Source organism: Lontra canadensis, unplaced genomic scaffold (assembly GCF_010015895.1).
Source record: "Lontra canadensis isolate GAN:19392208 unplaced genomic scaffold, GSC_riverotter_1.0 scaffold7, whole genome shotgun sequence".
In the NCBI taxonomy this organism is placed as follows: Eukaryota; Metazoa; Chordata; class Mammalia; order Carnivora; family Mustelidae; genus Lontra; species Lontra canadensis.
The window spans coordinates 29763912-29835553 of NW_022631001.1; the positions used below are offsets into that span (position 1 = coordinate 29763912).

The following is a 71642-nucleotide window of genomic DNA, read 5'->3' on the forward strand; positions in this document are numbered from 1 at the left end:
ACTTGAGGGTGGTGGCTAGCATCACCTGAGGCTGCTTCACTCTTCTTCATATGTCTGATGCCTGGGCTGGTATAACTCAAAGGCTAAGCTCAGCGGGGACTGTCAGACACAGTACAGGGACATGAATATTCTTTGTGGCTTGCATTTCTCACAATGTGGCAGCTAGTTTCCAAGAGGGAGTATCCTGATGGGGAGCTTCCAGACAATGAGCATGCCCAAGAGAACCAGAAGGAAGCTGCATGGCCTTTTATGATCCAGCCTCAGAAGTTACTCCTGCTATATTCTGTTGGTTGAAACAGTCACAAGGAAGGAGTGTCAAAGAATTTGTGACCATTTTTAAAAACTGCCACAATGTCATACAATAGTAATAATGACAGTAATAATAATAATAATAAATACTGATGCTAGATATCTGGGCTGAAAGACCAGAAAGAGGGATTACAAGAGAAGAGAAGAAGGGAGATAATGAGCTCAATTATAGACCCAATGGGCTACAGGTGACTGGGATATCCAGATAAGGACATCCAGCGAGCAGTTAGTGGTATATATAAGTCTGCAGCTCAGAGTTCCTGGGAGTCAGTAGATGGGAAAGGAGATCCTGTGGGTGACCAAGATCAGCCAGAGAGAGCCAGGAGCACGGAAGGAGAGGAAGGCCTAGGTCAGAGTCTTTAAAAACACCAACACAGAAAGGATGGACAGACAAGTTTATGAAAAGACTAAGAAGAAATAAACAGAAAACCAAGAAATTATGGTGTCACGGAAGCCATGGGAAAAGAGGATTTCAAAAAAATAAAATGTTGAGGACTACAGACATTTCTTCCATGAAACTTTTCAAAAACACTTATCTGATCATAGCACTTAACTACGCAAAACACTTTGCGGGTTCTTCACTGCTTTAAAATAAAACCCAGCTGGGCACCTGGGTGGCTCAGTTGGTTAAGCAACTGTTTTCAGCTCAGGTCATGATCCCAGCATCCTGGGATCGAGTCCCGCATCGGGCTCCCTGCTCATTGGGGAGCCGCCTTCTCCCTCCGCCACTCCCCCTGCTTATATTCTCCCTCTCTGTCAAATAAATAAATAAAATCTTTAAAAAAAATAAAACCGAGCTGTATAAAATGGCTGAGAAAGCTGTCCCTGGGCTGTCCTCTGTCCTCCATTCAGCTTCATCTTGCACCCCTAGCCCCTCACATTCTCTACAGAAACCAGTCGATGTCTCCCAGTCACCATGTTTTTTAGTCTCTATGCCTTTGCACACTCTATCCACTTTGCCTCTACTGCTCTTCATTCTCCCATCTCTAGAGCTAACTCCTATCCATCCTACAGAGCCCAGGCTCAGTTGGGACCCTTCTTATAATGTAACAAACCTATGTATATCCACCTAACAGAGTACCATCAAACTGATATGTAACTGCCTATCTACCCGACTGTTTCCCCTACCAAAATGAGTTTCATGAGGGCAGGAAATGTGTTTTATTCATCTTTTATCCCCAATATTGAGCATAATATTGGCTTGGCTCATAGCAGGTCTTCTGATTATGATCTGTTGACTGAGAAAAGATCATAGGAGTGAAAGGGACTTCAGGTTGAGGGAGAATTTTCAGGGGTTTGTTTGTTTGTTTTGATATGGGAGAGACTTAAGCATGTTCATAGAAAGGGAAAACTGAAGGAGGTTGGGGATCTAGATAACATATGAAATAGCTGATGGGATCGGGTAGTAGAGGTAACAGGAAAGAATGGCGCAAAACTCCCAGAGAATGGGCCCCATCACACTCATCACTCAAGAATGGGTAAGGTTGGGGTGCCTGGGTGACCCAGTCAGGTAAGCAGTCCGACTCTTGATTTCAGTTAAGGTCATGACCTCGGTGTTATGAGATCAAGCCCCCATCCAGCTTCATGCTCAGAGAAGAGTATGCTTGGGATTCTCTCTCCTGCCCATGATGGCACGCACGCGCACACAATCACACACACACACACACACACAACTCCCTCTTTCTCTCTCCCTCTCTTTCAAATAAAAATTTTTTTAAAAAAAATTAGGTAAAGTGGGCGTAAATGTAGATAAGGGTGCAGATAATGAAAACAGAGCTCACTTTTGATGTGACAAGCATTGTTTGTCCCTAGAGACTAATTCAGCACCTGACACAAATGAGACATTCAGTAAATAGTTGTGAAATGAATAAATGATGAGGCCCAAGCAGAGAACTTGCACAAAGTAAAAAAGAATGACTATATGAGCCTACACTGGCACCCCCATCTCCTGACTTAAAGGATCCCTAAGTTGTTCAGCTTGGCAGGGTTGGGGAAGAAACAAGGCCCAGCCTTACCTCTGAGGTATGCACCCCCACCTTCTCCAGGGATCTCATTAGAGATGTTTAGTTGGGCAGGTGTAAGCCCAGGCCCTGGGAGACAGGGCGGGGTGCTGGAGCCACACTGCCTCTGCCCCTTCAGTAGGGGCTGGCCCTGGTTGTGTTGCTAAGAGCTTCAGAAGTCAGAGGCAGAGGAGTTGTAGCTAGAGGCCAAGGGCAGCCTCTTCCAGACAGGGAGGTAGGCAGACACTAGCCCCCACCTCCTGAAGCCGCTATAAGCAGAGACCCTGAATATCCCACATCCAGGCATCACGGAAACATGAGCCAGGACAGCAAAGTGAAGACAACGGAGTCCAGCCCCTCTGCCCCATCCAAGGCCAGGTGAGAGATCCTGGTCCCCTGTGTCCAATCTGTCCATCTAACTGGATGGAGCCTGATTCTTGATGCCCCCAGTGACAAATTCAACAACGAATGTCTGGTGAAAAAAATGGGACACTACTTCTCCTCTTCCTTCCACAGGACATCACTGCCTGTCCTAGACCCATCTGGGGATTACTACTACTGGTGGCTGAACACGATGGTCTTCCCAGTCATGTATAACCTCATCATCATCGTGTGCAGGTTTGGCAGGGCGATGAAAGAAGGGCTTTAAGCGGAGATAAGGGCTCAGGAGTCAGGCAACAGAAAGGGGCAGGGCCTTGGGGAGGGCTGGAAGGAGGGGCAGCACAGAAGAGAGGGTGCAGGGCAGAGTGCTGAGTGCTGAGTGTCTTGGGGAGATTCCCTTACACAGAGAGTGCTCTTGAGCCAATCTCTTCTGTCCCCGCCACACAGAGCCTGCTTTCCTGACTTGCAACACAGTTATCTGGTGGCCTGGTTGGTGCTAGACTACACAAGTGACCTGCTATACCTACTGGACATCGTGGTGCGCTTCCACACAGGTCAGTGAGCCCAAGGTGGAGGCTTTGTTCCAGGTTACCTTCCTAAAGAGGACCTCTGAGTCACAAGGAAGTGAGCCCCTCCCCGAGAGCACATTCACATGCTTCCAGGCTTCACAATATCCCTGTGCCCATCCCAGAAACCCTGGAGCAAGGTTATGCCCACCCCCACCCTGTCCCCATGTCTTTCTCCCTGTCCTACCCTGGCCTGCCCACCCTCACCCTGATTCCTGGAGCAGGAAGGTGCCCTGACTCCGCCCCATACCTAAGCCCATCTCCTGGCTGACCCCAGCCTGCCTCCACCTCCCAATCCCCAGGATTCCTGGACCAGGGCATCCTGGTGGTGGACAAGGACAGGATTTCAAGTCGCTACATTCGCACCTGGAGCTTCTTCTTGGACCTGGTTTCCCTGATGCCCACAGATGTGGCCTACGTGCGGCTGGGCCCACACACCCCCATGCTGAGGCTGAACCGCTTTCTGCGTGTGCCCCGCCTCTTTGAGGCCTTTGACCGCACAGAGACCCGCACAGCTTACCCGAATGCCTTTCGCATCACCAAGCTGATGCTCTACATTTTTGTTGTTATCCACTGGAACAGCTGTCTATACTTTGCCCTGTCCCGGTACCTGGGCTTCGGGCGTGACGCCTGGGTGTACCCGGACCCCGCACAGCCTGGCTTTGAGCGTCTGCGGCGCCAGTACCTCTATAGCTTCTACTTCTCCACGCTGATCCTGACCACTGTGGGCGACACACCGCTGCCCGCTCGGGAGGAAGAGTACCTCTTCATGGTGGGTGACTTCCTGCTGGCTGTCATGGGTTTTGCCACCATCATGGGGAGCATGAGCTCGGTCATCTACAACATGAACACTGCAGATGCTGCTTTCTACCCAGACCACGCACTGGTGAAAAAGTACATGAAGCAGCAGCATGTAAACCGCCGGCTGGAGCGGCGGGTTATTGACTGGTGAGTGAGGATGTCCCAGACCAGGACACGTAGAGGTGCTCTGGATAAAGCCCGAGGAAAGTGTTTGGGTTCTTATTGCCTGGCAGGCCAGGCAGGGCACCTGAGGCATGGGGAGAGGGGTCCACTGGATGGGGCTTAGAATAGAATGTCTTCCACTAGTTGCATCTGGCTTTAGGGGGCTGGGTCAGATAAGAGATTGATAGGGAGAGGAACTCATACACATGGAAGGATAACCTGGAATAAAAACGCCATTATCTGGTAGGGCTCAGAAGGCCCTGGAAGGGGTGAAAGGAGAAGAGCAGTATGTCCCAAGAGATGGCCAACAAGATGGCTGACTATGTTATAGTCGTCCCTACTATGGGATGAACAAAAGGAAATGTCAGCAAGTTGGGGTGCTAAAGCAGAGGGCCGCTAGATACAGGGCTCGGTGACTGAAGTAGGTATCAGTGGAATGGTACCAGGCATCGCTAAACGGTGGGTGGAGTAAAGCGTCACAGTAGGTAAAGGGTGTCTTATTCATTGTCGACTGGTGGAGCCTTTCAGGCCCTGGGTGAGGCAGAAGCGGTCAAAACATATCCTGAAGTGAAGTGATCCTGGAGTGAAGATATTCATCAGCCAACGATCCAGTATACCCATGACCCCTGTGAGATCTCAGTGTGACTGGGTCCTTGGCCAAAGCTTAGCTGAATCCTGATGGAAGGAATAGAGGCAGGTGTGTGTGTGGGGGGGGCAGGGGAGGAATGTTGCTGCCCTTGCCCCCAGGTACCAGCACCTGCAGATCAACAAGAAGATGACCAACGAGATAGCCATCTTACAGCACTTACCTGAGCGGTTGCGGGCGGAAGTGGCCGTGTCCGTACACCTATCTACTCTGAGCCGGGTGCAGATATTCCAGAACTGTGAGGCTAGCCTGCTGGAGGAGCTGGTGCTGAAGCTGCAGCCCCAGACCTATTCACCAGGCGAATACGTCTGCCGCAAGGGGGACATTGGCCGGGAGATGTACATCATCCGTGAGGGGCAGTTGGCCGTGGTGGCAGATGATGGTGTCACACAATATGCCGTGCTTGGTGCGGGGCTCTACTTTGGGGAGATCAGCATCATCAACATCAAAGGTGGGCCCCTCAGCTTCCGTTCCGGGACAGGGCTGGGGGAGACGGTGGGGTCAGCAGAACCCTCTACTGAGACTAAATGGTACTTCAGGGCCTACAGATTAAGGAAACCTGGCCTTAACCTGAGTCATTAAAGGGCTCACAAGAGAAGTAGGACACGGAGGGCCCATCCCTTGAGAAAAAGCCAAGCCAAGGTTAGTGTACAAAGTGGATCCTTGGGAAGAGGAAGTAGATCTGCTCTGTCGGTGTCAACCCCAGGCACCAACAGACCAGTGGAAAGTGACAGAGATGATAAGAATAGGAATAGCTAGTATCTATTGCACACTCACTACCTGCCACCTTCAAAGTGCTTCACATGTACCAGCGCACTCAATTCTCACCATAGCTCAGGTAGGTACTATTATCTGTACTTTCACAATAAGGAAATTGGGATACAGAGATGTTTGGGAAACTGTCCAAAGTCATCGAGGTAATAAGTACACACACTTGGAGTCAGTACAAGGAACTTTCTCACAGCCAAATGGAAAGGAGGTTAGAAGGAAGGCATTGCCATTCACTCCACCAACTCCAGGCCCGGCCAGGTGCTGTACGCTGGCTCACTGACTTTTTTTTACTGCCTGTGCATTAAGCGTTGCTGGTATGCCCAATCACAAGTAAAGGCACTGAGGCCCCAGGGGATGGGAGAACATGGCAAGGGGTGAGCACACGGTCACTGACTGAAGCCACACAGCAGTCAGCCTGGGGATCTCACTCTCTAGTTATTCCAAAGGCCTCACATCTGTCCTCCAAGGGTCCCTCAAGCTCCATGTCCTGGATGCAGTCAGCTACTGTCCACATGATTTTGGACAAGTCATTTCCATGTTTTAGGCTTCAGTTAAATATTAAATATTCAGTTAAATATTAAATATTAAAAACCCATAGAGTTATTTGTGAGGATCAGATGAGTTGTATGGGCAAGGCATCATGGCAGTGGCTGGTGCATAGCACGTGTTCACAGAGGGTAGTTCCTATGCCCCTTCTGAGTCCTTCTAGCTCTGAGCTTTGCAGCATTCAGCCTAATCAACCTTGCTCACAATCCCTCACCAATATCTCCCTAAAATGTGACTGACACCATTCAGCTCCCTTGCTTAAAATATTTTAGTACTTTCCCACTGTCCTCAGCATAAGGTCTGAACTCCCTGTCCTGGCTTACCACACCCAGCATGCTGTGCTCTCCCCTCCTCTTCCCACTCTCCCCCCACCCTGTACTTCCACCACTCTGGACTGCTTACAATTTGCTGCAGCACCTAACTGGCTCCTACTCACTTCCCTCTGCTAGTACTCCTCCCTCTGCCTAGATGCCCCCACTTCTGACCTCCTGCCCCCACCCTTCCCCTCTGACCTCCTGTCAGTTAGGCATCACTTCCTTTGGAGGCTCTTTTTTCTTAGGGCCTCTTTACCTATCTTCCCACAGCACTGGATGCACATGTCTACACTGCACTTGCTATACTGTTTTATAACTATCACATTAAATGCCTATCGCCTGTAGACTGTGAATTCTGGCAAGCAGATCACTGTGACCCACCCAGTCACATTACTACTGAATGAAAGAATTAATGAAGCTGAAAGAGAGGCTCAAAAGCACAGATGTGGAGGTGGGGGTCCTTTCAGGAGTGAAAAACCCCCTCACACCTCTCCTGACTAACTGTCCTCCCATGTGTCTGCCCGTGGGCCACAGGAAACATGTCTGGGAACCGCCGCACAGCCAACATCAAGAGTCTAGGGTACTCAGACCTGTTTTGCCTGAGCAAGGAGGACCTGCGGGAAGTCCTAAGCGAGTATCCCCAGGCCCAGGTCGTCATGGAGGAAAAGGGCCGTGAGATCCTGCTCAAAATGAACAAGTTGGACGTAAATGCTGAGGCAGCTGAGATTGCCCTCCAGGAAGCCACAGAGTCCCGGCTACGAGGCCTTGACCAGCAACTCGATGATCTACAGACCAAGTTTGCTCGCCTCCTGGCCGAGCTGGAGTCCAGCGCACTCAAGATCGCTTACCGCATCGAACGCCTGGAGTGGCAGACGCGAGAGTGGCCAATGCCCGAGGAACTGGCTGAAGCTGATGATGAGGGCGAGCCTGGGGAGGGAGCTTCTCAGGGCGGAGAGGGCAGGACTGCCCAGGAGGGACCCTGAGACCCAGAGTGACCCATTCCTAGGCCTAGGATTCCTCCAAGAGAATCCAGAGTTGTAGGAAAGCCTGCCCTCAGAAACTCTGCCATCCTGTCTGCTAGGTACGGAGAAGGTGCAGATGCTCACCTAAAGGTATAGGAGTATAGCACCCATTCATCCCCCATTCCCCAGCACACGTGCACACACATACACACATACACACACACACACACACACAGTTGCATATATACACACTGCACTCAAGGTTGCATTCCATCTAAAATACTCTGCAGTTTCCATTTTCAGGACACATGCTTTCTCACAAACATAGGTATGTCTTAAACCCACATAATATGTACACATTCATTCATTCACCTCATAAAGACTCATATACTGAGGCTCACACACCACAGACACACAGATGCCCTCCACAGGTGTGCACACACTTGTGAATGCACAGAAACACACCCAGAGCCTTTCCAAGATATCCTTTAAGTGCCTCCCATATGGCAAGTTCACAAATGTAGCCTGCAAGTTGCACCTCAATAAAATGTTTGCCTCCTCACTAAGCATTTATGGGAGTGACAGGAAAAGGAGAAGCCAGTGGTGGGCCAGGATGAATTCTGTCTGAATGCTGACTCACGGGGTGAGGGGCATGGACTGTGTAGTAGCTGGTAAGCTTGATTCAAAGGGACTGGGGAGCAGGAGGATCAGTGCTCATCATGATAACCCAGCCAAGGCAAGGCTGGGTTATCAGTTAACATCACACTGCTGTAAGTACGCACACGCTTTCATAGATATATTCACATATATACACTGACCATTATATTTCATTCCGGAGTGTGTATCCTTAACTATGTGAACTCTGAGTGACTTGACCTAGTTTAGTGGACCAGAGCAGATCCTTCTGCTCCTTCCTTCTTCCTCTGGCCCAGCCCTAGAGTCTGGGGCTAGCACTACCCCATGTTCCAGACTGATTACAAGGAGAGAAGAGTTCCTAGGGCCACTCACCTGGCCCTGCTCTACCCAGTTGGTTGTTACAGCTGACTTTGGTGCCGCCAGAAATTCAGCCCTCCCTCTTTATGGTATTTCAAAATACAGAGTGGCAGCGGATAGAGACAAGGTAGAAGGGAACATCCTGGTTGGGAACAATGGGAGATTTGTGTTTGGGGAGTTTTTCAGTAACTTTGGCATATTTGGAGGAAGTTCTGCAGGCTTGGGCAGAGAAAGTGTTTTGGGGGTCTCTGGGGAGGAATCTGTTATCATCTCCAAATCATATTCACCCTGATCACAACTTTGGCTCCTCCAGGGCCTGGCCAGTCTTTGGTCTAGGATGTTCCAGGTGGCATTTTTAAATATACCTTGGATTTAGTTGATCAATATGACTGACTGAGTGATGACACATAGAGGTCAATGTCATTGAAAGAAGAATTTATTACTTATTGTCCCCAAGAGGAAGGGATACACCCCCATGCAGGGCCACACAGGGAAGCACCAGGGCAGTGAGGAAAGAGTAGCAGCAAGAGGAAAACATGGGCAAAAAAGCTCTTTTTACGCTAGTGCTGAAAAGGTTTGAGGTGGGGACATCCCCTCCTGGGCAGGTAGCAAAGATACAGGAGCTTGTGGTTGGACAGCTCGTAATTTGATTTTCAAGAACCCATGAAAGCAAGACCACAGAGGACAACTCTGGTGATCAGGCTGGCCTATGATTTCAAGATGCCAAATCATCAATTACTGAATATCAAGAACGATGATTACAGGTAGTGCAAGAGAAGGAAGGGTCGGGCCCTCGGTGCTGTCAGGCAGGATGTGTGGGAGCATCTGCTGGTGTGTAGTTATGGAGAGAGTCCCCCAGAACTGTTGGTGTCCTCAAAACTGAGGACATATCCTTTTGGATATTGTGGATGCAGGGGACATAGATGCACCCAGACATGAAAGACTGGGAAAGGAACTGAGGCTGTGGCTGGGGTACAGACATCAGGAGGTACTACTAGGATCACTATACATTAATTCATTTAAAAAGATGTGGTTACTTGCAATCTCTTCCTCACAAAATATGAGGGCTGGCATTCAGTCTCTCTTGTTCATCTCTGTCTCCTCAGGGCCAAAACTGTGCCTGACACAGTGTATGTCCTACAATAGATATTTGGCAACCAAAGAGATGGGAGTTGAAACAGATAAAGGTCCAACGTTGGAGAAAGATGTGTGTTGATTTCGTAAGACTTCCCTACTATCTCTGCCCTCCAATTGTGTTGACTTAGAATGGGAGGGTGTGTTATACAGGCCATTTTTGTGGTACCTGATGGATTTAGGGAGGTGAGAATAAACTTTCCATTGACACATTACAATATGCACACCTGTCCCAAGAGAAGGCTCTCTCAGAACAGGTGGCTCCTGCTACCCCCAGAGAATCCTGGTCTACAACACAAGGCCATCTCCCCTGCCCTGGATGCAGAAACAAAACTCTTCTGGGACCAGAGGTGCATCTAACTCTGCCTCTGCAGTTCCAGGATGAGGAGGATTCCTCATGGAAATCCTCATGGATTCCTGCATGCCAGAAGACATCTTGAATATCAGCAACTCCATGCCGGGGGCCTCTAGTGCTGGAGTGCTTTCCACCACTGCATGACAGACATTGTTTTGATAATATGGGATCAAACTGGATAGAGTTAGGTCAGGGCAAGCAGAATTGGCAGAGTATAAATAGTAATAGTAGTTACTGTGTATTAAATACTAGGCTAAGTACTTACATATATGGCAAGAAACTTTATCGAATTTACTTTATTGAAATATTCATTTAGGGTTTTTTTTTAAGATTTCATTTATTTATTTGACAGAGATCACAAGTAGGCAGAGAGGCAGGCAGGGTGGGGGCTCCCTGCTGAGCAGAGAGCCTGATGTGGGGCTGGATCCCAGGACCCTGGGATCATGACCTGAGCCAAAGGCAGAGGCTTTAACCCACTGAGCAACCCAGGCGCCCCCTCATTTAGGTTTTGTCCATTTCATCCATCCCCCCATCATAAGAAAGTACCTAAATCTTTGTATCTCCTAGACTCAGAGTTTTTTTTTTTTTTTTTTTTAAGTAGGCCCCATGCCCAGCATGGAACCCAATGCAGAACTTGACTCACAACCCTGAGATCAAGACCTGAGCTCAGATCAGGAGTCTGACACTTAGCCAACTGAGCCACAGAGGTTTTTGAATTACAGAGTTGAAAATAGAAATTTTCAGAAACTCTCTACCCTAACTTTTGTTTATGACAACCAGGGGTTCTAGGTGAATTGTCTGTGAGGGCTTAGAGTTGAGGAAGGAGGAGTTTCTGAAACTGGGAAGAGGAGATTCTCTAAGACTAAGAAAAGGAATGGGATTCTTGAGTATTGTATTAGTTTTCTCTTGCTGCTGTAACATGTTTCATATAAACATGAGTTTAACAGCTTAAAACAGAACCCGTTTATAATTTCACAATTCTATGAGTCAGAAATTCTGGTCCAGTGCGCCCAACAGGGCCCTCTATTCAGGGCCTCCAAGGCCAAAATCAAGGTTTTGAGTGAGCTGTCCTCTTTTCTGGAGCCTCTGAGGAAAAACCTGCTTCCAGGATCATTGAGGTTATTAGAAGAATACAATACCTTTTGGTCATAAAACTGAGGTCCCTCTATCTTCAAGCCGACAAAGTTGCTGTGAAATCTCATTCTTCAAATCTCTCAGTTCCCCTTCTATAACAAGGCTGAGAAAGATCTCTGCCTTTTAGAGCTCCTGTGGTTAGATTAGGTCCACCTATATAATCCAGGATAATCTCTCTTCTTTAAGGTCAGCTATTTTTTTTTAAAGATTTTTATTTATTTATTTGACAGAGCAAGAGAGCACAAGCAGGCAGAGCTGCAGAGGGAGAGGGAGAAGCAGGCTCCCCACTGAGCAGGGAGCCCGATGTAGGGTTTGATTCCAGGACCCTGGGATCATGACCTGAGCCAAAAGCAGATGCTTAACCAACTGAGCCACCCAGGCACCCCAAGGTCAGCTGATTTTTAATCTTATTTACATCCACAAAGTGGGTGGATTTGTTTGTTTGCCACAATCACAGGAATAATACCAGAGGCAAGGTAATAGGAGCCAAAATTCTACCTATCACAGTGCTTGTGAGGAGGAAAACAGCCTGGACCCCACTTTCATAGGAGGCCCAGGATAGGGACCACTATGAACCGAGTCTTTGGAAAGGGGGAAATGAGTACCCTGGCTCAAACTGGCACTGGAGTCTCAGAGCAGCGCCACCTAGGGGTAGCACAGCCTTGAGCTGGGTGCACATCCCCATAACCAAGCCTGTTCAACATAAAACCCACCGAGACTTTTTGCAAGATGCTAAATTGTGGGAAAAAAAGAGTGAAAGAAAGCCAGCAAACACAAAATGAGATTAAATTTTCCATAATGTGAGCAGTTAAAAGCTTCTATGACAATTGTCTGATTTAGGGAACCAAGGGAATGTCCCTTTTTTTTTTTTTAACATACTGTTAGGGAATCATTGATAACTGTTATCTCATACATTACCTCATTATCCTTTATAACAACGTTAGAAAGCTTCAATTGTTATTATGCTGATTTTTCCAAATCAGAAACTGAAGTCCATAGAGCAACTAAAAATACTAGATATGACTCCTTGAGGAGCTATTTAATGCCAGGTCCTGGGTTACATGCATTGTCTCAATCAATCCTCACAAGTACATGAGAAAGATGCTACTACCGCCCCCATTTTAAAGTGAGGAAACCAAGGCTCTGGGAGACTAGATAATTTGCCCAGTACCACAGGGGTCCCAAGTTACATGGAATAAAACCTAGGTCTGCCTTACTGTTTCTTTCAGGGAGATAAGTAAAGGGACCCCTTAGCTGTGGCTGAGGCCAGGCAAGCTCCGACCTCTCTTAAGAATGAGTGTTGCGAGCACTATCGGGGGTGGCCAGGGAGGAAGAAACCCATAGTGCAGAGCAAAGCTCAGGAATCACCAGCAAGCCTGCCCAAAGTGCTGAAATCCTAATCTCAGGGCTGCGGCCAAAGACAAAGGACCACCCAGTGCCCTGGAGCAGAGCAGCCAGAAGCAGCTCTTCCATCTGCACCCATGCAGCTATGGGAGGAGGGCAGAAGCTTTGGAGGGGCTGCTAGATTCCTACAGGGATGAGCTGTAATTCTCCTACAAGAGCTGTCCTAGGGCCCTGCTGCTGAGAGCCCAGCTACTTCTAGCTTAGCTCTTCTCCCTCTCACAGGACCTAGGGCCTCACCCATGTCTCTCCTGAGATCACTTACCTCAGGACACCTCAGCCTGGCTAAGATTTGAGATATACACTCCTCCTCAATGTTCCCAGTTAGCTACACCCATCCACCGCCACCACCCTCCACACACACACACACAGAGGCTTCTTCGGCCTCCCTACTTCATCTTTTTCTTTCTGGGAGTTTGGCTGCTTGCCCAAGAGACAGATGGAAATTAAGTATCAAGCTTGGGAGGAAATCAGATTCATAGGGAGAAGGGCCATCCAACCCAAGGAAAGATCCAGGGAAAACACTAGGTGCCAGGAGCAGGAGGCAAGGTGGGTGGATTCTAGCTTGAGGCTGAAGCTAGTGTTTGCCTTAAGGCTCAGATCAGAGAAGAATGGTTAAGCCACGTTAGAGCTGGGGTCAGAGTCGAGACCCAAGCCAGGGGAAGTATGAGGCTGGCCTAAAAACACAACAGATGGAAAAGAGCTTGGAGTCAATCCAAGTCAGATTTTAGCTCTGAAATATCACTTACTAGCTGGGGGACTCTCAAGCCTCCTACACAATCTTTCAGGGTTGTTGAAAGAAATGCTTGAAGAATTAAAATGTAAATGAGATAATGACTGTAAACTGCCTGCCAATGCCTGACAAGTAGCAACTGCTTAACAATGAATGGTAGCTATACCCGTTTTCCTACCCCTCTAGCCAAGGTTGCACCTTTGAGGCAGTGAGGCACAGGTGGTCTGGCCCTGCCCAGCAACCCTGGGCCTTGGGCCTGTCCTGGCAATGCCGGGTCTGGCCAGCAGAGGGCGCAGGGCTCCATTCCCTCCCCTCCTTCTACCGCCGGCCCAGGCTTTGTAAAGCTGGGAGAACTAGAATCTTAGGGACAAGGAGAAATGGAATCTTAGGGACAGAACCGTGGTCTGGCTTGTAAAAACTCTTGATTTTTTTAGCAAAGACTAAAATCCATTGGTGATGACGCTGAAAGCTGTTACAGAGGAAGTTGTGCCAAATCAGGGCCTGAGGCAGCCCTGGTGCGGGCAGCACTACCGGATAGCCAAGAGCATTCAGAACTGCCCTCCCCGGCAGCTTGAAAAAATCCTTGTGCTTTTGGGCGAACACTCATGGGCCCTCTCTGTGTCTGGCACTGCCTTTTCAGTTTCAGTATCTTGGCTGGTTGTCCTCAACCTTGCTATTCTCCAACAGGTGCCACAGGGCCCTGAAAGCTTATAGCTGGAAGCCCTCCCTCTGGTGACTTCCTCAGTGAGGCTTCCTGTGGCTTTTTTAGCTTTCAAGTGAGACCCTGACCTGGGAGATCCAGGCCCCTCTTGGCCTACCCCTGAGAGCCCATGTCTGAACCCAAACGCAGCCATCAGTGAGAGCCAGCCCCTATGTGTGTGCTTGGCTCTCCCCAGCACAAAGCCCCAGGCTCTGGAAGGGGGTCTTTCCCTCAATGCTTTCCTCTGACCAGCATCCCTACCTGCTCTGGCTCCAGCCTGTCTGTCTTCAGAGCCTGTGCCCTCTTTACTTATTCCAAGAGAAGAGCCTCCAGCGTGGGCAGGGAGTGTGTGGGCAGGAGCTCAGCAAAGAAACAGAGCTGCACATCACAGAAAGGCAGACAAGAGAAGGCCTTGAAAGATGTAGAGAGAAGGCAGCAGTGAGCCCCAGAGGGAGGGGCTGAGCCGGTGGGCAAGTGGGGACCCCAACGACTACACTGTTACTATCTCCTCTTCTAACACTGGATCCGAGCTGTGCATATGGGTCAGAGCCAGAGGTGCTGGAGGCAGAGCCCATCCACGACCTTCACACCAGTGTGTGTGTGTGTGTGTGTGTGTGTGTGTGTGAGAGAGAGAGAGAGAGAGAGTACTGGGCGAAGCTGCAAGACCCCTAGAAGAAGCAGTCCCTCATAAAGCAGGTTATCTGATGGACATTAGGCACTGTATTCTCCCCTCTCTAGTTGTTTCCCCAGAACATTTACTGAAGTGTTGTTTAAACGTTCCCCTCTTATCTCAGTGGTGATAGAGAATATTGAAAGAAGGATCATGTGCCCACACTTGAGCTGCTGTGGCAGTAGCTAGGTGATTGAGACTTCCCCCAAGGGAAAGGTAAATTATTCTAGATATAAGAGTCAAGCGAGGTGGGCCAGCACTCCCTTTCTCACACACACACACACACACACACACACACACACACAGTGAGAGAGAGAAAGCAAAAAACGTGACAACCTTGGCAGGTCAAGGCTAGAATCAAAAAAGCAGCTTCCCTCAGAACTGAGCTTGGCCCTCTGCCAGGACATCCTGCCCTTGCTTCCTTGACCTCTTAGGTTTCTGACTTGTTCTGGGACGAGGGTCAAGGTCTCTTTCCTCTGGTCACCCATACTGACTTTGCAGTTCCCTCCTTGCTTTGATCCAAGGTCCCCTGTTTCCTGATCCTGAGCAATCCCATTTTCCCTAAAGGCTGAGTTAATCTCTGGCATCGATGGAATTTCCTGATTTTGAGAAACAATCTTCCACCTTCTCTTAACACCTCATTTTTACCCTCCTCTGCTCATAGTATTCCCTCATCTCCGCTCTACCCCTTCCTTGGGATTTTTTTCCTCTTATAAACCATCTTCTTGAAACAATCTATATCCACCACCTCCTGGCCCTCATCTCCCCATCGCCCAGATGAATTTAGTTACAGGGGACAGTATGAGCAAGGTGCGAACATGAGGAACAACATGGAATGCACCATAGTATAAGATGATATGGAAGTACATAGGAGAGGCACCTAACCCATGAAAGCTTCTCGGAGGAGTTTCCCCCTCTGTAACCCCTTTCCCAACATCAGCTTCTTTGAACCTTCTCACAACTCCCATGTTGACTAAAACCAGTAGGCCTGCAAGGATGGTACACCCTCTGCAGAAAGGAGTGGCTCCTTGTCATTCACAGCTCAGTGCACAGATTTGGGGTCCCCTGCACTCACCAATGCTGCTTCTTCACTCTCAGTACACCCCTCCTCTTTGACACTCCTCCATATGATCTTTGCACTACTCTCTTCCCTTTCTCACTGCTAACAGCTCCACTTCGGAAGCCCACTTATTACTCACTTTAGACTTTGTCACCTACCTCATGGTTGTCTTCTCTGTATCCGGTTGAGATTTCGTGGCCCATTATTTTGTCCTTGTCCCTTTGTTTTTCACTTCCACCCAACTGGCAAAACCTCAGCTTTGGATGAGCTGAGTATTCAACAGTCTCCATGTTTGCATCCAACTCTCTGAGCTCTGCTGGAGAAACTGGTATCACTAGAAATTCATGGTCACCAACTCCTAAGTGGGTCCTTAACACTTTCCTAGTTGTCTTACTACATTTCTCTAGTGTCCACTTCCCCTTTCCCATTTTATACAGTTTTCTTAAACCATCCTGACTACTAAAATTTCAGTTGTGTACACACACACACACACATACACACACCACTCACTGATAACCAGATCTCTAACTTCACAGAGAACATAGAAAATATAAGACAGCAGCTCCCATTAAATCTATGCACCTCCTATGTTAATTGAGATACAAAACAAGTAGCTAGGATAAGAGGAGCAGTTTCTTCTTCATACAGGAGAACCTGGGGTAATAAAACAGCTTGAGTGTAGAAGACCCTACTCCTACCATCTTATCATTCTGCCATCCCTAGTGAAATGATTGAAGATGGCTTACCTTCACATTCAGCAGGAAAGGGCAAGGAGGCAGAAACAGTCCAGTCCTCTCCTATAACACTTCTACCCACAGCCACCGTCCAGAACACGGTCATTAAGCCACACTTAGCTGCCAAGGCGTCTAGGAAATAATAGTTGCTAGCTGGTCAGCCGTGACTTATTTTCATCTATAATTATTCTCTTCTAACTTCCTCTTACAATTGAGTATCTACTCCTATCAAAACCTAGAACCTTCCACACATGCTCTGGATTCCATACCTCCCTGCCTTCTCAGGAATCTTGCATTAGAAATTAATTAACTTCTCTCTGTGTGTGTCCCTCTCTCCTTTCTTTCCTCCTCTCTCTTTCTGCCTCTCCACCCCTTTCTCCTTTCTGTTCTGTTTTTCCTTTCTTTTTTTTTTTTTTTTTATGATGGCTTTCTCCCCTTGTTTTCCTCCCAGCTCTCTGTCTACTACTCTTGGTCTCTTTCCCAGGCTGGCCTTTCTCTATCCAGCCTTTAAATATTAAATATCCAGCCTTTAAATATCCAGATTTATGACCTGGTTCCTCATTTTTTATTTAACACACTCTCATTAATTGTATGGTTTGCATTACTTCCTATGCAACCTGTATATTCAGCTTCCTACTGGAATTCCTACTTGGATGTCTAATAAGCATCTGAAACTTACCACGTCCAAAATGGAACAGATTCGCTGGTGGGAGTTGCTGTCTGATGGTTACTATTTTCTCTATGAAGTGGGAGGCCGGGTTATTTATTGTGAGTGAAGGATGGTATGCGTGAGTGGTGTCGGCTGGGGGAGGGGTGGTGGAGATGACATGAGAGGTTTTACAAGTCCAAAAACATTGGAAAAACTATTGTGTAAAAGAAGAGAAAGGTGATTAGTAAAACTTTTGCTCATTCTTGGAAGCATCATCGTATAAGCACCTGAGTTCTGATGTCCAAAATCATTGGCATTGAATTGTAACTTTTTCACCCAGTAGTTTTGTGGCTTTGGGCAAGTTACTTAGACCCTCTCTCTCTGAGCCACAGTTTTTTCAGCTAAAATACTGACCAGTCATACTGGACTGAAATGTATAGTTCTTGGTGAGGATTAAAAGTAATGTGCTTTGAACAGAGTAGGTGTTCACCAAACAGTTCCTATCCAAGTACCAGAAACTGTATTCATCTTAATCTCATCCTTCTCCCTCACTCTCCACATGCAAGCAACCTCTAAATTCTGTCTACCTCCTAAATAGCTCCAGGACCCATCTTCCCCACTGCCTCCAGGACTTCAACTCAAGCCTGAGTTAAGGTCACCTGAGTTCTGTCATGGACTCCCAATGCCCCAAGATGCTCCAGCTGTTCTCCACACCAGCTGCCCTAGCGGTTACTCCAAATCTTTCTAAATCTTAACCAATTTCCAGCACTTCTACTTCCTCGCGTGGCTTGCAGGGGTCTGTGTTTGCTACTTTCTGTGACTGAGAGGTGTGATCATTTTCTATTGCTACTACAACAAACTACCATGAATTTGGAAGCTTAAAACAATATCCGCTTAGTAGGTTGTGGACATGTGGGCCAAAAGTCTGGTACAGTATGGCTGGGTCCTCTGCTCAGGGTGTCACCAGGCAGAGGTCAAGGTGTCAGCCAGATGAAATTCTGTTCTGGGTTCTTGGGGAGGGAAATAACCACTTCCAAGCTCATTCTTGTCATTGGTAGAATCTGGTTCCAAGTGGGCAAAAGACTAAAGTTGCTGTTTTCTGGCTGGCTATCAGCCAGAAGCTGCTCTCAGCTAGAGCCCACTCTCAGGTACCCATTCAGCACCCTGCTCCTTCCTCAAACCAGCCACAGGCCCTTGCATTTCTTACCACATGGCCCCGGCCCTCTTCAAGCCAGCAACAGTGTGTCAGACCTTTCTTCAAATCTCTCTGATTTCCTTTTCTGCAGCCAAGCAGAGTAAATTCTTTTGACTCCGTTAAGACTCGTTGAATAATCTATCTTGAGGTCAACTGATTAGTTACATTAATTACATAGGCAAAATCCCTTTTGTCATATAACAGGATCGTGAAGGTAGCAACTCATATTTACAGGTTTTACCCATGCTCTAGGGAAGGCGACTGTGCAAAACTGAGAATCCTTTGGTGCCATTTCATAATTCCGCCCACTACATAGGAGGGGAAACCAGGAAAAATGTCCCTGAGAAATGCTGATACCTTGAGCTGAGATGAGAAGGATGGCAGGAGTTAATTAGATAAGGAAGGAAAGTTTCCAGAGACCATGTGCAAAAGCCATGTAATTGGCAGAATATATCCAACAACAACAACAAAAATGGACTAAAGAAAGGCCAGTGTGTCTACAGGGAAGAGAACAAGAAGCACAGCGACTTGAAAGAAGCTAACCGGTTAGAGAGATCAGTAGGAGCCAGACCACACAGGCTTCAGAGACTCTGTGAAAAAGTTTGCTCTATCCCCAAAGCAAAGGTCTGAAGAGTGGCACAATCAGGTTTGTGTTCTGCACATATCACTCTGACTTTAAGGTGGATGGATGTAAGGGCCATCAGTAAAAGGTGGTGGACCACAAGAAGCGAGGAGAGCAGTGCAAGAAACAGTGGGAAATGTCGGCGCAGATGTAAGCATACCGATTCAAGGAACACTCAGTGGCTAAAATCAACAGGCTTCATGATGGATTGACTACGGGAGGGAGGCAGTTCTGTTCCCCAGGAAGCAGAGTCTGAGACAGAGATTACTGGGGAGGATGTTTACTAAGGAGTTCTCCTGGCGTCAAGACCTGTGCAAGAGCAAGGATGAAGGAAGGACGGGGTGAAGGCAGAAGCAGGCCAGTGATTCCGTCCCCATAAAGGCCTTGGTCAACCCCATGAGGAGCTGTGCACGTCTTTCAGAGCTGTCCTCTGTCGGAGTGAGGAGGCTGAGCACCTGTGCTGAGCTGGTCACTGGAAGCAGGATGCCTCAGGAAGGGAACAGGATCTTGCCTGAGCAGTCATTCCTTGGCTCAGCCGACTCCCCAAGGGGCTGGGCAGTTGAGGACTGACTTCTCAAAGCTGCTCGGCAGCTGCAGAATAAATCCCTCGTACTTGGATAGGAGTCTGGGCTTTTGTCACAGCCTCTATTCCAGGTGAAGGTGCCTAAAGGAGTAAGGCAGCCAGGCTGATTTCTAAATTTCTGATTTGTGTATCGTCGCAGATGCACATAATCGTTGGCTTACCTGTCACTTTCCCCCAGGAGAGTGGGAGCTACTCGGACACGGGATGTATCAGACAACTAATACACAGCCCTACAGCTGGCACATACTTTGCTGAATAAGTGCATGCCCGTCTACTCCTATTTCCACTCCCCTCTCTCTCCGACATTTCCTTTGCTTCCCTGTTCCCCAACCCTACGGTCATCCAATGTGGGAAAAGTCCAGCAGGTTATCTGAGATGCCACCTGTGCTGGAGCTGAACAAACAGCAAATCAGGCTCTTCTAGTCCAGGGCACTCTGATGGGGAAGGCAGGCAGTGCCAGGTGGGGGCTGTGGGGGGAGACAGGTGACATCCCCACCCACCTCAGGCTTAAATCTTCCTTCAGTGCCCCAGCCCCTATAAACTCAGTTCTTGCTGGAACAGGTCCTTTCCCAAGGACAAACTGGATAGGGGTCTCTGAATTCCCCATAAACTCAGACCTCATTCACAGTCTATCTGCTCTTTGACTGATGCCCCCATCTCCAGCAGATACTGCTGGCGGCCAGAGAGTGGAATTTTAAGGTCATGTTGGAGTTTCCTTGGAATAGAGAAGAATGGATAGCCAGCAGGGCTGAAATGTAAGTGGAGGCAAGTCCTGCCCCAGGAACTGAACCCACCACTTCGGTCCACTGCATGCCCCCTTAAGCTTTGTTCCGGCTGCACCCCAGTGATCTGGCCCCCTTTTGGTCCCCTCTCGTGGGAACCTGACGCCCCACACAGGCTGCTCCACCTACACAAAGAGCAAACAGTGAGCGTCAGTGTGTCGGTGTGGGTGGGCGCTGCCTGGAGACAGGAGAGCCAGCCCCCTCCTTTCCTCTTGTGCCAGTGCTGGGCAGACGCTGGAACCAAACCCCACCATCAGCCCAACCCTTCTCCGTTTATTCTAAGCAGTTCTCTCTGCTACCCAGGCTGCCCTCACACCCAAGTCAGACTCTTCCTCCCGCAGCCCTTTTGCGCGCCAAGACTCCCCAAGGACAAATGCTGCCCGCCACCGCCAGCCTCCCCACCCCGCCGTCCTTGCCCGCTCTGGAGGGTTCCTTGGGAGCTTTGGCTGGAAGCCTGGGTGTTGGGCCCTGATGTGGGAGGTGGAGGGTGTGGGGGCAGATGGAGGGGCTACTCCAGCCCCTTGGCGAGGAGATACAGGGAACTCTGTAGCGATAGTGTCGCGGTCACTGGAGCCACTGCGGCATGGTACAGAAACCCGCGGCTGATGCCACTCTGTTAAAAAGGCCATCTCCAGGTCCCCGACCCACCAGGGAAAAAACGCTAGGTCCCGCGGAAGCCGCGCCCCACCCAAACCCTCTCACCCTCCTCCCCTCAACCCCGCCACCTCCCACCCTGCCACCCCTCCATCCACCCGTAACCCCCACCGCTACCCTCGCCAACACAGGCACACAGGCGCGTACACACACACAAATACACACACACACAGGTGCGCACACCCACTCCCAAGAATTCCTCCGAACCGGGACGGTGGTGAAGGGGAGTGGGCGGGAAGGAGATCTCTAGGAGAAGACCGGAGAGAGAGAGAGTAGGGAGGGGGCGAGCCTGAAGGACAGTCCCGGTGGGTGGGGGGAATGCGGATGTCCTGAGCGTAGGAGGGGGGCGGAGAGTCACCTGGCGGGACCGAGGCAGACTAGCCTGGGAGCGAGGCGAGCCTAGGCGGGGCGAACGGAGGAGGAGCGGCGGGGCAGGGGCCAAGGTTGGGGGCGGGAACCAGGCGGGGCGGAAGCCTCCGCCCGAACCGCGGCGGGAGCAGGTGGAGCCGCAGCGGGAGCCCTCCCGGCCGAGCGGAGGGAGGCGGTGGCTGGGCCGGGGCCATGGAGCTGCTAAAGCTGAATCGGAGCGCGCAGGGGTCCGGAACCGGGCCGGGGGCTTCCCTGTGCCGCCCGGGGGGGGCCCTCCACAACAGCAGCGGTGCGGGCAACCTCAGCTGCGAGCCCCCTCGCATCCGCGGAGCCGGGACACGAGGTGGGTGCCCCCCTAAACCCCCTCCACCAGCTCCTCCTAGCTGCACCCCACACTGATAGTGGCCCCCATTGCCTCCTCAAACGCCTACACCATCCCTTCACAGTACTCCCTCTCAGTCCCCAAACAGCTCCCCCGACACTTCTGCCCTCTCCCCTCGCCCCCACCCCCACCCCAAGGCTCAAAAAAACTCCATCACAGCTTCACACCACCTGATAAGAGCCCCTTCACGCCCGGGTCTCCGGGCCGCACCCAGAGCTACTGGTCACCCCCAAACACATAACAGAGACTCCTTCTAGACACAGACGGTCAGGAAGCAAGGACCTTCTCTTCTTGCCTGTCCTCCAGGTCTCTCTTCCTTTTAAATCCAGTTCACAGAGCCACAATAGGGAAGGAAAGAAAGAAAAGAAGGCAAGACTGGGAAAAAAGAAGAGGGCTGGTTGAGAGAAGGAGCACTATGGAAGGCTTACATGGGAAGTTAGAGTTATAATCTCCAGTGTCCCCCACCCCAACCCCCAGCCTTCCCAAAAGAGATCTTCAAACCTGAGTTAGGCTGGACACTGGGGGCTGCTCCCTAGAGCTGCATGTCTCCATTTTACTCCTCCTCAAATCCTCCTGCCTCCCAAGGTAGGAATTCTAATCAAGGCACTGTCCCCTCTCTCTTTCTGTTTTCAAGTCCCTTCCAAGCCCCTTTTCCAACCTGCCTCTCCTGAGGTTTCTTCCTTTTAGAGCCTGACTTCGCCCTTTGCCTCCTATCCCTTGTGCCACCATCTCCCCCCCCACCCCCACTGCTTCCACTTACTCAGTCCCCAAAATGACTTTCCCTCCTCCCACAGGCCAACAGCCGCATTTTCTTGATAACCCAGCTCACTATATATGTTTTCTCTTCCTGCACCTTTTCTTTCCTTAAATGTCTTCTGGACACCTACTGTTGTAGCTGGGCTAAATGCTGGGGACACAGGAATGAAAGAGACCCAGTCCAGACCCTCATCTGTCCATAGTCAAGTGCAAAGGGGAGACAAACCAGCGGGAAAATAATAGTCAGCATGAGAAGTCCCAGGAGAGCATCTGAATTGTGGGCACCCAAAGGAGATGGAATCCAAGAACTTCCTAGATGAGGGAGTCCAGGACCTAGGTCTTGAAGTAGGGAGTTCAGTAGGCAGAAAAGGAAGGAGGGGGATTCCAAGAGATGGAACAGTGCTGAGCATAAGGAAATTATTCCATGTTCAAGAAAGGAAAATGAGTATTTGAGTAAATACTTGAGTATTTACCCCCACAAAATAATGTATGTTTTCTCAGACTAGTTGTTACACACTCTCACTTAGATTCTTTCATTCAACAAATATTTATTGAACCAGAGTTAGTGCTAGGCACCAAACTGAACAGTTCCTATTTCATGGAGCTCACAGTTTAGTGGGAGAGACAGACAAGCAGGGAATTGCAGCACAAAGTGGGATTGTGCCTTAGGAAGGCTGTGGGAACAAAGAAAAGGAGTCCTAGCCTAGCCTAGCTTAGCCGTGGGAATCAAAGTTGGCCTCCTGAGGAATAACTGAATAAAAATAAAAAAGACGAGGGAGAGCCAGATACATGAAGGGGCCAGAATGGCCAAAAGCATTCTAAGCAGAGGAACAGTATGATTAAGCTCCCAAAGTTTAAATCGGTGGTACTTCCCTTCAGTGTGTCAGTTTCTGAGAGCCTGAAACACACACCATAAGAGAGGAAAAAGCAACACTCAGGATTAAGACCAGCCTAGAGGGTTTACGAAGAGCTTCACAGACCTGGCTAAGGAGTGTGGATTTTTTTCTAAGATTTTATTTATTTATTTGAGAAAGCAAGCACAAGCTGGGTGGAGGGGCAGAGAGGGAGAAGCAGACTCCCCACTGAGCAGGGAGTTCCATGACTCAGGGGCTTGATCTCAGGACCCTGAAATCATGACCTGAGCCAAACACAGACGCTTTACCCCGAAAGGGATGGAGCCACCCAGGCGCCCCAGGAGAGTAGATTTTTATCCTGAGGGCAATGGCAACTGCTGAAAGGCTCAGTAGTACAGCCTGAATAAGTTCTGTAGTAGAGAGGATGGATTGGAGTAGAAGACATGAAAGGTGGGGGTTGGGGAGACAGTTTAAAAGGCTATTATACTACTCTGGTGAAAGACGATGTGGGCTTAGACTAAGGTATTTGCAGTGGGGATGGAGAGAAGTGGGTGGATTTGAGAGACACTTCTGGAAGTGGAAACAACAGAACATGGTGATTCATTAGAAACGGAGAGGGAAGAAGAGGTCAAGGGATGACATCTCGGTCTCTGGCTTGAACAATTGGATGGATGTTGGTGCTATATCATGAGAAAGAGAAGAAAGGGACAGAAACCAGGTTTGAAGGAGAAGATTATAAATTCGATTTGGAATCCACTGAGTTTAAATGCTGGTGATATACCGAGGTGGGATTGGCCAGTGAGCTGTCAAATCTTGTGGTCAGGAACTTAGGGGAGAGGTACCAGCTGGAAATATAGACCTGAAAGGTCTTTGCGTATAGGAGGTAATGGAAGGCATGGGAACAGATAAAGTCATACAAAGACTGTGCAGGATGAAAAGAAAAGAGGGCCTAGGGCAGGATCCTGAAGAAGACCGATACTTAAAAACCAGTTAAGGAAGGAGAGAGCCCATGACAAAACCAACAGAGAAACAAGAAGACAAGGAAAAGACTTCAAGCAAGATGGGATAAGTGATGTCAAATGCTGCTGATATAAGTCAAATAAGGACAGAACAGCATCCTTCAGATCCAGTAACAAGGTCCTCCTATCAAGGAGGCTTTATGGGTGTTAAGGTCTGGCTACAGTAGGTTGAAGTTTGGGACAATGGGGGAGGGGATTCTGAGAAGTGAACCAGGGTGTGTAGACGAAACTTTCTGAAAGTTTGATAGGGAGAGAGAGGCAAAGAAAAAATAGGATAGTGCTAGAAATAGCATGGGGTTGAGGAATGGTGTATGGGGTGGGGGAGTTGTCTTCGGGTGGGTGGGTGTGTGTGCACGCGTGCGAGTGCACACATGCACAGTAGAGGCAAGAGTCTTTTTTATTTTTTATTTTTTTTAAGATTTTATTTATTTATTTTGACAGAGAGAGAGAGAGAGATCACAAGTAGGCAGGGAGGCAGGCAGAGGGAGAAGGAAGCAGACTCCCCGCTGAGCAGAGAGCCTGATGTGGGACTCGATCCCCGGATCCTGAGATCATGACCTGAGCTGAAGGCAGAGGCTTAACCCACTGAGTCACCCAGGCACCCAAGAGTCTTTTTGAAATGTTGATGCAGAATGGGCCAAGAGAGAAGAAGACTGAAGGTATAGCTGAGAGCAGGGATAGTCAACAGAGCAGGGGACCCTGAGAAAGCATAACATGAAATGATTGAGAGCACAGGTGCAAGAATTGGCCTTGCTCATCTGGGTGTTGTTATCCACAGAGTTAGTTGGCTGTTGCCCAGGCAGTCAGAAGTTACCCACAAAGACCATTAGCCTCTCACTCAGATATTATCCCCACAGATGCCTGTTAGCCAGGCTCACTCCAGTGTTACCAGTAGAAATGTAGATTTTACCCACATTAGTCTTTTTTTTTTTCTTTTTTTGAGATATATTAGAGAGAAAGAGAGTATATAGGCACACAGAGGGAGAGGGGGAGGGAGAAGCAGACTCCCGGCTGAGCAAGGAGCCCGGTGCAGGACTCAATCCTTGGACCATGGGACCATGACCTGAGTGGAAGGCAGACGTTCAGCTAACTAAGCCACCCAGGCGCCCAACCCACATTAGTCTTACCTGTTACCCATACACAGACCTGAGTGCTAATGCTCGCTCAGGTGCTGCCCACTGAAAAAGAGATGTCACCCACAGTTACTTGAACATTGCCCACATTATTTAGATGTCACTCATCCACCAAACACACTTGCTTTCGTTTTATCATCCACACATAGATATTTCCCATGATCCCCTAAACAACCTTTTCCAGATACTACTCATAAAAATCACAGGTGTTACTCTCACACATTCAGATATTATCCACAAAGACCCAAATGCTACCTGTGTTCGCTCAGGTGCTCAGTTACTGTACTCGGGTCAGATTCGTATCTCAGCTAACATCTTAACGTGTTAACATCTCACGTCCATACGCACTTAATTATTGCCCACACATACTTGGATATTACTTCTGCTTACTCAGCTGCTACCGTCATCACTTGGATACTCCCCCATTCACATTCAGACCTCTGGATGTAATCCATGTTTCCTGAAGTTGTTATCTGCAAAACGAGATGTTATCCACAAACATATCTACAGATACTACTCTCGTTCAGTCATATGTGACAACTGGCCTTGCTCTTGCTCTTGCTCACCACAGCAGCACCTACACTAACATTGGAACCAATGTTACAACACTTGCTTGGATATTATCTAAACCTACATGTATCCCCCACTCAATCAGGCATTACCTACAGACACCTAGCTGTTACCCTTCTCACACCTTGTCCACAAAAATAGGTATTACTCTCACCCACCCAGGTATTATCTCAAAAACTAAACTGTTACCCAATTTTCACTCTGATATTAACTACACATCCTTCCACATTATTTCTGCTCCCTCAGTTAGTACCCAATATGCCCAGCTATTATCTACAATCAGATGCTCTCCGTGCTCCCACAGACACATGGGTATTACCTTAATGTCTGTGTTCGTGGGTGACCAGATCTAACATACCAGTGGAAGGCAGATTTGAGGCATCAGCAGCTTCAGTGTCATTTCTTATAAAGTCCTGATTTTTGTTTTACGGCACATTATCTGGATTTTTGTGCTTATACTTCTCTGCCATCATCTGGACAGAACAAATGCAGATTCCCTAGACCCCAGAAGCAGAAATGAGCTGTCACAGTCTTCTGAGTTCTCTGGCTCAGCAGGACGATGCCCACAGGTCATATCTATAATATTAGATAATAGGCATGATATCTGCCTCTCCCATTCTTTCACCTCTACCTTAAGTTGCCAGTTGTTGAAGCCACTGTGATCACTCCTATTCCACCACACAAATGCATAGGGATGCATAAATACAGACAGAAATACACACACAAGTCTTCCTTCCAATTGCTTTTTTGTCACTTTTGAGAAAACTATTAGACTTTTATTTATTTATGTATGTGTGTATTTAAGTAGGTTCCATGCCCAGCATGGAGCCTAACACAGGGCTTGAACTCACCACACTGAGATCAAGACCTGAGCTAAAATCAAGAGTTGGATGCTTAACAGAATGAACCACCCAGGCATCCTACTAATAGACTATTTTTACAGAAGTTTCAAGTTTACAGGAAAACTGAATGGAAAGCACAAGGAGTTCTCTCTCTCTCTCTCTCTCTCTCTCACACACACACAATTTCCCCTATTTATAATATTTATATTAAGGCAATACATTTGTTATATTTGATAACCTAATATTGATATATTGGCAACTAAATTCCACAGTGTACATTAGGGGTTCACTCTTTTTGTTATATATTCTATGGGTTGTTTTTTTAAATATTTTATTTATTTATTTGACAGAGAGAGATCACAAGTGGGCAGAGAGGCAGGCTGAGAGAGAGGGGGAAGCAGGCTCCCTGCTGAGCAGAGAGCCGGATGCAGGGCTCGATCCCAGGACCCTGGGATCATGACCTGAGCCAAAGGCAGAGGCTTTAACCCACTGAGCCACCCAGGCACCCCTATTCTATGGGTTTCAACAAATGTGTAATAACATCTAGCTACCATAGTACCATACAGAATAGTTTCACTGCTCTAAAAATCCTGTGCTCTATCTTTTCACCCTCCTTCCCCCTCCTCAGACTCCTAGTTCTAAGATTTCTTTTTCACTTCTCCTAATGGTTCAATGGCAAAGACTTGGAGAGATAGCGGTGGCTGGAAGGTGATAGCTGGGAATGCCCAGCAAAACCGCAAAGTGCTGGGCAATTTTACTGGGACTCTAGTTTTCTGGAGACCCACGCAAATTGGGACCTTCATAAGGGTGGGCATAGTCTCATTTTTCTGCTCCACCAAGTTCAAGGACACACATGGGACACATCAGTTGGATGAATGAATGAGAAAGGTGCTTTCTGTACTTTAGAGTGCTGTACCAACTTGATTGATTCAAGAATTAGGAGCTGAAGGAGTGTCTGGGTGGCTCGTTCATTTAAACGCCCGGCTCTTGATGTCAGCTGAGGTCATGATCTCAGGGTCCTGGGATGAAGCGTGGGCTTTGGGCTCTCTGCTCAGTGGGGAGTCTGCTTAAGGATTCTCTCTCTCCCTCTCCTTCTGTCTCGCCCCCCTTCTTTCTCTCTCTTTCTTTCTCAAATAAATAAATTCTAAAAAAAAAAAAAAGAAGAAGAAGAAGAAGAAGAAAGAAAAATAAAAAAGCAAGAACTATTTGAAAAGAGACATCCAGGGAAGGATCTGAGAAAGATGATAGAACTAGAGAGAGTAAGGAAAGGGGTGGGTTGGGGGAAGAAGAGTGCACTGAGAAGAGACACAAAAAGTACGGGATAGACTACCAGCTCTTTTTCTGGGTCCAAGGACCTCTCTGACAGAGCTCTCCCTCATAAATGTTCTTTATTTACACACACACACCCTTCAGATTTGCTACACATAAGCCTTCCTTGCAGACAGGGTGATATGTGTCTCCCGAGAAACAGAGACAGAGAGAAGAGGGCATGCTGGAGCTTTAGAGGCACAGAGGTGAAGCATGAATGGAGAAAGACAAAGCAGGTGCATTTGTGTGTAAAGTGACAGTTTCATTCAAAATCCATTAGCCAGCATGTGTGAACACCTCCCATATGCAGAAAATATTACTCTAAGTGTCAAGGGTAGGCTGAAGAACAAGATGGGCCCTGCCCCCGTCCTCAAGAAGCTCAGAGTCCAGTGAGGGAGATAGAGAGTTAAACACAATACAGTGAGCAATGCCAGACTGGAGTACAGAGAGGCAGGAAGAGGCACTGAGATTGAGATTTGATTGGGAGGAGGCAGCATTATGAATGACAGAGGGGTGAGGAATTAGTAGGAGGCAGAGCATTTTAGAGATCTGGAGACTCGGCTGCCATTCTAATTCAGCATCTTACTTACCTGTGTGATCTGAGCAAGTAATGTCACTGCTGGGTTCTGTTCAAGGATCTCTTGTAAACAGTGTGCACTGGATGCCTGAAACCATTTCTGAGTAAGTTGGTTATTGTTATGAAAACAGTTTAATTCAGAGCCTATGTCAAGAGTCAATGTATGGGGTTGCAAAAGGGGGGCTACCCCTCTGGGCCCTTCCTTCCCCACAACCTGAAAGGCTCTGTCTCTGCCCTCTCTCCCTTCCAGCTCTAGTCTCCCTCATGCTGAGGCCATGGGTTTGAATGACTGAGTCCAGTTTAATTCAATTAAATTTCATTTGGGTCTGCTTGGCTGTGATGAATCCATCCCCCAATAGACAATGACACAAATGAATGGGGTCAGCCCTCTGTCTAGCCCAACAACACTAGTGTCGCCCCTGTGAGCTCCCACAGCACTTTGTATATTCTTCAACGTCACTCCTTATCACACAGTGTGGCACTTAAATCTGTCATATATCCAAGTTTCCCTCTAGATCATGGGCTTGCACATGGCAGGGAATTTGTCATGTTCATCTCTTTGTCCCTAGTGCCTAGCACAAAGGGAGTCCTCTGTACATGTTTGTTGAGTGAGAATGAATGTTTGGAGATAATTAAAATACAAGGCAGAAAAGAAAAAGCATTCTAATAGATACCTAAGGAACACGAATGGGTTAGAGGAAGGAGATTAACTCCAAATGAGGCATCTAGAAAGGCCTTACAGAAGAGGGGGCCATTCATCCGAGTCTTGAAGGGCAAGAGCAAATAGGAATTTACCAGATACAGAAAATGAGTTTGTGATGGGGGCTGGTGAAATAACATTCCAGGCTGAGAAATCCATGTTAGCGAGGGAGGAAGTCATGAGTGTGCATGAAGCCTTCAAGAAACTGAGTCATCGGGTGGCTTAAGTGGGTGCTTTGCAAGAGGAGATGAGCGGGAGGAAGAGGACAGTTCTCAGAGGATCTGGAAGACGTGCCAGAGGAATGCAGACAGTACAGAGCAGGTGAAGGGGTTTGATTTTTTTTGTGTGTGTTTTTTGTTTGTTTCATTTTTAGACAATAAGGACATGACCTGACCTGTGTTTCAAAAGGTGGTGGGTGGTCAACAGTGCCAAATGCTACAGGGAGATCAAGTAAAATAAGCTGAGAAGAGACCTTTGGATTTGGCAGTTAAATCTTCATGATCTTGGGAAGAAGTGTCCAAATGGTCATGGAGGAGACAGATGGGGCACTGGACTATAATGGACTGAGGGGTGAATGAGGAGATCCAGATAATCCTTTCAAGAAGTTGAGCTGTAAAGAGAAGGGAGATTTTGGAGCAAAGCTTGAGAAGCGACAAACTTTCTCAAGGAGGAGTCAAGCCAATTTCACTAAGCCTCAAGGGGTTAGAAGCCTGGAGGATTCAAGTTCACCACCCACCGTGTGGGAGGAGGTGTTCCTGGGAGGCAGAGGGATTTAGCTGGGTAGCCCAGGTGGGGAATAAGTGGGCTTGGAGGGTCTGGCTGAGTGAGAGCCAGACTCCCTACCGCCACTTCTCCCTTTTCCTAATCCAGAATTGGAGCTGGCCATTAGGGTCACCCTTTATGCAGTGATCTTTCTGATGAGTGTTGGAGGAAATGTGCTCATCATCGTGGTCTTGGGACTGAGCCGCCGCCTGAGGACTGTCACCAACGCCTTCCTGCTCTCACTGGCAGTCAGCGACCTCCTGCTGGCTGTGGCTTGCATGCCCTTCACCCTCCTGCCCAATCTCATGGGCACGTTCATCTTTGGCACAGTCGTCTGTAAGGCGGTTTCCTACCTCATGGGTAGGTGAGACAACCCCCTGCCCCTCCCTTTCCTAAAGTCCTTGCCATACATAAGGGTCTTTCCCTGTGGGGGCTGAGAAAATCACACTGGTTGAGTGTGTGACACGAGTTTCCTAAGTGACCCCTTCCTCTTCCCTTGTTTAGGGGTGTCTGTGAGTGTGTCCACACTGAGCCTCGTGGCCATCGCCCTGGAGCGATACAGTGCCATCTGCCGACCACTGCAGGCACGCGTGTGGCAGACGCGTTCCCACGCAGCTCGTGTGATTATAGCCACATGGATGCTCTCTGGACTGCTCATGGTGCCCTACCCAGTGTACACCGCGGTGCAGCCAGCAGGAGCGTCCCGTGTGCTGCAGTGCGTGCATCGCTGGCCCAATGCACGTGTCCGCCAAACCTGGTGAGGGTGCTCATTACCTATTCCTAAGAATTCCCTTCTCCGTCTCCATCAGCTGCGTACTACCAGTCCCCAGAATCCTCCTCCAATACTCCAATTACCTTTCCGCTCCCACCACCCTGATTCCCATTTGGCGCCGCTCTCCAGTTCTCTAGCCCTTCCCAGCAGCACCCCCAAATCTTAGTTCTACCCCAGCCCGAAAGAATCCCTGGCTCTTCCTCCATCGCTGATTCCAGGTGGACAGATACTGTGTGATGTGCCCTGTGTCCAGGTCGGTACTGCTGCTCCTGCTTCTGTTCTTCGTCCCGGGTGTGGTTATGGCTGTGGCCTACGGACTCATCTCCCGCGAGCTCTACTTAGGGCTTCGCTTTGATGAAGACAGTGACAACGAGAGCCAGAGCCGAGTCCGAAGCCAAGAAGGGCTGCGGAATGGGGCGGGACCAGGTGCGTGAAATCCAGCCACCCACCCCCACCCCCACCCGGTCCCTGTCCTTGGGAAGCAGCGGCGGGGCCTAGACAGGGTGGAGCAGAAAGGAGCGGGAGTAGGCAAAGAGGCTGGAACTAGGGGTCTGGTGGGGGTGGGGCTGGGGCTGGGGCTGGGGCTGGAGGTTGAGAGAACTCAGCCCGAGGCTCTAACCACCATCCTCTGTGCCCAGGTCCCGCCCACCCGACTGGGCGTTGCAGGTCAGGGAATGGGCTGGCTGGCGAGGACGGTGACGGCTGCTACGTGCAGCTTCCGCGCTCCCGGCAGACCCTGGAGCTGTCCGCGCTGACCGCGCCCACTCCTGGGCCAGGATACGGCCCCCGGCCCTACCAGGCCAAGCTGTTGGCTAAGAAGCGCGTGGTGCGGATGTTGCTGGTGATTGTTGTGCTTTTTTTCCTGTGTTGGTTGCCACTGTACAGCGCCAACACATGGCGTGCCTTCGACAGCTCTGGCGCACACCGCGCACTTTCAGGGGCGCCAATCTCTTTCATCCACTTGCTCAGCTACGCCTCAGCCTGTGTCAACCCCCTGGTCTACTGCTTCATGCACCGTCGCTTTCGCCAGGCCTGCCTTGAGACGTGTGCCCGCTGCTGCCCCAGGCCTCCACGCGCTCGCCCCAGGCCTCTTCCCGATGAGGACCCTCCCACCCCTTCCATTGCTTCACTGTCCAGATTGAGCTACACCACCATCAGCACACTAGGGCCTGGCTGAGGCGCAGAGGAGGAGCGGAGGCTAAGGCGGGACACCCCCATTCCTACAAGCAGGGACCCATCCAGACACACAGGAGACACACACCCACTGACACCCAAAAGCATGGACTAATCCCAGTGCGCGTGCACACGCACACACACGCACAGTTGGCTTACCTGACACAAACTAAACTCCCACACAGGAAATTAGGCACACTCTTGATATGGGACTGAGCCTGGCACACACAAACATGGCACTGACCTTAGACATACACACACACAGCATCCCTAGCAATGGACTATCCGTACTTAGCGGAAACGCAGGGAGGCTGGCCTGCCTCTCGTATACACACAGTAATGGCACTGATTCTTTAAGGCTCCGGAGCCGGGCACCGTACCAAGTCCTGAGATGCTCCAGGCCACCCCCAGTTTGACCTCACAGTGCCCTTCCCCATTTCAGCACTGAAAATACCACCCAGCCTAATCTCACACCTCCTGACCCAACAGACTGTTCTGCACTGAAAAGTCCCTTCATTCCTTTCCAGTTCCATACTATGGCCCTGCCCCTCTTCCCTCACCCAAACTCTTTGAGAAATAAAAATGACTTGGCTTCCTCCTGAACTTCCTTTCTGGACTTTTTCTGGGGGGCAGATGAGGGGCACAGGGTTTTGTAGAATACTCCCTGTCAGGTCCCTCTTCCTGCTGCTTCTGTGCATGACCACCTGCCAAGAAGCCCATGGTCTGAGGCTTGAGGGGGATGTGGGTATTTTCTCTGGGTCATCATCCTGGACTCACCTAAACGCCAGTGTCACACACGGTAGCTGGTCGTAGGGGTTGCAGTAGGATATCCATGATATGTGATATATATCCTAGCATATTCTCCTGAAGCTGTGCTACTGCGAAGATACTATATTAATAGATACTTACTCAAATTTAATTGACATGGTATGAGGAAACACTGTATAATAAGCTTTGGTTTATTTGATGTGTGTTTGCAACACCAGGGTTCAGATCATGATAGGTGTACAGAGGTTAAAGAGTGGGACATTTTTTATGCACTCTTCTCTGCGTCAGAATCTGGCTAAGCTTCTGCCTGGAAGCACCTTTACTGGCCAGCAACAAAGCAGGGAGGCGGATACTGGATCCAAACAGGAGGAATCCCAGAGCCTGGCCCCCTTTTGATTGTAAGACTGATCCAGCCCCAGAAAGAGGCAAGAGACAGCAACATCATCCCTCCACACACACACACACACAATGACAGGGAAGAACAGATGCCCTCACCAGAGAACATACATGATAATCAGAAATATGATATGTTGGGAGGCTTTCTTGACACTTCGTCTTGTGACAGATGGGGAAACGGAGACTCAGAGTAGGAAAGAAAGCTGTTCAAGATCATACAATAAATGAGAACAAGGCAGAAAAAATCGTACTGAAGTAGACACTGAGCTAGAGATGGGAAAGAAACCATCAGGAGGCAGACCTAAGTTTTGTGAGGCCTGGCGCTTATAAAACTGGGTGTTTTTCTTTCTTCCTTTCTTTCTTTTTTTTATTAAAAAGAATAGAAAATGCTAGGACACTGACCAGGGCTTGGAAGGTGCCTGTGCAGTGAGGAGCCCTGAGATTCAAGGCTCACTGACCTCACAGACAGTACCACCTCCAACTCCTCCCACTAACTAGGCTGGACAAAGGCCCGGTGGAGTGAAGGACAGTGAGAAAGGAGAGTGGTCTTCTGTTTACCAGTGCTGAGGCTGCTTCCATCCATCCTTTCTACAGGGCCCTGGGCTGTAAGAGGCAGGACGCAGGAAGAAAAGGAGGGAGAAAGTGTTCCAAGCTGTCAACGACAACAGTGCTGGTTAAAAATAGAATCCCAGCTGGTCTGACTTGCTGAAGGCAAGATATTGGGCCTTTCTCTCTCATGCCAACTTTTCCAGAGGGTGGAGATAGGGTTGCTCACAGGCTTTGCCACACTCTCAAGGAGATTGCCTTGATGATACTGCTCTACTGTCAGCCCCTCCAGCTGGGGCCTGGGCTCCTGATGACCACCAGATGGCAGTGGGAAGCTCCATGGGGTAGGGCTCCAAGTCCAGCCTCAGCCTGGAGTGTGAGCTGAAGTCCTGTGGCCCAGGGCTAGCCTAGAACCTAGCACAAAAGCATGGCCTGAATAATACGATTTCACACAGTGTGGTGAATAACATGATTTCACACACAGTGTGGCCCTTTGGTCTACAGAATACTTACACATCCATCACCTCCACCCCCCGCACCCCACCCCAGGCCCTGTCAAGTGACCTGATGTGGAATCTCAGGGACTTCCCTTCCATTTTCTATCTCTTGAAATCTGTCAAACATTTCAGATCAATTTAGTATCTCTGTCTCTACAAAGTCCTTTTTGTTCATCCTCACAAAGCTTATCTGTTCCTAGTACTTACTGCTTTCTCTCTTCAATCATTCATTCGTGTTCCTGCCTGGTTTCTGATACTGGGCTGGGAACAGCGTGATGTGGTGGGAAGATGACAGAGCCTGGGCTGGAAGGCGAGGGTGACAGAGGGGGAGGGTAGAAAATCTAGCACTTCTCGGGGCCATGTGACAGGCATCTTACATACACCAATTCACTTCATTCTCAGACCTCTCCTACAGAATATTTCTCTTAGACAGAAGAGGAGGGTGAAGCTGAGAAAGCTTAGCGGAGTTACATGAGGTCCTGCGCTTGGAATGTGGGAAACACTGAGCTCAGGTGGTGCCTACCTCCAAAACCTTTGCTCTTCCCAGCCATGCTGTGTTGTCTTTGAAGCCTTAAAGACCTGGGTTCCAATGGGCCTGACCTGCCTTTTAAAAGTTGGGTGATTTTGTGCAAGTTCTCTCAGTGGCTCAGTCTCAGCTATTAACCAGGGATGATTACATTAACTTCTGTGATATGTGACTTACAGTAAGAAATATACATTCAGTCTTCATCCCCTTTCCTGGCACAGAGCTCCTAAAACCCATGGAATTTCCTAAGTGATGAGAGCCAAAAAGTGCCTGTTGACAAGTTAATGTGCTGACTTTCCCAAAGGCCACTTTAAGAATGGGCTGGTTGGGGACACCTGGGTGGCTCAGTGGGCTAAGCCTCTGCCTTCGGCTCAGGTCATCATCCCAGGGTCCTGGGATCAAGTCCTACATCGGGCTCTCTGCTCAGCAGGGAGCCTGCTTCCCCCTCTCTCTCTGCCTGCCTCTCTGCCGACTCTCTGTCGAATAAATAAATAAAAACTAAAAAAAAAAAAAGAATGGGCTGGTTGCAGTGACATACTTGATATAGGGTTAGTCTCCAAAATCTATAAATCTATAAAGAACTTACGAAACTCAACACCCCAAAAATAAATAATCCAGTTAAGAAATAGGCAGAACGTAGTATCCAAAATCTATAAAGAACTTATCAAAAACAACACCCAAAGAACAAATAATCCAATCAAGAAATGGGCAGAGGACATGAACAGACATTTCTGCAGAGAAGACATCCAAATGACCAACAGACACATGAAAAAAAATGCTCAGCATCACTAGGCATCAAGGAAATACAAATCAAAACCACAATGAGTTACCACCTCACACCAGTCAGAATGGCTAAAATTAAGAAGTCAGGAAACAACAGGTGTTGGCAAGGATGCGGAGAAAGAGGCGTGCTCCTACACTGTTGAGGGGAATGCAAGCTGGTGCAGCCACTCTGGAAAACAGTATGGAGGTTCCTCAAAAAGTTGAAAATAGAACTACCCTATGACCCAGCAATTGCACTACTGGGTATTTACCCTAAAGATACAAACGTAGTGATCCGAGAGGGTACATGTGTGCATCCCAATGTTTATAGCAGCAATGTCCACAATAACCAAACTGTGGAAAGAGCCATGATTTCCATCAACAGATGAATGGATAAAGAAGATATGGTACATATATACAATAGAATATTATGCAGCCATTAAAAAAAACCCACAAAATCATTCCATTTGCAATGACATGGATGGAACTAGAGGCTATTATGTTAAGTATGGAGGTTCCTCAAAAAGTTAAAAATAGAACTACCCTATGATCCAGCAATGCATTACTAGGTATTTATCCAAAGGATACAAAATTCTGATTTGAAGGGGCACATGCACCCTGATGTTTATAGCAGTATTATCAACAATAGTTAAATTATAGAAAAAGCCCAAATGTCCATCAACAGATGAATGGATAAGAAGTGGTAAACACACACATACACTATATATATATATATATACACATACGCATACACACACATATACACATATATATACTTATGTGTATATATACATATGTGTATATATGTGTATGTATATATCTGTAACAGAATATTACTCAGCCACCAAAAAGAATAAAATCTTGCCATTGTAATGATGTAGATAGAACTAGAGGGTATTATACTAAGTGAAATAAGTCAGATAAAGACAAACCATATGATCTCATTCATATGTGGAATTTCAGAAACAAAACAGATGAACATAGGGAAGGAGAAAAAAAAGAGAGAGAGGGAAGTAAACCACAGGAGACTCTTTTTTTTTTTTTAAGATTTTATTTATTTATTTGACAGACAGAGATCACAAGGAGGCAGAGAGGCAGGCGGAGAGAGAGGGGGAAGCAGGCTCTCCACTGAGCAGAGAGCCCGATGTGGGGCTCGATCCCAGGACCCTGAGATCATGACCTGAGCTGAAGGCAGAGGCTTAACCCACTGAGCCACCCAGGCGCCCCCCATAGGAGACTCTTAACTAGAAAACAAACAGAACCGATGGAGGGAGGTGGGTGGGGGATGGGCTAAATGGGTGAGGAGCATTAAGGAGGGCACTTGTGCTGGGCACTGGGTGTATGTAAGTGATGAATATGTAAGTGATGAATCACTAAATTCTACACCTAAAACCAATTTTATCATGTATGTTAACTAACTAGAAGTTAAAACATGGCGGGGGGGGGGGGGGGAGATTGGACTGGTTGCCAAAAGAACCAATCAGGTGATTGGGGGTTAGAATTTTCAGCCCTACTCTCTGAGCTTCAGGGAGGGGAGGTAAGCTGGAAATTCAGTTCCAGCACCAATGGTCAATGGATTAATCAATTATGCCTACATAATGAGGTCTCCGTAAAAATCAAAGGACAAGCTTTGGACAGCTTCCAGGTTGGTGAACACATGGAGATTGGGGAGGGTGGCATGGAAGACTTGGAGAGGACATGGAAGTTCTGTGCTCCTTGCCCAGACCTTTCCCTATGCATCTCTTTCATCTGGCTATTCCTGAGTTATATTGTTTTATAATAAACTGGTAATCTAGTAAGTAAAATGTCTCTCTTGAGTTCTGTGAATGCTCTGGCAAATTAATTGAATCCAAGGAAGGGATTTTGGAACCTCCAATCTATAGCCAGTTAGTCAGAAGCACAGGTGACAAGTTGGACTTAAAATTGGCATCTGAAGTAAGGGGACCACTGCATGACTAAGCCCTTAATCTGTGGGATCTGACACTATCTCTAGGTAGATAATGTCAGGATTGAGTTAAGTTGTAAGGACATCCAGCTGGTATCAGAGTATTGCTTATTGGTGTGGGGAAAAAAATACAAGGTAATTAGTGTCAGAATCATAACTCACACTGCCATTTACATAATTACATTTATGCCAGTTACATAAAACAATGCTCAAAGTGCTTATCATTGTAGCAGGCATATAGCATAAGAAGGGATAGACTCAAGATTGCTTTAAGACCAATATGCAGGAGTAGCACCAGGAAATAAGATCCTCTACAGAGGGCACCCCCAACTCAGGGGAGCAGAATGCTGCATCCAATAGGCTTGGGACCTGCTAAGAGATGGTATTAGAATGTGGTAGACTCAGAATTTGAATCCTGATCTGCCTGACCCCAAAGCCCATGCTCTTTTCACTACACATCCTGACTCTGATCTCCCAGAGAGATCATTCAGGGCTGGGGAACTGGGAGCAATTGGGAGTCACTCTGGACTCTTCTCAGGGTTCAAAGTAGAAAAACAGGTAAGTCTATAATTCTGCAGACCTGGATCCTTCAGCAAGCCCCACTTCTGGAATTACCATTTCTGGAGGAAAGCCCCTGAAGATTCACTTCCCCAAAACAAGAGGGGCAACTGTTCTGAAAATCTTACCCTCTCAAACCTTCCAAGAAAGCAGGTTTCCTGGCTAAGTCTCAGATATGGGGTCAAACCAGAGAAGAGGAAGCATCACAGTGAACATGAACAAAGGAGGACGTTAGGCCAAAAGCTGACCCCTTTCACAGTCAACTCAAGCCAGGGTCTTGGTTAGTCAGGTCTGGACTAGTGAGAAGCAAGGGATGTTTTATGGAAAGACTTTGTTCCTTCAAGTTATTTCTGGGAGAGGACAAGTGAGAAGGGAGGAAAGCAAGTAAAAGGTTGAGGAAGAAAGCGGGTCCCAGCTGGGGTCAAAACTTTGTTGCTGGGATATAATACCTAAAAGAGAGACCTTCTGGGAATGGTACCCTTATTGTAGATTCTAGCAGTGTTCCTTTAGCTGTGTACTGTTCTCTGAGGCTTATTCCCTATCTGTCAACCTAAGGAGGCACTTGGTCAGCCAGATTCTTTGTCCATTGTTAGCACCATACACAAAGATCAACACCTTCCGCTTGGTAGGGCCCTGTCTTTTGGAAACAGAATCTAGCCCAGCCATGTAGCCACAATTTGAGGGAAGGACATAGTTTACCAACTAGGCCCACTGGAGAAGTACTTTGTCTTAACCAAACAGTTTTGAACCTAGGCATATAAACAATAGATAAGACATGGAAGGGCTCTTGAGAAATAGACATTTGAACGATAAGGCTGGCTTGAGTGATAAGGCTGTCCAATTTCCCAGCATGAAACAAGCTCTGAGCAACATAAGAAAGGCAGAAACACAAGATTCCCAGTCAGATACAAAATCACATCTAGGTTTCAAGAAACAGGACCACAACATCATGTGTGGGCAGGGAGAGGCAGGCGCAAAGACCCCACCTGGACAAGGGTAGAGCCTTCAAGGTAGGACTCAGTTGGTGGACAGGGGGTAAATCCCTTTTCTCGAACCAGAAGCAACTCCCTAATCCCTCCAAATTTAGCAGTATTGGTCATCCCTGGAGTAATGAGCAACAATCCCCCAGGCTGCCTAGATGTGTGGATCTCTAGTTCAGCCCAGAAAAGGCAAGAGCAAGAGCAATGGGGGGTGGGGGTTGCGGCAGAAAAGTCTGGTTTTAAGCATGGAATGTTTAGTTATGGCAGCTGGAGAGATGGAGGGACCTCCACACATATCAGGGAGGAGCTGCACCCACCAACTTGGAATGGTGATGCAGACCCAACCAGAACTAGACAGCAAAAGTGGGGATCTGGTCAGAGGAGACCAAAAAGCAGCTACAGTGTAGGGAGCTAATGCCAGTTTCCTTGTGAAAACTGGTCTCCCTGGAAGAATCTGGTACCCAGTCTACTTAAATGCCCCTTACTAACTACAGAAAGATTAGTGTTGACTGGTTACTTTCCCTTTCTGAGCCTCAGTTTCCCTCATCTGCCAGTATCCTTGACCTGAGGGTATTTCATGTCTTGCTATGTAGTTGTGAGGGTCACATGAGATGGAGCAGCTACCTACCCTGGAAAATGTACAAGCCCAAGAGGATTGTTAGAGGCCCTGAGGCACTGAGACAACTGTAGCACACACTTCATCTAACCTAAAGTAAGAATAATACTGAATCGTAACATCATGTGATAAAGTCCAATAAACCTCTGCCTTCCCCGTGATGAGAACTTCAGAGACTGTTAAGTGTCAAACCCTGATTTACCTATAATTTTTTATTAGTAATATATGTAACACTAGTTCTACAACATTATGATAAATAGCAGTCCCTCACCCCCTGCCCTTTACCCTCTCCATTTTTCCTTCTCCAGAAGGAATCATTCTCAAATCTTTTAGCTATTTTTTTTTTTTAGTATTTATCCGTATCTTTTAATAAAATACTAACATTACTTCTCGGTTCTCCTCTTTGTCAGTATTATCTACTGACTATCCACCAGGGAAAATAAAAGTTTAATTCCCATTTCTACTACCAGCCCACCTGACATACATACTCCTATACCCCCCTTTCCACCCAATAAAATCATAACTGTTGTTATCATGATAACTAGCCTCCAGAGTGATTTCCAATGATGCTCACCTCCTTGTGTTCATGTCCCTATGTAGTCCTGTCCCACATAAAATAGGGTTGACTTGTATAACCAACAAAATATCAAAATGTTTAATAAAGACAGGACACACACCTGCATTTGTGTGACTTGGCCTCCCTCCCCTCACCATAATCCCAGCCCTGTTGGGTCCTATCTTTATTTTATATTCTTGATATTTCATTCATCATGGATTTATTTTTGCATTCATTATTTTCTTAATATTGCATTAAAATATTCCTTATCCTAATCACTAAATTTTCTGGTGTCTCTTTAAATTTTGCACCCAAGGCAAAAAAAAGTACCTTGCTCACTTTACCTTAGTCCCAGCCATAATATATTGTAATAGCTTCTAGGGAAATCATGCATGGAAGGCAAATTTATTTTTATTTTTATTTATTTTTTTAATTTTTTTTCAGTGTTCCAGAATTCATTGTTTATGCACCAAACCTAGTGCTCCATGCAATATGTGCCTTCCACAATAACCACCACCAGGCTCACCCAACCCTCCATCCTCCTCCCCTCCAAAACCCTCAGTTAGCTCCTCAGAGTCCACATTCTCTCATGATTCATCTCCCCCTCCGATTTCCCCTAACTCCCTTCTCCTCTCCATCTCCCCATGTCAGAAAGTAAATTCTTGAAAACTTGCTTGTCTATATACGCCTAATTCTACCTCACGCTGGATTTATAGTTTGGTAGGGATTTTTAAAAAGATTTTGTTCATTTATTTATTTATTTATTTATGTATCAGAGAGAGCACAAGCAGGGGGAGCAGCAGACAGAGGGAGAAGTAGGCTCCTTGCTGAGCAAGGATCCTGATGTGGAACTCAATCCCAGGACACTGGCATCATGACCTGAGCCAAAGGCAGAAACGTAACAGACTGAGCCACCCAGGCACTCTTAGGTCAGGATATTTTTACCAACATTTTGAAGATGGTGTTCTTTTTTTTTTTTTAATTATTTTTATTTACATATAATTATCACTTTCCCCAGGGGCACAGGTCTGTGGATCATCAGGCTTACACATTTCACAGCACTCACCATAGCACATAACCTCCCCAATGTCTATAACCTAACCACCCAAAGATGGTGTTTTTATGAAGCTCAAAGTCATTTGACTTCTGATCTTTTGCTTTACATAGTGGCTGTCAGTTTTGGAATTTTGTTGGCTATACATGTCAGTCCTATTCACAGAAGCATAAGATTTAATTTAATAGTGGGGGACTAATAGCCAATGGTAAGTTATGAGCAGTGGATGGAGCTTGGCAAGCTGGAGCTACATTGTAGAGTGATTTGCTTGGACTGTTGGAGAATCCAGATGCTGGGATCTGTAAGTCTTTCTTTTGGGGCTGATCAGATCTCCTAGAGAAAACTTTTCCTATTTCCTGGATAGAGAATAAAGGCATGGATCCCATCACCTGGGGAGCCAATAGGAAAAGACCGCAGGGTGCAGTGGGGTGAGCTACTAGGCCTTTAGTAAACCTAAGTGTCCCTGTCCTTCAGCTGTGCCTGAAGGACCTTCAGTTTTATCTTCTCCAGACGGATCTCCTGCTTCTGTCTGGTAAAAAGAGCAGTACCATCTTCTCAATAGCTTTCAACCAATCTTCTTTTATTTTCCCTCTATTCCATTTCCAGAGATAACTTGAACATCAATTCCTAGGCCTTTTGAGAGTTCTGTCATTTCGTTGTGGCACTTCTTTGCTTACCCTCTACAGTTACAGGTTCTATTAAGTCATTAGACACCTGTCCACCTATTTTTCAGGTTCCAAAATGTCATCTCTTTTACTTACCATCTCTGAGGATTTATGCCTTTAAAAATCCCTTTAAAGTCAGTTAAAGGATCAGGACAATGCTCAGCATGGTGCCAAAGGGCAGCAGAGCATAGGAGATGGGGCTGTATTCTACATCTTGGCCTAGGATAGATGAGGGAATCCTGTTTCCTAGCTTGCTCTCACTTTCATTCATATTGCAAAAAATGCATTAGGAGAAAAAAAAAAATCCCTTTACAGTAGTTTTAGTGGGCTTTAAAAGGAGAGTAAAATTGTATGTCTGTGTTCAATGTGTAATCTTCCCTGGGAGGTACCTAGGCCTCCGCTTAGCTTGTCTATGGAATTACCCAGCTTGAATGGGCTGCTTCTGGAGGTGAATTTGGGTCTCCAAAGGAGCAAATACTGCTGGTGCTTATAGAGGTACAATTTCATTATCAGCATATTTAGTGTGTTCCTCAAATAATCACTTTAATTTTAACATTTATGATTTAACAGTCAGGAAAGCAACGACCAAATCTGATATTTTATCCAGCCCCCACGGATGGGTACTGGGTGCCACTGGTCTGGTCTTCGTCCCCCAGTAAGGTATCTCAAGGGCAGGCCCTGAAGGACAGACTGACCCAAGCCAGTTCGGGAGGAACCGCAGAGATACGAGGTGTGCTCAAGGGAAGTGATTCGGTGCCAGGCCCTGCCACACACCTTCGGGTTCCCGTTGGTACCGACCTGCGGGTCACCTGCCTTTGGCCAGCCCTACGGATAAGACTTTAGGCGCGTTTCCCGGCCGCGGCCGCCCCGCCCCCTGGGCCCCCACCCATCCGCGGGCGCCTGAAAACGTTGAACTTCCAACGTCTGGTGGTGAGAACCCGAACCACGCGCGGGGAAACGGCTGAGGTCAGGACGGTTGAAACGAGAGGGAGAGAGGCTCATGCACAGAAGGGTCGCTGGCTGAAATAGGCGTTCGGGACAGGGAAGCGGCAGAGAGGGGAGGAGGGTGAGCTCCTGGGAGGCTCGGAAGCGCTGGGACCCCAGGAGGGGAAGGGAGAGGAACGGGGAGGAAAGGGAGAAGGCAGTTTGAGTGAGTGATCCATAGGAAAGAGGGACAGAGGGGCAAGCACAAGAGGAATGGAAAGTTCTCCTGCGGGGGGAGCGGGTGTTGGGGTAAGAAGGGGGATTTAGGAGAAGAGCCAGCGTGCTCATTTAAGCCAGCGGGGGCGGGGGGGTGTGCGGGGGTGCGGGGGGTGGCTCACCAGGGACAGGAAAAACCCATGTTGCTGTGGAGTCCAGAAGTAGTTGCCTGGGTAAGCCTTGATTCTAACATGTTTTGATGACTGGCAGGCCTCTCACTCAGCAGGACTTGGAAGACACTGGTGTAACTATTGGGTTAGGTTGTGATTGTGAGCTGACAAAATGAAGATAGCTGTGATCATAATCCTACCTCCTAAGCACATTATGTCTCATTAACCCTTTCAAAGTGCTTTCCCCTATTCTAATCCCCTCCCTGCAACAATCCTGGTAATGTCAGGAGATGGTTTTGCCTTATCCCCTTTTTTACAAAGAAGTTCATAGGTGAAATGATTTGCCCAGAGTCTTAGATCAAGTAAAAGACTGAGTAAAAACAACGGATTGGTTGAGATTTTAGTGATGCCAGAATTGGCCAGTATGGAATAAAGATAATTATGGCAGGATCTGATTCCATGACAAAAGGTCACAGAGGTGATGGCTTGATGAGCCTACAAAATAAAGTCTCCAGACTCAAAAATTATTCCCTCCTCATTGGTAACGTCCAGGAAGCAGATGCTCTTCACCCTGGGCCTGAAGTCTCTAGGTCCCTCTACGGCATCCCAGACACTTCTCTGCAGGCCCTGCCTTGGCTCAGACTAATAGTCCGTTTAGAAATTGGGAGCCTCACTGTGGACTGCTCTACTAGAATATGGTAGACTGGGTGGCTTATATAAACAACAGAAATTTATTTCTTAACAGTTCTGGAAGCTGGGAAGTCCAAGACCAAGGTGCTAGCAGGTTTAGTAACTGGTGAGAGCCTTCTTCCTCGATGGCCATCTTTTTCTGTAATGTCACATGTTGGAAGGGGCAAGGGAGCTTCCTCAGGCTTCTTTTAAGGGGCACTGCCCTTTTATGAGGGGTCTGCCTAAATTATCTAATCACCCCCAAAGACTTCTATCTCCTAATACCATCACCTTGGGGGTTAGGTTTCAGCTTATGAATTCTGGGAAACACAACATTAAGACCACAGCAGAGTTAGAAAGGACTTGCTTTGCTCAGTGGAATCAAATATGCACAGGCAAAACGGTCACTCCATTGTTTTCAGGAGCGAGGCAGTGCTTTCTAGTGTCTTAGACTGGCTTGTCTGCCCTCCCTGTTGTTTTATAACGTGCTTAAGTTAACATTTCCTCTGACTGGTGTGCAGGATCTACATAACTCCGGTGTTCATTTAATCTGTGGATGCTGAACCCAAGAGAGGATTCAGGGACTTTAGGGTGGTGGGTAGGAGTCAGTTAGAGGAAGGTTTAGAGAAAGAACTTTCCAGGCAGACTGAATAGAGAGGGAAAAGCTCTAGGGCAGAATGACTTTGGGGAGTTCAGGAAACAGAGGCCCCAGGGCTGGAACACAATAACCAGCAGAGAAAGTGGCATGAAATGAAGTCAGGGAGTAAAGCAGGGATCTAACTGCGGGTTTAGGGAAGGGAACTGGGGATCTAGGTATTAAATCTGGGCAAGGGTGGGCTCCTGGAAGAGATAGGAATGTCTCCTCAAGGCTGCTATTAAATACTGCAGAACAGCAGAGAGGGTGAAACAAGGAAACCCAGGCCAACCTGCCTGAGCCTCCTAAATGAAGGTGATGTGGAGTGAAGGGAAGGAAACACAAAGACCAGTAGTTTGCGACACAGTGCCAGTGACCTAAAGAACCGTATTAAGAACAACACCCAACTTCTCAAACCTAGAAAATGAAGGGTGAGAGGATGTTTAGGCCACAAACCCAATTCAAAGCAGCAGACTGTCTTAAGAGACTTCTCCCTGGAGAGGACTCTGTGGGACATTCACCTCTGAGGCTGGAGAGCTACCTCCCCACTGTACTCCCTATAGTAAAATGGAAACCCTTTTATATTGTTGCGGCAGTGCATGGAAGTTTATTACACTAGCTCAGGGATTGTCCTCTAAAAATTTATAGGTAGACTCTACAGAGAGAGTTTTAAACTAGCTGTCTGATGGTAGGTATGGTTGCAGGGGAGCTGAAGGGTAAACAAATACTGAAACGTAACACGACCAGTAGAGTCCAGAGTCCTAATGAGCTTCTATACAGCCCTCGCCTTAACTGTTACACTTGAGAGAAAATGAACACATTACCCCCTTAAATATTTTTAAATGTTTGTGTTATCCTTCTTCCCGTCGTGACCTTATGCCAAGACACCATCATCTCATCTGGATTTCTAAAATAACTATCTTTCTGCTTCCACACTTGCATCCTTACAGACTATTCCTCAAACAGCAGTCTGAATGGATCTGCTAAACACTAAATCAGGACTTCTTTTTCCCAGTAATGGTGGGTTAGGTTATTTGGATCAACCCTCTGGCTGAAAACAACACAAGCGAGAAAAGCTGGACAAAATATAAGACACATTTTCTTAAGATCAATGAAGAGATGACAAAACAATAAGGAATTATCATGCCCAAAAGTGAAGGGAAGACTTAACAGCCCTAAGAAGGCATGAGAGCTGCTTTTGCCCTGAAGGCACTTGCACATTCCCCAATTTAAAATGTTTTGACTGCAGTGCAAGTCCCAGTGTACAAAAATCCAAAGCAGGGAGCCTAATAATAGACTGTGGTGAACAGGCTCTAAGACTTTCTTCCACGCCACCCCCAAGCGTAGGGGAAGGGACTTCCGACTTTAATCTTTACAAGAGAATATGGCAAAGTGAAGCAAAGTCATTTCCATGATTGTTATGAAAGTCTCAGTCTTGTTAGTAGACACATGGCAGAGAACTTAGGGTAGCTTCTAGCAAAGAAACTAAAGCCACAGATTAAAAAAAAAAAACAAAAAACCTGTGAATCCCAACAAATACAAAGGGGATCAACAACAAGTGTCATCACAATCAAACTAAAAAACCAAAGTAAAAGAGAAAAGCTTAAAAGACGCTAGAAAAAAGGACAGATTATATTCAAAAAAGGTGCCTTGAACATGGGATCCAGTAAGTAGTTGTTAAATGAGTACACAATCACACATAATTTGGGAGCTTTTATGCTTACTAGTTGTGTGATTTTATGTCATTTGACCTCTTTGAAACTCAGTCTCCTAACCAGCAAAACGTAGGTAAAACCTACTTTATAAGGACAACTGTGAGGATTACATTTCTGGTATAATTAGGTACTCCTGTTCTGCTCAAAGTCTCTCCCAGATTGGGTTTCTGGTCTAATCTGTGCAAATTTACTCTCTAATCTAGGTTTCCAGTCCGGGATCCTTTCCCAGTTCCAAATATCCATCTTGAAACACTTCTATATCTAAAACATATTTCCTTCCTTCCTTTTTAAAGGGCTGGAGGCTTCAGAAAAACAAGTCCTATTGTGACAACATCTGTTCAGCTACACGGGAGTGGCGGGGGGTGGGAAGGGGAGTGAACAAACATTTAGCTTAGGGTGCACCTGATAATTCTCTGACCTAAATAATACTCAGTAGCATTTTCCCAAATTCTGTCATGACAAGAACAACCTGAGGCAGTTGTTGGTAATACAATTTTTGGTTCTCTTGCCCCTGAACAATATAACTCTTTAGTTTTATGGTAGAATCCAGAATCTGATTTTTTAACAAGCACACCCAGGTGACTCTCACCCTCAGAAAGTAGTGGGAATATAGCGAGGAGGTTGGGGTTTAAAAATTGGCCAAGCTACTGATTAATCTGGGTGAACAAATACTTCCTGCTTTAGGAAAGGAGAGAAGAAAGCATATACAAGAGGCTGGGCCTACAAAGGTATGGCTATAATACGGCTCATGTCTGGACAAGCTCACTAACTTTTGGAAGACCTAGGTGTGCATAAAATGTTGTAAAGCAAACAGACTATGCTACCATGGGACGGGCAGTAATGGACAACATAGGAGTTCTGATTGTAGGAACCTGGGAAAGCTTTGTGAAGGAAGTAGAAGTACACTGTGAACTAGACTACTGCCTAGACTTACAGAATTTTTCCAGGTGAATATATATATATGAGAAATGGAATCTCAGGAAAGAAAAATGGTTTTCAGTAAAGGAATAGGCAGAAAATGCCCAAGCTGGTTCTAGTAAAGGCAAAAACCTGAGCTATTCCTTCCAGATGTACATGGGAAATGCCTGGATGGGGAGGCAGAAAAGGGCCAGGTGGGAAATAAACAGTTTGGAAACCCAGTGCAGAAGGTCTGCCAGATTAAGGGTGAGAGAGTGGGTGAGAAGAGGGAGCAGAAACCTGAAGAATCTACCATGAGACTAGGAGCCTCTGAGACAGAGAAAGACCAAGATTAGTTCCTACTTCAGCACCTCTGATTGTCACACCTTCAGAGACCACTTTCTGACCCATAACTGACTGGCAAATCCTGAAACTTTAGCCCCCAAATGCCAAAACTCTCACTAATCTACCCCAGTAATGGGTAGAGACCCTGTGATCCCCTCCTGAGACTTTAAACATGACCCTACCTACTCCACTCCCTACCCACCTGCCCTGCATCTTTGCTTTGTTGAAAGTTCTTGGGATACTTGATTTCACCAGCAATTTCCTCTGCCCAAAATGTTTTCCCTCACTTCATTTGACTAACTTACTCATGTGTCAGGTGTCTGTTTAGTCACTTGTTACTCAGAGAAGGCTTTCCTACTCCCTTGGTCTAAACCATCCTCCATCCCTTATCTTTTGTAGACACCCTTCGAATTTTTCTTCATAGTTCACACAAATATTGAAGATGACATTGTTATTTGTGTTTAAGGCTCTCTTCCTTCACACAATAAGCTCTGTGCCGCCACCCCCCCCATTTCCCTCAGCACTCTCTGTTGAGTTGCTACCCTAGGTCTCTCCCTTGTGGCCTTTTCCAGGATCCTCTGCATTCTCAAGACCCTAATATCTTTCCTGCTTCCTTCTCCAGAGCTTAGTGCCAGGGTTCAGATCCTGATGTCAGTATTCAGCTGAGGTACATTGCACAAGTGGTCTACACTGCTTAAATCTCAGTTTCCTTTTCCTGTAAATTTGAAATGATGGTTTCTACCTCACAGGGTCATAAGGCGCATACGAGCTTCCATGTAAAATATCTATAAGAGTACCTGGAAAATAGTGGTTGATAAAGGTTAGCTGCTATCATTATTGTTGATAATAACTAATTGCCTCTAAGATTCAAGCTATCAGGCTTTTTTCCACAAGAAAGTTCTCGTTTTATTAATATGCTTAAAGAGATCTTATAAATCAAGAAAATGCAATAGAAAAGTGGGTTCTAAGGATGAAAATTCACAGAAAGCTGTTTAAAATCTTTTTTAAAAATATATTAATAGAGAGGAGGAGAGAAAGGGGCACAGTCTGAGTCTCAGGTATTCCCACATCTTAAAAGTTCTTCCCTCTAGTGTTGGGGAAGAAGGAAAAGCAAACAGGCAAGTGCCTCCTTCTTTGGGGTAGGAGGGAATTGCGGTTGGGGGAGGTGAGGCTGGGCCCCCTTCTCTGTGGGAGGTTTCTGCTTCTCTGGCCAACAGTCTGCCCTGCTGCCCTCTTGAATACTAGCCCTTACAGAGCACATGTGTGGTTCTTTGGAGGTCACAAATTTCTCTCTCTCTTTCTCTCTCTCTCTCTCTCTCTTATTATGCCCCTTACAAGCCCCCTCACCAGAAATTTATTTCTGGTTCTTGACAGTGATGCCTCATGCAGGGAATCCATGAATTCTTGTGTGGCTCTTGCCATTGCTTCCTCCACTCCTTGGAGTACTTCCGCTGTCCTAGGACACTGTTGCTGCTGCTAGGGTTTCGCTACCTGGGAGCCATGAAAATTTCCTTCAACTGTAGGGGGCGACACCCTACTCCCAACTCCATGCCACGCAGATCCAAGATAAGTAAGGAGGTACTGTTCCCATGCAGGGATTCAGCAATGGGGTCCTCCAAGGAGATTTAGCTGCGGAAGAATCTAAAGGGCCTCCCCTCCCCCTCAAGGGGGCCTCAGAGCATGCCCAGGGGTGAGTATTGGGCTTAGGATCCTCTATTCCACTGTCATTCCATTTTTCCTCTTCTCTGTCTCTTCAATTTATTCCCTTCTCAAGGTGTCAGCATCCCCTGGAAAGTTGTTAGAAATGAAGACTCTGAGGCTCATCCCCAGACCTTCTAAGTCAGAACCTGCATTTTTAACAAAATCCCCAGTCAATCACTCTACACACTAAAGTTTGAGAAATACTGATACATAGGACACAATTTTTGAATTCTCCCTCTCTAGTTATTCAGATCCAAGTTCCTCTTTAGCCAAAGGAGCTGCATCTCCCCCTTCCTGTGTATGCGGACTATTGCACAGGCATTCCTTGGCTGCGGAACTGGTCAGCCCATAGAGTCTGCCACAGTCATTCTACAGGGATTCCACATAAGCAGCCCCACATCTGTTCTTTAGAGATAACCTAGCAATTAAAAACATCACCCAGCCCAGTACGACAGGTTATCATACACAGGTAAATGATAGATCCTGAAGGAATGTTGAGATCATCAGCACCTATAACTCCATAATACCTTCTTCTTCACATATGTTTTTAACATACTTCAACATATTACGGAGGGGAAAATGATTGTAATGCACTTATTTTGTTAATAAATGCACACATTCACTGTGCTTAGAAATAAACAGCACAGCTTACACTGAAATTGTACATGCACATGATCCTTTCTCAGCCCATAACTTGTATCAGAGATTGGTTTGAGGACATTACTGCTCTCAGGAGGGAGGTTGAAAAGGTTAGCTGGCGTCCACCTGCCACTCCAAGTTGCAGTGTTTCTAGAATTCACCCAAAGATTCTTTGGCATGCTTCCTGGGATACAAGTCTCACAAAATACAAAGAACTGCCTCATGAATGAGTTCTTACAATCTGTTGCATCCTCTGGTTTGAATTCTCCATGGTTCTAACTGGATGAGCCAGCATTATTGTTGTTTTTCCTCCTCTGATAAACCTAGCTCTAGAACTTTCTGTCTGAGGAATCTCATAGAATATTCAAAACAAGAAGACTCCACAAAAGATATGAAATCATGCTATTATTTTCCTGCCTGCCTCCTGTGTCCTATGTGGTTGACCAGTTTCTTACAGCCTACACGTCTTTTTCTGGTTTGGATATGCTGGGGATGGAAACCATTTTGAAGTCCTGTGGGACTGTTTTAGGGCGATAGTGGTTGGCTTACGAGAGGTTGGGAAAGAGGCTGTCTTCTTTGGAGAAAACTGGTATAGCCATTATGTTAAGAAGGATAGCCTTGATAGGATGTGATCATAAAGCAACTTCATTTTTGTCCCTGCTCCCTCTACTCAGAAGCCGGTTTCTCAGGAGGGTCTCTGTAGTTTTTCTAGACACACTTAGAAAAAAAGTCCTCCAGTCAATTTCAGTCATAAAGCAGTCTCATTTTAGTGGAAAATGTCCAGCCCCATGTAATAGTTAAAACTCTGAATTTCATTTAAGGCAAATATTTCTCCTTTCTCCACTTCCCCACTCCTGGTTGATTCAGGCTGGAAGCCTGACATGAGGGCAAGGGAGGTGGGGGCCAGAGGAGCAGGATGATGCAGCTGGCTTCTTTGCTTTCCCACCTAATGCTTCTCCTGCTCCTCCCTCTCCCTCTAGGGTATGAGTCTTACAGGGCTTGGGATGGAGGCAGGAGGTAGGAAAGGGAGGAGGAAGGGCCTTCCTTTAGGGGAACTGAGGCACTTGGAGGAGGTGGTGTTCCAGGACCTCGGTGGATGTTCACTATGGACTCCTCCTCTTATGTGGCACTTAACTAGGGGTGGGGGGCTTAGGGATGGCTCCACTAAAACAGCACATCCTGGGCAGGCCACTTGCTCCACTGGCTTCTGCATTTGATTCCAGCCCCCTGTTGCCTAGCAGCCTCTGGTGGGAAGCCCACTTGTGCAGGCACTCCTTCACAACAACCCTCCCGCTCGTTTTCTCCCGTCCCCCATGTGACCCACAGGGCACATGCTCTTTTCTGTTCTGCATTTAGTGGTGTACACGGTGGTCCTCATACCCCGACTCCAGCCATGGCCTTCTGCTTTTAATTTTCTCTGGCATGTGTCCAATACCAGTCGCTTTGGGCCTCTCAATTCTAAGGGGCACGGTTTCCCAACTAATCTCTGACAGCCCCTTCTGAGACTTGAGCCGAAGAGGAACTCAACCTCCCCAAGGGGAAGAGACAGGAGGGGAAAGGCCAGGGTGCTTCAACTATTTCTCCCAAAGTCTCTCTTCAAATTCCTCAAACCTCAGACCTTGGCGGGTTGAGGAATGGTGGTAATCTCACGGTCACAAGATTATCTTCAGCTAGCTCCTTAGCAGGCCCTTGTGGGTGGTCTCACAACCCGCCTAGAAGTAAGGGGAACTGTCACTGTTTCCTCCTTTACCTCTGGGCCTCGGCTGCATCCAAGACATCTCTCATTTTAACATGTGCTTTCTAGAAAGCTCCATGCTGTGCCCATGGGATTTCATTTTACAGCCTCTGGAGAAGGAAGCATCTCTTTTCTGAGCATTATTTTAAACATGAATGGCAGGTTGCCTTCTTTTTTGTCTATCTGTCCTTACTAACAGTTTATTACAGTATATTTTTGTGAATATTCCTTTTTTTTTTTTTTTTTAGCCATTTAGAAATGAGATTGGACAATTACTGAATTGGGCTTCAGAGAAGTAGAGGAATCCTTCTGTTTAGGTTGAAACATGGGAGAAAAGTTTATTTTTCCCCCCTATAGGTGGTCAGGCTGGGGATAATGTGGATGCTAGGTGGGAGGGCCTGGCCTAATTGGATTAAAGCTGTGGGGTATGCTCCCTGGGCTTGCGGGGGGAGGCTGGTAAACATATTCCTGGAGCCATGAAGCAGGCCACGGGGGTGGCTGAATTATAGGCAGGTCCAGTAGGACCATATCTTTCTATCACAAGGAGTGGCATCAGAATCTCAACCTTAATGATGACCTTACATAGGAAAAAATTTGAGCTTCAATAATACTATGTATTGTCTATAATACACACTTCCCATTATCTGATTCTGATTCTATTGGAGCTATTTTACAGCTCAGAGTTGGGAGGTAAGGGCAGTGCAAAATACCTGACTCTGACACCACTCCTCACTACCCCGCCCACACACACAACAAATCAATTTAGGCTCCATAATGCATGTGCATTTCAGTATACCTAATCCATAAATGTGTCTGTTCTTTGGATTCCCCTTTAAACTGGTTATAATACCTCATCGGCTTCCTCAATGAGTTAAATCTTTAATATGTATTTATACATGCAGGAGAGTCACACTTTTTTCTTATTTTGAAAACGACCTTTTTACAGTTTTGGAGTTCTTTCCCCAAGACTTACCCAGTGGATTCATCTGACAAAGCCAGGTAAATTTTACCACCAGAAAAGTGTACCCCCTACGGACTGCTTAAGCCTGGGCACAGCTCTTTGCAGCTCCTCGAGGGGAATCCAAAGTGACAAGGCATCTTTGCTATTCTAATTTTAATTTTCCTCTCTGCTAATTTCATGTTTTGGTTTTGGTTCATTTATACCAAGTACTCATTAGTCGCAGCGATGATGGAGAATTTGGTTTTATGGTCTGACCATTTGGTGATCTTTAGGAATGGATTGATAGATTATAGAGATCAACTCTCTGTTGGGTGAGAAACAACAGAGAATCTGGATTGTTAGTCCTTTTGTTTGTCTGTTTTGAGTTCTGTCCCCATTGGGAAGGCAACTTTCATACCAGGACTGGTAGAATTTGGAATTTCTGGACTTACTTTTGACTGAAATTTCAGAATTGAAGCTATAAGCTCTTTTTATCTCTCTGCATGTCTATTTGCCTGTAGTTTAGAAAGGCTTTCGTATCTTCATTGTGTGACTAGATAATATTTTCCTACTACCAGAGGCTATTAATATATTTGATTACAAAGAATTATTTTCTGATTGGCTGATAGGGATAAATAAGTGCTTATATAAAGAAAATATTCCTAAAGTTCCCAGAAAGCAGTGAAATTGAATTTCTAATACTTTAAATGAGCTATATTTTTAAAAAATATTCTTATAGAAATTTCTTATAAGAAAATATTCTTATAGAAACTCAATATTTTTAGACTTCAAGTACATAAATTTCAATACATCTTCAGAAAATATGACTAGTTTAATATTTGGGGTTTAATAATAACAGCTATGTTTTCTCTGAGTTACTAGTGCTAAGTATAATTCCTAATAATATTCTACTTGGATATTCTTTTTTTTACAGATTTTTACTGATCAAAATAAGTTAGCATTACTCATTATGTTTAAGATAAAACATTAAACATGAAAAAAGTGGAAATTGTGCTTACTAAATTAAAAACTTCTTCTTTCAATGGTAATTTTATTTTATACTATGTTAGCTTAAAAGATAATTTCCAAGAGCTTTAGGTAACTTAAAACTTTGGTGTATGTGTATATTGGAAAAAGCGGGGTGGAGTGGGGGTCTTAACTATCACATTTACCAATTAGAAACTGAAATTGAGAAATGTTTATGGTTCTTATTTATTGAATCACTTGAAGATCGCAACAATGAATGCACTGCAAATTAATAACATCTTAAGAATACTGGACAACTAGTTCTGACATTGCAGATGCCCCGAGATGTGTCTTAATTAAAATAACATCTGAGTTCATTTCAGTATCTCCAATGAAGGGCAAAACTTGGAAATAATTTGTCATTTGAACGTACACAGTTCAGTAGCATTAAGTATACTCCTGTTGTGGTGCTACCATCACTACTTACTGTCCAGCCCCAGAGAGTTTGATCCTCCCAAGCTGAAACTCTATACCCATTAAACAGTAACTCCCCAATCCTCCCAGCCCTTAAGACCCTAGCAGCCACCATTCCACTTTCTGTCTGGAAATACATTTTATTTGCCTTGGTTTATAAATAAGCCCTAGTCTGAAAAACTATGAAACGTGTTAAGGTCTTTGCAAAGTTTGCTCAGTTTTGATGGTCTCGTTTCCTTGGCTTACTGTTAATGCTTTCTCCTGTAATATGAAGTTCCTTCTTCTGTGTACATTGCCAAGATTACAAAATATCATTTTGCCAGAATAATTTTCTCTGCTTTATGTTAACTTTATTATGTTCTTATTTTTCAAAAGCAAACAATGTTTCTTACGAAAGAACTAAGGTTCTTTGCACTCATGCCTATTTTTAGAGGTTTTCTTGTCACTTTAAAATTGAGCCAACCATTGTTTCTTAAGTACCCATGATACTATCTTAACCATTCAAATCTCTTGATGACTTTTGGGTTTTGCCTCCCTAAAATCCAAAGATTTGTTCTTTTACCCTATAAAAGAGAGGTGTTAAAACAAATTAGGTTTCATTTATTATGTTACTATTGATGAGTTTCATGGAAAGAGTCATTCAAATCAGAAAAGATGCTCAGCCTTCCCTAGGTTAAATTTATATAGGTAAAATATTATTAGTGTGAATATTTTAGAGCCTAAATGCTTTATGGGAAGTACCTGAAGATTTTTCAGTGTTTCTATCAGTATCCTGATGTGCTTTGCCTCATGTTAGCAACAAGAATGCGATGTGACCAATCATAATTTCAGTTATTTTAAATGTTTACTTGTTTGGAACCTTACTTCTTTCATTTGGACCATACGTCATCTAGAACACTGGTTTTCATCTGGGGATAAACATCAGACTTTTTTGTAGGGTTTTATTAAAATACTGATGTTTAAGACCTACTCTGAATCTCTTTACTTGATATTGTTGATATGTTTTTGGTATATTCTTAGTGTATTGCATATATGTTATGCCTTGGGAATTTTGTATATCTCAAGAATATTTCCTCTGTAAAAAGGGTGCTCATCCATTATTACAAATCAGATACCATATTCACTTTCTTCTTTGAAAATGGAAGAAGAGTTGATCATTATATGAATAGACACGTTGACTAAAGCTTTAATTTTTTTTTTGAATCACCTTTGTTTTGCATGACACAGAAATAGCCAAAATTTTCTGTCAGTTGCATCAGTCTTGTTATGAACACTCTTCAGTAATTGCCACAGTCATTTTGAGTCTCTGGCATCTACAGACAGTGTTGGTATTACTTGGATGGTTCCCCAAAGGCTCTGCAATCTACTGCGGGCCAGAGTTCACATCCTCAACAAAGAAGCATGATCTCAGAGCCCATGGGAAAGGACTCCACCAGGTCATTTAAACTTAATAGACTTGGGTACAGGCTTCTGATGTCACTGCCTAAACAACTTTTAAGACTGTACAGTGGGCTAAGTCAAGATTTCCAGGACTTTTTTTAATCAAGAAGCCAGTGGGTTCATGATACTGTCAACCTAGGATCCAACAAACAAGCTCGATTACACAGAATTGAATACACTGATGAGAGATGACTGTAGCTATTTGTTTGGAATGTTGCTGATGTTATTTTAATGTTCTATTTTCTGGGTATTAAAAGGAAGCCCTTTCTTGTTCTTATTGAGGTATCTATAACCCATAACAATTTAGTGGATTCTGATTATGTGAACCGAAATGGAATATTCTTTTTTTTTTTAAAGATTTTATTCACTTATTTGACAGAGATCACAATTAAGCAGAGAGGCAGGCAGAGAGAGAGGAAGGGAAGCAGGCTCTCCGCTCAGCAGAGAGCATGATGCGGGGCCCCATCCCAGGACCCTGGGATCATGGCCTGAGCCGAAGGCAGAGGCTTTAACCCACTGAGCCACCCAGGTGCCCCTGAAATGGAATATTCTTAAGTGATATTCTCCCTACCTGACTCCCCATCCCAAATTCAGAAACTTTTATTACAGATTTTTACTTCTAAATGCATAGGTTCAATAAGGATTTATCTATCTTTTTACTAGATATAATTGGAAAAATTGGTGTGCAACCAAGGCCTTGTCTGGAATGTCATACTTGAGAATGATGTTTACTTAATTGGGTACTACAGGCCACTATTTTTTTCCCAAGAGACTATTTTAAAACAATGCTTTCAACTGTTCAACTCGAATTATGGGTATGAACTAACCATTTATACTTTTACCTTTGTAAAATGTCTCTCCCTACAAAATATTTTTCTTAAGAATATTGTCAACAGGTTACTCATTTCTTGTACTTCAGACACAACATTCAAGATGTTTTCCATCTCTTCGATTCTTTTGGATTTCCCCAACTTTTCTCCATGCATCTTACATAGGAAGCAAAAAAGAACTGTTACCAAAAATACTTTTTTACATTTCAATTAGTCTGTTATTTATGAAGATTAGCTGTTCAAAGCAGTACTATTACTTCTGTCTCCTTTCTTAATATCCTTCATTATAAACACAAAGCCAATTTCTAAATAAAAATTCTTCCCCATCTCTGCAAATTACATCCCAGAATGGACAAGCTGGACCAAGTAGAGTAGTGATTTGTGATACAGTATGAAGATCTAGACTATCAAGTATATGCATGGCTTAAGACCATCATAACACCTGATAATGAAGAAACAGTGTGAAGAGACTGTCCTCAAAGAATACTTTAGATGTTCAATATCTTGCTGTAATCTGCACAGAAAAAGGCCATCTAGCATGGCTTAATTCATGAAACTTCCACATACAGTGAAGGCAACTGTCTCTTCCAAATTGAGAAAGGGCACTGCCTCAATGAAGGGCATCCCTTGGACATAACCAACATCAGGTCTGTAACATAAATACTAAGATATTATATAAAACATCATGATTTGGACCATCTTTGTTAAAGGGTAGAGATGGAAATGCATAGGATATGTCTAGCTTAATTCCAGATGGACATTTGGATCATCAACAGATAATACCTTCTATATCATGTTTACAGAGAATGTGTTTCACTGAAGCCTTTCCACTGTTCCTTTCTTCTGAAGAAAAATATTTCATAAAGTTCAGGGGCAATATCTGGATCACTTCCTACAGCTAGACTCTTGAGTTTTTAACCATGAAGAGTAGGGGGCAATTCTCATAGCCAAACTCCAGAACTTTTCTATTACTATGCATTACTTCCCAACTGGTGCAGTATTTCACTGATCCAAACTACCCCTGGATTTGTAATATATTTTTTCTGCTTAAATTGTACTTATTTCTTTTTTCCTAATGTACTACTTTAATTTCTCAATTTTGAGACTCAACCCAATAGTCTAACATTTTTGTCGGTGAGGTAAACCTTCCTCTACAGATTTGACAAGAAGATTTTCCCAGAAGTATGCAAAAATTTCCTAAACAGGACACAGAAGCAATCCTCAGTCACATAATGGCCCATACTCAAGAATCAGAATGGTGGTAGAAAGTGGCTCAAATTCAAAATTCTCATATTCTAATGACTGAAATGGCAGTTTACAGGTCCTCCCTGTCATCTTTCATACTCCTGCTGAATGGTTTTTGGAAGTTTTCCAAAGATTCTCTTTGGGAGGGACTTTACCACATAATTTCCACGAGGAGCACTACGGACAACTGATCTGAACTCCTTTTGTCCTTTTTGGAAAAAGTTTCAACCAGGGGCAGATGGAGGGGCGCTCTGTCTGGGGACCCTCCTCAGACCCTGGGGGGCCAACTTTTCACTGCTCCAAGTCTATGTTTTTATAGTGTCCGTAGCCACCAGGCAGCAGCTCTATGGAGGACAGGCTACCTATGCCATCAGCCACCCCATTGCCAAGCCTGTCCAGGTGGACATGGCTACAGGGACAAAGGACGAGATGCCCCCTGCTGACTGAGGAAGTTGTTGCCTACTCCTGACCAGTCACTTTTATGGAACTAAGGTTGACTTTATGGAAACTGGTTTACAAGTTCCAGCCTTAGAGCTTGGTAAGGAAAGTCACTTTCATGGCAGGCGAAGAGGCTGCAGATTCTTTGAGGACTTTAAGAGAAAGGAAGTCACCCAGAATGGATGGATACTGCAGATGTAATCTGGTGGATAAATTTCTTGGACTCGGCCTTCTAGCCTCAGGATAGCAAGTGCTGGAGGCTTTTAGAAATCCAAACTGAGATTCCTTATGGAAACCTCCAGCACAACAAAATGTAAAAACGCCTTTTGGTTAACATTCTTATTGCACCTATGTAAATAATCAGGCCAAGATTAATGAGGCCAGATTCACTCTGTGATCAAGAATCTTTGAGATTCTTTTTGATCAGAAGTGGGGAAACCATAGGGAAAAATTTGAGCTTAGATGGATAATTATGTGTTGTCATTCCAAAGTACACCTGGGTTGTTTGATTCTGAATCTGTAAACTGTAGATAACGAACAGCAATGCTAAAGAATTCTTGTCCATAGACATGAAAACAATTCTGTTCAGGAAAGAACTATAAAATAATTTGGCTCTGTTTGCACCTTACAATATTTCTGACCTATACCTATGTCTGTTCTTGGGATTCTCCTTTGACCTGGTTATAACACATCACCAGTTTCTTCATGAATGAGTTGAATAAAATTTTCATGTTTTTTTTCTTTAACATCTGTATGAGAGTCATGATTTTACCTGCTTTTAAAAATTAACTTTTAATGTGTACTTGAAACTAAATCAACATTTAATTGTTGATCACATGTGCCTGAGTCTTTGCTTCAGCCACAAAGGGCCTAGAGACTTTCAGGGAAGTGTCAAGAAACTTTTGAGGCAATCCAGTTTGGTGACCTTCCAAGCAACCTAGCACAGTAACTTTCTAAGAAGCTTTATGGTGGCAGTCCTATTCAGAAGCCACTTGCTGTTTTTTTCTGTACTACTAATTCAGGTGATCTGAGACTTCTTCGCAGTTATTGTCCTGGCCATTCAGCTCTTCTTCAAGGGTTGCTCACACTGAAGAGTATACTTCAGGGGCAAAATACAAATTAAAGATCCTCATATTCTAACTCTCAAAGACAAGAGCAAGATAGTGCTGAAACAACTGCCACATGGGGATTTATAAGCTTGTTTAAATCAAAATCATGTGACACTTCATTCTTGTGGGTTGCCTAGGTGGCTCAGTTAAGAGTCTGCCTTTGGCTTGAGTCATGATCCCAGAGTCTGAGGATTGAGCCCCACATCAGGCTCCCTGCTCAGCAGGGAGTCCACTTCTCCCTCTGGCCCTCACCCCGTTCATTCTCTCTCTCTCTCTCTCTCTCTCTCAAAATCTTTTTTAAAAATAACTTCATTCTCGTGTCCAGATGGCAGATAGAAGTATGGTCATATTTTCCTCAAAGATGACTGACGTATTCTTTACTACTATTTGATGACAGAGTTTCTGGTACCACTTTCCTGCACACTTTGTTAGACGCTGGCCAAAACTCCCCTGACCTAGGGTGCAGCAAAACTCAGCAGGGCCCTAGGAAACCCTCACCCATTTAGTTATCTCTTGATCATAAGGACAAATGTCATATTTTCCATTTTACTTTTTTTTTTTTTTTAAGAGAAAGAGAGTGGAAAGGAACAGAGGGAGACAGAATCCCAAGCATCTCTACACTTAGCACGGAGACCCATGCAAGGCTCGATCTCACAACCCTAGGATCATGACCTGAGCCAAAATCAAGAGTCGGACACTTAACTGAGCCAACCAGGCACTGCTCCATTTTTTTAAAATCAACTCTTGCTCTCTCTAAAACACAAGCCTGGTGTATCGAAAGAGAAATATTTTCCTTCAGCAAGGCTCTGTCCATTACACACCCACTACTCATATGTTCACAACCCATAGGAATCAGTTCTTCCTATAATTTTCCATAGCCATTTTCTAATTTGGACATTAGGTAAACTGCATTGTACTCCCTGAACGATGACTACCAGAAGTGAACCCTTCCAAGTACAGTTTTATAAAGAAACTTTGAATTATTGAGATACTAGAAGGCCCAATAAATGACATCTCTTTTCCCTGCCTGACTTCTGAAGTAGTAAGGCAAATAGAGGTGAAAAACCACTTTCACTAACAAAGCTTGGTTGGAAGTACATGGCTTATGTGTGGCAAAAGTAGACTTCCCAATCCCAAACTCTGGAATTAGATTTACCTAGTTATAGTCCATCCTGAAAATCATGGGGTTGGGATGTGGGTGGGAAATGAGCTAAATGGGTGATGGGTATTAAAGAGGTCACTTGTGATGAGCACTGGGTGTTGTATGAATTACTAAATCTTACTCCAGAAACCAATATTGCACTGTTAACTAAAATCAACAACAAAGTTGTTTGTTGGAGTCAATTACAATCAGCAGGGCTCCTACTGTCTACCAACAGGCAGGCTAGGAAAAAATTCCTTCTTATGAATACCAGAGGCATGGGAAAGACATCTTCCCTGCACAACAATGTCTTTTCTCAATTTTCTGGAAATGTATTTTTCTACCATGAAACAACTTTTTTTTTGTCTCAAATTAGATGATCCAGAAACAAAGGACTCAGTCATGATAGGTTGTATGCCAAACTGTTAATGACATTCTTACAGTACAACTCCTCATTTTTTCCCCCACTTATTTTGACTCACCTATTAGAGAAGCCTTGTACAAAACACAGATGCTTCAGGGGGTTTCTGCCCTGTGCCATAATTAAAGTCTTCCAAATTGTCAAAATTGTGCCAGCATGCCCTTAGTCTTGATGATGGACTTGCCAACTGCTGACCTGGGGCATTGTAACTATCCACCTTTACATGCTCCCAAGGTAGCACTCGCTTCTGGGTTTGCTTGGTAATACCCTAATACTTAAGGACATATTAGGAGGACCCCAGAGACTCCAACTCTCTACTGTTAGGAATGCATGTTTTGGTAATGACAATGGTCACACAGGTCCTGAAGAACCAGGAGGCACATACTGTGGTGAAATTAGTGTGTGAAGGTGCAGGTGGTCTGTACAGGTATTCCTTGCATTCTAACAAAAGCAATTATCACATCATCTATGAACTGACATAAGTCATTAGCCATCTTTAAAGGTGGATGCTCACATTTCAGGGGTGGCTCGGGACAGCCTATATTAATTTCTATTTTGCGAATGTGTTTATTAGTGCAATAGAACGTTTTTATAATTTGTAAATATACAGATACTGAGGTCCCATGTCCAACATTTTTTTTTTAATTTATGTATTTGACAGAGATCCAAGTAGGCAGAGAGGCAGGCAGAAAGAGAAGAGGAAGCAGGCTCCCTGCTGAGGAGAGAGCCCAACGCAGGGCTTGATCCCAGAACCCTGGGATCATGACCCAAGCCAAAGGCAGAGGCTTTAACCCACTGAGCCACCCAGGCACCCCCCCAACATTTTTCTTAATAGGATGCACAATCAAGCTTAGAAAATAGGGGCGCCTTGGTGGCTCTGTGGGTTAAAGCCTCTGCCTTTGGCTCAGGTTGTGATATCCGGGCCCTGGGATCAAGCTCCGTGTCCGGCTCTCTGCTCAGTGGAGAGCCTGCTTCCCCCTCTCTCTCTGCCTGCCTCTCTGCCTACTTGTGATCTCTGTCAAATAAAATCTTAAAAAAAGAGAAGATTAGAAAATAGTAGGATATATCATCAAAACATGACAACATCTTGCTAATGGGTTTCCCAGGCATCCTCACCAAACTGGTATTGGGAATGGTTGGCCATTATGTTCATTTATCCCATAATTCATTCAGAAAATGCATGCCAATCTGCCTCAGATTATATTCCTGAAAATTTGTTCTCTGAAAGGATTTTTTTTTCTGCTTTTTATTTCTAATATTCAAAAAAGTGCTTGGCACATAGTAGGTACTCAATATTTGTTGAATGACTCTCATAGTGGTTTAATTCAATATCCTATTTTAAGCAATCATTGCTCACAAGATAGCCCTGCACAGTTTAGCCCTTCATGGGTTGTTGATGAACCTATTCACCTAGAGTTATATGGAAGTTTCTTTAAAATGCTAGCATATATATATAATGGAATATTACTCAGCCATCAAAAAGAATGAACTCTCGCCATTTGCAATAACATGGATGGAACTAGAGGGTATTATGCTAAGCAAAATAAGTCCAAGAAAGACATATGACTTCACTCATATGTGGAATTTAAGAAACAAAACATGAACATAGGGGAAGGGAAAGAAAAGACAAAAACAGGGAGACAAACCTTAGAGACTCTTAACTGTAGGAAACTGAGGGTTGCTGGAGGAGAGGTGGGTGGGAGAATGGGGTAACTGGGTGATAGGCATTAAGGAGGGCACTTGATGGCATGTGCACTGGGTGTTTTTTGCAACTGATGAGTCACTAAATGTTACCTCTGAAACTAATAATACACTATGTGTTAATTAAATTGAATTTAAATTTTGTTTTTTAAAAGATTTTATTTAGGGAATATTTTGTACTAAAAAAATGCTTATACATATGGCCATGTAAGTGTTTCAGTCTATTATTTTGCTGGTTACAGGGAATATTTTGTACTAAAAGATTTTATTTATTTGACAGAGAGCACAAGCAGAGGGAGTGGCAGGCAGAGGTAGAAGCAGACACCCCACTGAGCAGGAAGCCCAATGCAGGACTTGATCCCAGGACCCTGGGACCATGACCTGAACCGAAGGCAGCTGTATAACCGACTGAGCCATCCAGGCACCCGAATTTAAATTTAAAAAGTTTAAAAAATGCTAGACCTCATAAATCTCGTTAGTCCCATACACTTTGACCAGAGCTGTATTCGGTTCTATTTGTTCAGCATGGGTAACCCGATTATCCTGATTTGCCTGAGACTGAAGAGTTTCCTGGGTCAAGAATTTTAGTGTTAAAATAAGCACAATCTTGGGCAGACTGGCACTCCAGTTCCAGTGGACACAAAGCCTCTGTAAGGACTGCTACTTTTTCCATACAATGGACAAGACAGAAGCAGAAACGTGTGAATATCAGTTTTCTATGCATCCTAGAAAGCAGGTCAAGGCAAAATAGCCCCAGAGTGGGGGTATACTTATACTTTCCTCAATCCAAAATAATATTGCTTAAAATCAACACCATCAACCAATTTTTATGACCCGCTATCATCTTATTCACAGGGATACAGACTTGTGAAGACATGACTGTTTATCCTCTCCCCAAACTGTGAAACAAAGCATAGATTAAGGACATGTTTACAACAACCCTCCAACAAAAGAGCATCCCAAGGGTTCCTGAGGCAGTAGGCAAACAGCATACCCAAAAAAGAACTGATGCAGGCATTGTCCTTTCTTGGTTATTTTTTTGTAACAGGTGACACCCAAATGAACAGTATATTAGAAACCTGAGGCTGTCCACATGGCAGACCTAACCAAAGGTCCATTGCGATGTTGCTCAAAGGTGATTTGTTTCACGAGGTTGTGGTTTCCTACGGCCATAAGGGGCTGGGAGAGAACAACCACCACTGATTCCAAAGGCAACCTGGTTCCTGTGATCATGGCAAAGCCATCCAGGAAGTAGTGCCTAACAAGACCCTTGGCAGGCATGGCATGTTCAATAACTCCTCAACTGTGGGCCAAAAAAGCATAGTCTTTGGTGGAAGAGGAGTGGCAATGAGGGGGATGATAGAAGAGCTATTTTTCTGATTTAAAAGCTTATATAGATCCATACATATATACATACCTCTACAAGGGTAGAGCAACATGACACAAAAAAAGGGCTATCTTATGTTTATTCTCATTAGCTCAGGGCCCTCTTATTGAGAGCTGGCTGAGGATGCACATAATATTGACCCCAGCTGTGAGCCAAGCCCCCTTATTCACCTGAAAGGTCTTGGCTTCTGCCACCTTCAGGGAAATTAAAGGGTCATATGCTCCAACAGCTTCCCACCCTGGGTCACATGGTAGCCACCCCTAACCCCCTACTCTGAACACAGGAGGCATTTGGTGTTCACCACCTGACCAGAAAAATGGTTTTATTTGTCCTCTGCTCACCCCATTCTTCCTAACAGTCCCCACTAAGTCTGAGAACACATCTGTAGCAAGCCCTGAGTTACTCTAACATGTCTGCAATCTGTGCTGCATGTGGCTCAAATGCCATCCTCACCATAAGAACAATGATTTGTTTGACCCTCTCCAATACACTGGAGCTGAATGTAATGATCATGACCTACTGACATGTGGGTTTGGTGTTAGCTCTACCCCTCTTGGCCATCTCCTGGGAAGTTAAACAGAAAAAAATCGTAGAAATATTCAGTAGATCCAACAATCCATAAGCCTTTTCCAGTGCTCAATGCTTCCCAGAAATATATCTACCTCCAGAAATAACGCTTTGGAGCCCCAGGTACCAGCGAGCTTCCCTGAAGCTCTTCAGTACTCTCCCATCAGCGAAGCCCTCTCTGTTCCCTCCTCTGGGTCTTGGTTGAGCTGGACAATCCAGCAAACCATGCACTATGACGATAAAGTGGCTGCTTTGACACGACTATGGTTGAGAGATATATGTGAGAGGCACAACTCTCAAGTGAGCATGAGGCTCTGTCTTAAAATCTACCTTGTTACAGGGCACTTGGGTGTTAGCTCAGTCTGTTAACCATCCGACTCTTGATTTCAGCTCAAGTCAAGATCTTGGGGGGTCATGAAACTGAGCCCCACCTCGGGCTCCACACTCAGCAGGGAGTCTGCTTGAGATTCTCTCTCTGTCCCCTTCTGCCCCACCCCTCCCAATATATAAGTCTTAAAAAAAAAATCCTTATTACATTCAGACACACCGCTGATAAGCCTGGTTACATACACTGTCCTTAATGCTCTTTTCCGCATCATTAAGCCCCTTTTACCTTCCTGCTGTGATGGTGACGTTTATCTGCACTAGATTCACATTATGTCTCTTTCTTCTTACTACATAATCACAAATCACAATAATAAAACATATAAAAATACCTTCTAAATACCTCTGAAAATGCATACATATATACATATTCTTGTCCTTTATTTTCCTAAAAAAAAAAAATCACTTCTTGCAAATACTCTTACCTACTTTTGCTTGCTTTTATTTCACTTTGCCGATGGTTCTGCTATTGTTTATTCATTGGTGCCTTTTGGTTGAGACAGCCCAGAACCCTGTAGCATTATAACAAAGACTCAAATAGGTGTCTTGATAAGGGGTACTAGCACTTCTGAAAAGAAAAGGAACAAAGTTCCCCAAATTCCTGTGAAAACACTTGCACACGCACCTGAATTTTGTTGTTGTTGTTGTTGTTGTTTTTGCTGTTGTTGTTAATGCAAGATCATTGATGGGGCAAAAGTTTACCTTAAATTAACTGTGCATCTTTTTCCATCATGCACCATAGGCAGAGGAATAGAAAATAGAGTCTTCACAACTGAAAGAGCTAGTTCCATATCATTGGATGCCAGACTGAGTAAGGGATTCACTTCAATGCAGTCTCCTATATTGAATGCTATGGTGAAAGAGCCATAAAATAAATAAATAAATAAATAAATAAACAAATAAATAAACAAACAAACAAAACTCTTTTTCTACGAAAGAGTCTATCTGAATTACGACTTATAATGTTTTTGTGAATTCTAGGCAATGTCTTCTCACTGACTCAAGAATAAGTCAAACTTAAAACTCCCACATCTCACCATCACCCACCAAGGGAAATATTTTTCATCCAACTTTTTAAAAAGATTTTATTTATATCTTGGTGGGGGGAGTGGAAGAGGGAGAAGGGGAGAGAATCTCAAGCAGACTCCCTGCTGAGCAGGGAGCCCAACATGGGACTTAGTGTCACAACCCTGAGATCACAACTGGAGCCAAAACCAAGAATCAGACACTTAACCAACTGAGCCATTCAGGCGTCTCTCACCCAACTTTTAATGGTACATATCCAAGTAAGGAACAGTTTGGGTAAGGCTCACTCACACAAGGGATTGATCAATTGTGAGGTTTATTGATCTCAGCACTACTGACACTTTAGACAGGCTAATTCCTTATTGTAGGGGGTTGTCATGTGCATTGAAAGATGTTTAGCAGCATCCCTGACCTCTCTACGTGCTAGATGCCAGTTGTGACACTCAAAAGTGTCTCTGCACTTTGCCAAAGGTCCCTGGGTCAAAATCACATCTAGTTGAGAACCATAGGTCTAAAGAAAGGACTGTGATTGACATAGCTTAGATGCAATGCTTAGTCCTAGGGCATTCAGCTATGACCTGGGGACAGAGGATCAGTAAATTAGAACCTAACTCTATCTGGATCTATGTGGTTGCCCCTTTAAGGGGTGCTGGAAAATGCAATCACTCAGCACCTACCACACTGCAGAGAGTCCCTCTAGGGTTTGGCTTTTGTAGCTTTGCTCTTTGCAGATGGTGTTAAGCTCTTTATCATTATACTTATGTTTTACTTTTATCTATAGGTATTGAGATGTCTTGTCTTGTTTTGGAAGCTTTTCTTCTGTCTTCAGGTATTTCTATTAGAGTTTTAGTATTCTGCCATCTTCAAATAAGCTTTAAGTTGACTTTTTTTTAATCTACATCAGAGCTCCATTTTTTCCTATTCAACTCCCTCCCATCAGTATAAGTTGAAAAGTACTAGGCAAACATATGGGTCTTACTGTGTCTGTCCTCCAAGAAGAAAAAAAGGTGGGGGAGGGGAGAGAGGATGGTCATAACTAAATATCCTATACTTACTTGCTTATATACCTTGGAAGTCTAGGACTATATTAATGGCTAAAAGCAAAAGCTTAGAAGAACAACCCCCCACACACACTATGTTAATGATTAGTATATTTAATGGTCTGAATAATAGGCTTGCAAGTCAAAGAGCCATGAGGCTATTTGAGGTACTCTGTTAAGTCCTACAACTCAATGACCTGGAGAAGAGGTCAAGATCCCAGCCCTTCCCTTGAGAGAAAGGTTGCCCTGAGTTTTTCATAGGACAGGAAAATCCTGTAACATAGGACATTCCTTCTGAAATAAGGATATTTGAGGGGCACCTGGGTGGTGTCTGACTTCGGCTCAGGTCATGATCTTGTGGTCCTGGGCTTGAGCCTTGCATCGGTCTCCCCACTTAGCGGGGAGTCTGCTTGTCCTTCTCCCCATACCCCTCCCCCCACTTGTGTCTGTGAGTGTACGTGTGCTCTCTCTCAAATAAACGAAGCCTTTATAAAGTGACAGAGTGAGCTTCCAGGAGCATGGTGAGACCACCCCCAACCATGGCTAGAGCAAGGACAGAGAGGTTCAACTCTATGGCAGAACACTGGTGCACTGGCAATGGCAGAATGGAAGAGAACATGAGAAAAAGAGATTCCTAGCAACAGAGTAAAGAGCTTCTAGGAAAATAAGCAGAGCTTCCTTCATGGTGGTGAGTTTATAAGAGCAGTCAGTCCAGAACTACATGCAGTTAAGAACTTGGGTCTATCGAAGTGGAGGAGCAGCGTCTACTTCCTAAGCACCAATCCCCAAGAGAGATGGAGGTGCTAACACGTACCAGCAAACAGGCAGTTATGGAAAAGGGATGATAACCTCAGTATTTTGGATGGACTGCACATTAATGTACTGCCACCACTGATTGAAGATATGAGAGGAAACAGGTGCTCAGGAAGTAGGTTTTTGTTTGTTTGTTTGTTTGTTTGTTTGTTTAGAGAGGAAGCATTGGCCCATTTCTTTTATCTAAGGCATGATTTTAGAAGGAGCTTCTTGGAATTGAGGTATGAGAATATGGAAGCTAGGTTAATAGTTATATACCAAGGGCCTACTACTGTATGAGACAAGCACTGTTACGACTTTAAAATACATGTAGCTGAGGGTTTTGAAGGGGCGGGGGGTGGGAGGTTGGGGGATCCAGGTGGTGGGTATTGTAGAGGGCACAGATTGCATGGAGCACTGGGTATGGTGCAAAAATAATGAATACTGTTACGCTGAAAAAATAAAAAATTAAAAAAAATACATGTAGCATTGTGAGGGACTGAAAGATAAATTCAATATATCCTTGCCCTCAAAATGTTTATGCTATAGTGGGGAATGAAACGATTATACAAACAGAATATAAAAAGTATCATACAAGAATGCAACTTTGGCTAAGAGAAAGAGATCACAAATTTTTGAGAAAATTAAGAATAGTATTTTGATCAACTGATTATATCACACAGATTTGAGTAGGGGCATTTAAGAGATGATTTCAAGAGCCCATGTGAAAAATAATAAGATTCTAAATGAGGATAATGGCAATGTAACAGAAATAAGGGACTTGATTTCTGAAATTCTGCATACCTAGTTCCTTCAAGATTTGTTGACTAACTGTATATAGGAGATGACTGCAGAGGAGACAAAATGTTTGAGCATTGGGAATTGGGACAGTGGAGCATATTAAAGTTTTTTAAAGATTTATTTATTTGAGGGGCACCTGGGTGGCTCAGTGGGTTAAGCCTCAGCCTTCAGCTCAGGTCATGATCTCAGGGTCCTGGGATTGAGCCCCACATCAGGCTCTCTGCTGAGCAGGGAGCCTGCTCCCCACCCCCACTCTGCCTGCCTCTCTGCCTACTTGTGGTCTCTTTCTGTCAAGTAAATAAATATAAAATGTTTTTTTAAAAGCATTTATTTATTTGAGAGAGAGAGGGATAAAGAGTTGCGGGGTGGGGGCAGAGCGAGAGGAAGAGAATCTCCAGCAGAATCTGCACTGAGCTTGGAGCCCTAGGCAGGGCTGTACATGGTGCTCCCTCCGGGGCCTCACTCAGGGCTTAGACCCTGAGATTCCGCCCTGAGCAGAAACCGAGTCCCGACGCCCAACCAACTACACCACCCAAGTGCCCCAAGCATATTAAAGTTTTTAAGTTTACCTAAGCATTTATCCATTCCAACTGGATAGCACCAAATCAGAAGTGGTTAGGAGCACTCCATGACAGGAGCCAGGGCAACTACGTATATAGACAGAGTCTAGAAGCAAGATAACGAAATTATTGACTGGTTATTGCTTAAAGCTTAGCTGTCTGTTTGTGACTAGTTGTCCTTAGGTTTCAACTTTAAAACCTTGAGGAATTTATCGACTTAGAGTTTGGTTTGCTTAGGTGGGCCACCCCAGTATCAGAGCTACCTCAGTCTAGTGGCCTCCTTATTTACTTATTTTTTAAAAGATGTTAATAAGTTCCTTATATGAGAGAGAGAGGGAGTGAGCACAAGCAGGAGGAGCAGCTGAGGCAAAGGCAGAAGCAGGCTCCTCGCCGAGAAGGGAGCCTGATGTGGGGCTCGATCCCAGGACCCCAAAATCATGCCCTGACCTGAAGGCAGATGCCTAACTGACTGAGCTACCCAGGGGCCCCTTAAGGGCCTCCTTCTCTAACAGAAATAAGGGAGAAAAAAGGAAATGGAATGGATGATGACAAGCTTACTTTTTGAGATGCGGCTTTAAATGCAGCGTATATAAAAGACTGCTGATCATATAGGGTGTGGCCATCTTTTCTTGGTGTTCCCCAGAGAAGACTCCAGTCTTCCCATGCTGTCTGCTGAGTTACATTCCCAGTCTGTAGATACTCTGTGCACCATAAGTATTTATGTCTTGAAAGCCCTGCTTAGGATCCATGCCATCAACACCCACGTCCACCCTGTCGCCTCTTTATTTAGCTTTCACTCCCTGTGAGTAACTCAGATGCCTACAGGTTTATTTTCTTCTACGTGCTGACAAGATGGAGATGAGCCTGCTCAGCCCGACTGCGGGAGTAGTGTTCCACGACTGAAGCTCTGTCGGGAGAGGAACGGCCGCCTGCAGAGATTCTGGCTCTAACCACAGACCATCTAGCCTCTGCATGTTTTTGGTTTCTCAGCACGATCTGAAAGAGCCTGATTTGGATGCTGGAAAAAGAAATGCACAGGATTCAAACACTCTTCTCTATAAACCAAATGAGGCCGTCTTACTAAATAGAGTCTTTTCAGCTCTTCGTACTCTCCATGTGTCCACACAGAACTGCCTCTCTCTTCCCACCCCTGCTTCACACTCACAAATTCCATTCTCGTTTCTGACAGCTTTTACCTACCTGGAACTATATTTTACTTTTGTTTAACATTTTAAAAATATTTACTTGTTCCTATTAACAACACTAAGAGGTAGTCATTCAAAAATAACTTGATTTGGAAACTAAGGAAAAAAGTATAAAGAAGAAAATATGTGACCTATCCTCTCATCACTGTTAACATTTTGGTCCTGTCTTCCTCTGCCTAGGCACATTTTAATTTTAAGAGGTACCTGGGCTCATATGGCATAAGTGATTTGGTTTTCTCATATTTTAAATCATCGCATTTTGAAATTTTTCTGGTATTATTAAAATTATTTTAAGCCATCATCTCGATATCTGCATGAAATTTCATTATTGTGAATGTTGTATTTCCCTTTGAGGTATTATATTCTACGCTGATTGCTTAACTCTTCACAGTGGAATTTTCCTGGGCTATGCACATTCTTATAGTTACAAGAGAAAAAGGAAAGAATAAAAGCCAAAATTTATATAAAGAAAAAAGTTACAGAATTCTTAATTCAAGATTTCTGTTCATACTTCTGCTGTGAAAGATATATACAGCTTGCTTAAGAAATACACGATTTTTTGACAGTGATTGTATCAAGTATTTATATATACTTAAAAGTTAGAAAAACAGAGCTATTTTACTTATGGCCTAAGGACTTTTTTTTTTTTTTTAAGAGAGGGGGTGGGCAGAGGGAGAGAGAGAAAATCTTAAGCAGGCTCCAGCATGAGGCCCAATGCAAGGCTCAACATGGGGTTGAGGTCAACCCTGAGGTCATGACCTGACCCCAAATCAAGAGTTGGACAGTTAACCAACTAAGCTACTCAGGCACCCTTAGCCTAAGGACTTCTGAATCGGGTAGAATTTTCCATTTTTTATTATCAAAATTCATACATATTCACAAATGCTAATAATTAGAGAAGAATAGAAAATAAAAAATACAAGCATATATTTCCCCATCCCACTGCCAAAAAGTAAATTGTTTTTGTTCAAGATTTATTTATTTAAGAGAGAAAGAAAGAGAGAGCAATGCACCTGTGTGAACTGGACCAGGGGCAGAGCGAGAGGGGACAAGCAGACTCTGCCCTGAGCACAGAGCCCAGTGCAGGGCTGGATCCCACAACCCTGACATCATGACCTGAGCTAAAACCAAGAGTCCTATGCTTAACCAACTGAGCCACCTGGGTGCCACAAAAAGTAAATCATTTGCAGTGACATATATATATTATACACATATATTTTTAATGGACTCACACAATTCATATTCTACATTTGTAAAGTTAACATTAATAACACCTTTTCACATTTAATACTTTTTTCTTATTACATAGGGTAGAACTCCCAGAATAATACTGAATCATAGTGGACATCTTTGTATAGATATGCAGAGGGTCCTTTCCATTAGTATTCACTACTAGCAGTTCATCTGTTCACTGAACTAACAGTAGGCTTCCTTGGTGGTAGGAAGCAGTTTCCACCCCCCTCTACAAATATATCTCATGCCTGCCACAGTTTTCACCATGGCCTCTGTTGAGTCCACATCATCATTTAGGGATCAGCAATTTCCTACTACCAAAGCTTGTTCTTTTTTTTTTTTTTTTTTTGTTAA

General features: G+C 45.3%; 2 protein-coding genes across 4 annotated transcripts; both read left to right on the plus strand.

The window, feature by feature from the left end:
• Positions 1-2625: 2625 nt before the first annotated feature.
• Positions 2626-7479, plus strand: CNGA4 (cyclic nucleotide gated channel subunit alpha 4). Its single transcript, XM_032853682.1, has 6 exons — positions 2626-2687; positions 2826-2927; positions 3138-3244; positions 3559-4204; positions 4967-5316; positions 7031-7479. Exons 1-6 carry the CDS (start codon positions 2626-2628, stop codon positions 7477-7479), a joined length of 1716 nt encoding a protein of 571 aa, XP_032709573.1.
• Positions 7480-21267: 13788 nt separating this feature from the next.
• Positions 21268-32677, plus strand: CCKBR (cholecystokinin B receptor). Of its 3 annotated transcripts, none has more exons than XM_032853309.1 (5): positions 21272-21569; positions 30238-30489; positions 30634-30886; positions 31155-31327; positions 31540-32677. In XM_032853309.1, the coding sequence occupies exons 1-5, from the start codon at positions 21419-21421 to the stop codon at positions 32076-32078; spliced, it is 1368 nt and encodes a 455-aa protein (XP_032709200.1). In that variant the 5' UTR covers positions 21272-21418; the 3' UTR covers positions 32079-32677. The 3 variants fall into 3 exon arrangements, with proteins under 3 accessions (XP_032709202.1, XP_032709200.1, XP_032709201.1); XM_032853310.1 differs by lacking the exon at positions 21272-21569 and adding an exon at positions 27966-29688; XM_032853311.1 differs by lacking the exon at positions 30238-30489 and having other exon boundaries at positions 21268-21569.
• The last annotated feature ends 38965 nt before the right edge of the window (positions 32678-71642 follow it).

Excerpts from the sequence above, each read along its gene's own strand:
- CNGA4 (XM_032853682.1), top strand. The coding sequence starts at position 2,626 with ATGAGCCAGGACAGCAAAGTGAAGACAACGGAGTCCAGCCCCTCTGCC. Across the intron at positions 4,205-4,966 it reads GAGCGGCGGGTTATTGACTG|GTACCAGCACCTGCAGATCA; the intron begins GTGAGTGAGGAT and ends CCTTGCCCCCAG. Across the intron at positions 5,317-7,030 it reads CAGCATCATCAACATCAAAG|GAAACATGTCTGGGAACCGC; the intron begins GTGGGCCCCTCA and ends CGTGGGCCACAG.
- CCKBR (XM_032853309.1), top strand. The coding sequence starts at position 21,419 with ATGGAGCTGCTAAAGCTGAATCGGAGCGCGCAGGGGTCCGGAACCGGG. Across the intron at positions 30,490-30,633 it reads GGCGGTTTCCTACCTCATGG|GGGTGTCTGTGAGTGTGTCC; the intron begins GTAGGTGAGACA and ends TCCCTTGTTTAG. Across the intron at positions 31,328-31,539 it reads GCGGAATGGGGCGGGACCAG|GTCCCGCCCACCCGACTGGG; the intron begins GTGCGTGAAATC and ends CTCTGTGCCCAG.